The sequence below is a fragment of the Mirounga leonina genome, unplaced genomic scaffold, assembly GCF_011800145.1.
Source record: "Mirounga leonina isolate KUSES-001 unplaced genomic scaffold, KU_Mleo_1.0 Mir_127, whole genome shotgun sequence".
Taxonomy (NCBI): Eukaryota; Metazoa; Chordata; class Mammalia; order Carnivora; family Phocidae; genus Mirounga; species Mirounga leonina.
In genome coordinates this window covers 75,401,716-75,473,804 of record NW_023270316.1, presented here as the reverse complement: position 1 = coordinate 75,473,804, position 72,089 = coordinate 75,401,716, and the positions used below count along the sequence as shown (strand labels likewise).

The 72,089-nt window shown below is 36.8% G+C and overlaps 1 protein-coding gene across 2 annotated transcripts; it reads left to right on the top strand.

Annotated features, from left to right (window-relative positions):
- Positions 1-12,278: 12,278 nt before the first annotated feature.
- On the top strand, positions 12,279-52,499 carry NUP58 (nucleoporin 58). 2 transcript variants are annotated; one of them, XM_035003671.1, is made up of 16 exons: positions 12,279-12,580; positions 17,165-17,307; positions 18,628-18,663; positions 21,141-21,290; positions 21,932-22,069; positions 24,677-24,787; positions 29,592-29,616; positions 30,702-30,767; positions 31,084-31,258; positions 35,037-35,116; positions 37,136-37,254; positions 37,688-37,770; positions 41,588-41,789; positions 47,210-47,308; positions 48,924-49,019; positions 50,348-52,499. In XM_035003671.1, exons 1-16 carry the CDS (start codon positions 12,474-12,476, stop codon positions 50,515-50,517), a joined length of 1,800 nt encoding a protein of 599 aa, XP_034859562.1. In that variant the 5' UTR covers positions 12,279-12,473; the 3' UTR covers positions 50,518-52,499. The 2 variants fall into 2 exon arrangements, with proteins under 2 accessions (XP_034859562.1, XP_034859563.1); XM_035003672.1 differs by lacking the exon at positions 18,628-18,663 and having other exon boundaries at positions 12,280-12,580.
- The last annotated feature ends 19,590 nt before the right edge of the window (positions 52,500-72,089 follow it).

Sequence of the window (72,089 nt, the reverse complement as noted above, 5' to 3'; positions counted from 1 at the left end):
GATAATCTGTTTACTTCCTTAACTGGAGGTCAGAATTTCGCTATTTTGCAACATCCCTGCTCCCAGACTCACATTTCTCCCACCTCTTGTCCTCCTAGAGTTTTAACACTTTAAAAAAATTAAATGCCTATTCATATTGTCATTATTATTCTTATATACTGCTCACTGTTAATCCAAATTAAGTACACTACTTACGTTTCCTTTCTTATATAATTGAAATTTTTTTTCCGGCTCAGTGGCCTCTTGGAGTAATTTGCTTAGTCTTCTTTCACTCTCGTGTTAACTAGTCTCACACTAGATACAATACTCCTCATGGCTAACACTGGCAGATAATTTCTCAGGTCCATTGTTTTTCCTTGAGACATCTTTCTAGAGGTCCCTAGGTATCTCTAGGAACCTCTACTTCTCTTGTTCCTGTCTGGTCTAGTTGTTCTCTAGGCCTACCAAACAGATATTATCTTTGGAACTCCCCTTCACCATCAGCCAGGGAAATGTCCTAATAAGTCTTTTGTGTTGAACTCCTAGATCTTATGTTTTATTCTTCTTGATTTGCTTACTTTGTTCTGTTTTATTTTGGTGGAGTATATTCTTTATTGACTTCCTGAAGTAAGGTGAAAGGCAAATCTTTGATGGATAGTTTGGTTGGGTCTAGAATCCTGTGCTGGAAAAAAAAAAAAAATTCTCTTAGGATTATGAGAGCTCCCAGAAACACATCCTAACTTCCAATGTACCTGTTCAGAAATCTGATGACTTCCTCATTTCCCTGTGGGTATCCCTGCTTTATTTTCTCAGGAAGCTTTTTGGATCTCTTTACCCCCATGATCTGAAATTTTAAAATAAGGAAACTTGGTTTTCTCCTTTATTCCCATCTAGTGTTTACACACATGCTAAGCTCTTTTAATCTAAAAATACATTTTCTTTGGTTCTAGGAAATTTTCTTGTATTATTTCTGAGATAATTACTTTTTCTTCCTTTTTCTCTATTTTTTTTCTGCTTTTTTCCTCCTTTTCTTCTTCTGTTCCTCATTGTTCTTCCTATTTCCCTCCCTTTCTTCTTTCTTTCTTTTATCAGATGTGAAAACTCCTGGTCTGACTCTAATTTTATTATCCTTTTATTCCTATTCTCTAGGCTTTTGTCTTTCTAATATACTTTCTGGGAAATTCTTATAACTTTATAGTCCATTGTTTCTAATATTTTTTAATTGCTGCAGTTATATTTTTAATTTCCAAGAGCTCTTTTTAAATTTTAAATAGACCTTATTTTTAGGACAGTTTTATATTTACAGAATAATTGAAAAGGTAATGCAGACAGTTCCCACATACTTCATATCTAGTCTCTTCTATTGTTAGTATCTTACATTAGTATATTTGTTACATTAATGAACCAATGTGGATACATTATCATTAGCTGAAGCTCACATTTTATGCAGATTTCTTTAGTTTTTATCTAATGTCCCATTTCTGTGCCAGAATTCTATTCAGGATATCACATTACTTTTAGGAGTCATGTCTCCCTCAACTATGACAGTTTTTTATTTTCTTTGATTTTTCATAACCTTGACAGTTTTGCAGAGTACTGGTCATGTATTTTGTAGAATGCCCTTGTGTTGGAATTTGCCTAACGTTTTTCTCATAGTTGAACTAGGGTTCAGGGTTTAGAGGAGGAAGATCACAGAGATAAAATGCCATTTTTATCACATCATGTCAAGGGTACATACACCCAACATGATTAATCACTGCTGATGTTCACCTTAATCACCTGATTGAGGTAATGTTTGTCAAGTTTCTCCTCCATAAAGGTACTATTTCCCCATTTCTATATTGTCCTCTTTTTTTTTTTTTTAACAATTTTATTTATTTATTTGTCAGAGAGACAGAGCACAAGCAGGGGGAGTGGCAGGCAGAGAGAAAAGCAGGCTCCCTGCTGGGCAAGGAGCCCAATGCGGGACTGGATCCCAGGACCTTGGGATGGTCACCTGAGCTGAAGGCACTTAACCAACTGAGCCACCCAGGCATCCCTAGAGTGTCCTCTTTTGAAAGAGATCACTGTTCACAGTCTACACTTACAGAGTAGGAAGTTGTTCTTCCCCTCTTATAGGGCAGTGTTTCTACATAAATTATTTGGAATTCTTCAGCACAAGATATTTTTCTATTCTTCCCTATTTATTTATTCATTCATTCATTCTATCATTTGTTTACATCAGTATGAACTCATGGATGTTCATTTTATACTTTTGGTTATAATCTCGGAGTTCCTTATTTTCTTACTCGAATTGTTCCAGCTTTGGCCGTCAAGAAATCTTTCACTTGGCTCCTATGTCCCTTTGACATATCTCATCAACATAGGTGGGGCTGTTTTTGTTTTTGTTTTTGAGCACTTCCTTACTTTCTAGCAATATAATACGCTCCAGGCTCATCTTGCATCTTTTCCACCCCAGCTCTTATAATTAACCATTTCTCCAAGGAGATCTAGTCCTTTTACCTGGAATGATATTAGAATCCAAGATCTGAGCACTAGGTGTGCCTATTGCTACTGGAATATTGTTCCTTCCAGGCTAAGAGTTTATTTGGTTACATACATTTTCCTTTTTCCATTTTTTTTTTTGGTAGCACCTGGTTCTGATTTTGTGGATCTCATATCTCTAGGTATGAGATACAATAAAAATAAACTTATTTATTTATTTTCCTTCCCGAATTATCTCTATTCCCTCTAGATTCCTTCTAGGTTTGTTGTTTTGGTTTCTGACTTTCACGTCACAATTGTTCTTTAATATCTGATGATCTTTGACCATCCTTTCAAGAAATAAAATGTTAATTAGAAACAATCTTTGTAGGAGAGTTTGATAATTGGCAAGCCAAACTATAGAACGATGAGGTAAGCATTTTGTTGGGGATCTCCCATATCACTATTTGAAAGGACTGTGCATTTGAATGGGCACAAGGAAGTCTGGGAACAGATGTCTTGTTAGCAGGAGTAGCAGAAACTGAGTAGAAGCCCCAGTTAGGCACCATGCACAGGTTCCAAAGGATCTAGACCATTTGCTTTTCTGTCAGTAGCTCTACCCCCAGCAATTACCGCAAGAAACAAAGAGCCCCAATTCCTCTGTCACTACAAAGGGGTGGTTCACTCAAGGGAAATAAAGAGACACTAGAAAAGAGAAGAGTTTCATTCATTTAGATGTGTTTTGTTCTTATTGATGTTCATCAAACATATGGTCCAGTTTAAGAGGACTTCAATGTGCACCAGTGTTCCTAAATCCTCTCTTTCCCTAAAAAAGTGGGAGCACAATAAAATTAATCAGATTAAGTATTTCCTGCTATCTTCATCTCATCGCTTATGCAAATAGGGCACTTATAACAGTTATAGTTTTCAATGAAGAAGTCCACTGAGCCTAACCTGAAGGAAGACCAGATAGCCAAGGAGAAATCTGTTTCTTAGGGTTAGTTAGACTGGTGAATATCAAAATACCAACTTAATCATTGACCATGAGAAATAGAGTTTAAAGCAGACAGTAATGAGGTCAACATATTCTCTTCCTATAAAGCTATACAGACACTTTACTGTTGAGAAGTTTGCTTAGTCAGGACGAATTCAGAGCAAGGGAAAAAATGTTGTGATAGGCTGTTCTCACTTAGTCAAAATCTTGATGCATCTGTAAATCCTATTGGGATGTATCAACTGCAGGACAATATAGTAGTGTTTCTGGGCCAGGTAAGCCTCTGGAGGCAGCCCCGAAGGTTCATTATTATAGGGATATATCAAGTAACCCTAATTTAGGCTTTATTGCTGAAAAAGCCTCCTTCTGAGGGCCCTGTTGTTTCTTTATGCCATTCGGCCAACTAAGTTCATATCAAGATATGGTCTAGACACCATGCTCTCTTTCTGTGGGAGTCCTTAAATGTTTGTGCTTTAATTAGTTTTTTTTTTTTTAATTTATGTATTTGACACACAGAGAGAGAGTACAAGCTGGGGGAGCGGCAGGCAGAGGGAGAGGGAGAAGCAGACTCCCCACAGGGAGCCCTATGTGGGGCTTGATCCCAGGATCCTGGGATCATGACCTGAGCCAAAGGCAGATGTGTAACTGACTGAGCCACCCAGGCACCCTTGACTAGTTTTGTTTTGATGTGTATAGTTATAACTTCCTTTTTCATCCAAGTTTTAGGGGACACCTCGATTTGCCTTATATGTGCCTACAAAAACCACTTACAATAGTGATGTGACTAATTATTGACGACTTTAATTAAATAGCATTTTCTTAATTGAACTTCCACTTAAAGATGGTGGTTTTTTGCATCAAAAATAAAAAATACACAACAAAGCATTAAATAAACAATCATGATGTTTTGAAATAATAAGGAATCAGAATCTCCTGCATTCATTTCTCCCTAATGCTTAATGTTTGTTTTTACACTGTTAAAAAAAAAACACCTGGGGCACCTGGGTGGCTCAGTTGGTTAAGCGACTGCCTTCGGCTCAGGTCATGATCCTGGGGTCCCGGGATCGAGTCCCACATCGGGCTCCCTGCTCAGCAGGGAGTCTGCTTCTCCCTCTGATCCTCCCCCTCTCATGCTCTCTGTCTCCCATTCTCTCTCAGATAAATAAATAAAATCTTTAAATAAAAAAAACAAAAAAAAACCCACTTAATTCCCCTACAAAATGTGTAAGAGGTGTTTGATACTATGATTGTCATGTGAGATAACATTTCATATTTTAAAAGTAAATGTTGATGCTTTTATAATTATAATTATGTTTACTATTTGCCATCTAATGAGATGTAAAAGCAATTATACTTCTTAATTTGGGTGCTTCTTAAGTAAACATAAGTCATTAAAAGAACAAGAATATTTCATTTGACTCATTTCTTCGCTTTTATTTTTAGGTATATTCTTGCAGAAGATGAAATCTATGATCAGAATTCTTTCTGGAACCAAAGTTATCTAAATTCAAATCTCATTTCTGCTGTTCATTATCTGTGTGAGTTTAGTAAAATTATTTCTCTAACTCTTGGTTTACTTATCTGTAAGTGGTAGTACTTACCATCATCTTCTCCATTGAATTATTTGCGTCAGTTAAATGAAGTAATGAAGAGAAATGCTCAAGCTTAGTAGCTGGCCTCAATGAATGCTCAATAAATAATAGGTGTATGCACATGCATTTTAAGAAGAATGCACCCGGGGTGCCTGGGTGGCTCAGTTGGTTAAGCGACTGCCTTCGGCTTGGGTCATGATCCTTGAGTCCCGGGATCGAGTCCCGCATCTGGCTCCCTGCTCGGCGGGGAGCCTGCTTCTCCCTCTAACCCTCCCCCCTCTCATGTACTCTCTCTCTCTCATTCTCGCTCTCTCAAATAAATAAATAAATCTTTAAAAAAAAAAAAAAGAAGAATGCACCCAAGAATCCTTGGAGATGTCCGCATGCCTGCTGATCCTCATTCTAACTCTTCAGCATTGAGTTTAGGAATTTATTTGGATCAGGCTGTGTTCATTTGAGGAGGATGGGTGATGGAGGAAAGATTTGTTCTTACCTGAGTGACTGTACGCTATATGCAAGTAATCACGTTATGCATTCTATAACTGCAGGTGAGGACGTGCACCTGGCCCAGCAAAGTGCACATAGCCAAGTTAGCCGATATGCCTCAGTCTCATACTGGGAGGGAGAAATATTGTATTTCCAGAAGGCTAGTATGACTCTCATTCTCTCAGGATTTTTAGGGTTTGGAGGCTTGCTCCTCATTCTGTCTTAAAGAAAATTACTCATCATTTTTCACTGTATCCTGATTGTGTGACTGTCTCTCTGAATCCTTTAGATGAGTAAATCTTGATGATTTACCCAAGTGGTATCCATGTCTGATCTTTCTGTCCATTCACACAGGCTATTAACATTGGTTGATACAGTGGTCGGTCGTGCTCTATTCTGTGTAATCCCTTCACTGAACACTGGATTCTTATAAGGTGAAACAGGCAGCAGCTTCTTCTTCACAGTTACCCTTTAAGGCTGCTTTGTTGGCTCTCCCTTTACCTCATTTGATAACTTTGTACCGATTACTCTGGGTTTAGAAAAATCTGATTTTTAACATAAATATAAACTTGCCCCTTTATCCTATTCAAAGCTTCTTTTCTCCTATACCTCCCTAGTTTGTTAACAGTGGGGTTGGAGGTGGGGATGGGGCCCGGGGAGGGATCTGTTTTGCCAAGTTTGTTTCACTTTCTCCCCGCTTGCTTACTAGCCTTTGCTCCTTGAGAGTCGGGTCTCAGATTTTTGTGTGGCAGATGCCTGAATGCCCTTCTGTCTCCCTTGGGCACTCCATCAGTTAGTTAATCCTTCACCCATCCTCTGGGACCTCCAGATCTTCTCAGTTCTCCGAAATAAGTGCAACCCTCTCCAGTTCATTTCTTAGATGCAGAAAGCAATCAGAAAGCATTTCTTGCCATTCTCCTCCTCCTTCTTTCCTGCTGCCTGGGACTTAGACACATGGCTGGGTCTCCAACAGCCATCCTGGTCTGTGAGGAACTTAAGAATGAAAGTTATATGCTAAGGAGGGTATAGCAGAAAAATAGTATCATAAAATCATCATATCAGCCATGATTTGCTTACCTTCAGACTTCTTTTACTTTATTTATTTATTTATTTATTTATTTATTTATTTATTTATTTGAGAGAGGGAGAGAGCGAGAGCAGTTGCTTTCTGATATACTTGAGGCCTGGCTATTCCTTTTCTTCTAGATTCACTTGAAACTTCTCTGTATTCCATGTCTGTCTCCCATGTCTCAAAAACAAGACCTATCAGTAGTAACTTTGTATTCCCACGTCTCCCCCACATACATACACACTTGTGCTTAAACTACTTTGAGCGGATTTCTACTCCTTGTAATCAAAAGAGGTCTAATCAAGCTATGGGAAAACTGATCAAAGAGAATTGAGGGAAATTTTGTGCATGCTATGGAACAGTCTTATGAATGTATTTCAGCTTCATGACAGTGGATACTGAGTCCATCAGGTACAGTGACTTGTTTCCTTAAAATATGAGAACAATAAATGCAGATACATTCTCCCTCTTTGGCTCCCATGTTTTTGAGACTAGAACCTGACTGCGCCCTCTGCTATCATGTTTCCAAACAATTAGATAACAGGATATTTTGTCGTTGCCTTTATCACTATATTCCAGTCCTATAGATAATCTTGACCTTGGTTCATCTTGGATATTTCCTGTTTCTTCAGTAACACATGTAAAATTTATCTTTTAGTGTGGGTTCCTACTTAAACCGGTATATTAAATTTAGCTATGAATAACAGAGCCCCAACTATGATAACTTAACACAGAAGTTGATTTTTTCTTTCATTTAAAAGAAGTCTGAAGGGGCACCTGGCTGGCTTAGTTGGTTGAGCATCTGCCTTCAGCTTCCGTCGTGATCCCAGGGTCTTGGAATCGAGCTCCGTGTCAGGCTCCCTGCTCAGTGGTAGAGTCGCTTCTCTCTCTCCCTTTGCCCCTCCCCCTGCTCTCTCTCTCAAATAAATAAATAAATAAAGTAAAACAAGTCTGAAGGTAGGCAAATCATGGCTGATATGACTCTATGATACTATTTTTCTGCTACACCCTCCTTAGCATATAACTTTCATTCTTAAGTTCCTCACAGACCAGGATGGCTGTTGGAGACCCAGCCATGTGTCTAAGTCCCAGGCAGCAGGAAAGGAGGAGGAGAATGGCAAAAGGGATGTTCGGCAGCTACTCCTTTAAATGAGTCATATTCATACATGAGGTGAGTCTCATCTCAAGTCTCCCACATACATCTAATTGGCCACAGGTAAATGTGTGCCACATTGAACAAAATCGGGATTTTTTTTTTTTTTTTAGAGAAAAAGAGAAGCATGAAAATGAATGGCAACAAGATAGCTTCCCTCATTTATTTTATGCCAACATTGCCAAGTTTCTTTTCCTGATCTTATTCTTATTCATTCTTGTTATCAGGTCATGAAAGCAACCTTTTCATGTTCCATCGCCCACACTCACCAGTAAGAAGGACACAATTTCAAAACAAATGACTACACTTTAAATTAAATATAATTAGCCTCAGGATGCCTGGCTAGTTCAGTCAATAGAGCATGTGACTTGACCGTGGGGTTGTGAGTTTGAACCCCACGTTGGGTGTAGAGATTACTTAAAAAAATAAAATGTTTAAAAATAAATAAATAAATAAAATTAGCTTCATGTAAAACTTCCTATATTGCTTTTCATTTTTTTTTCATTTCTTGGGTGATGGGTGAAAACTTTATCAGGAAACAGATCACTACTGGACCTATTCTTGGAAACTTTTGTTTTAGCTTTAGGCTCCAACTTTTTATTATGAAAAATTTCAAACCTATAGAGAAGCTGAGAGAGCAGTACAATGAACATCCACATATCTTTCTTGTAGAGTCACCAATTATTAACATTTTGTCACATTTTCATTATTGATCTCTCTCTCCATAAATTTTGTTGTTGTTGGATCTTTTGAAAATTTAATAGGATTTTTAAAAAGGAAGGACACTATCTAAATCTTTAAAGTCAATAGATTCCCAGGAATAAATTCAAGACAGAGGTCATCTGGTTATATATAGGCTCTAACTTACAACTTCTCTCTTGGATATTTCAGAGGATCAGACCATACATATTGCAGCTCCTCTTAAATAGACTTAAAGATTCCAATTTCCTTCCCAGAGTTATCCTGATCTGAATACACCACGGAAACAAGCCTCTTTAGACATTTTAATGCAAGTTAAAATTTTTTACAGTGCTATTGCCTTTCAGATAATTCAGTTTATGACATTAACAATGTCACCATACAGGGGCGCCTGGGTGGCTCAGTTGGTTGGGCGACTGCCTTCGGCTCGGGTCATGATCCTGGAGTCCCGGGATCGAGTCCTGCATCAGGCTCCCTGCTTGGCGGGGAGTCTGCTTCTCCCTCTGGCCCTACCCCCTCTCATGTGCTCTCTCTCTCATTCTCTCTCTCAAATAAATAAATGAAATCTTAAAAAAAAAAATGTCACCATACAGCCAGTAAATCAGCGAAAGATGGGGTTTCTTAGCATGATTCTCATAATATAAAAAACAAGGGGAAGCAAAGTGGTTTGCTATATAATTTAGAATTTGAATCATTTGCTTCATTCTTGGAAAGCAATAATTCACATAGAATTGATACATGGGTTCAGGTCCCACCATGTCAAAGAGGAATATCTGAAACATCCTTTGGAATACAATGTGTTACTCTAAATAAGGATGGTTAAGCCAAATACCTGTGCTCCATGGTTTTGCCTGGCTGCATAGGCTTTAGGCTTAATTAGGCATGAAGCTTATGTTGACATTTTACTTCAAGCTTTCCACTGAATAACCAAATAACTGGCTTATAGTAACTGCTTTCTTTGGAGTTTTATTTCTGTAGAACAAAGGATGCAAAGTGTCTTCTTTTTGCTAATAGGACAACAGAAGACGCTATATGAGAAAAGTCTGAGGTCCAGTTTTACACTCGGTGTATCTAGAGGCATGTAATAGATCGCAATACTGCTGTTCGTTGAGTAGTCCATTTTCCATCTCTGCAGTGTTCCTCTCTGTGGCATCTTGGGGGTTACTGCTGCATAATTTAAACTACTCTGCCAGACAAAATGCCATACTAAAATTTTTTATAAAGTTAAAAGAATAGTTTGTCAATTTGAGTGACTCCCCCAATACACAAACTTTTATCTAAGTCATATTTCTCACTACTTTCTTTTATAAACTTATTCTTATTTTATTTATTTCATTTTTAAAAAGTAGACTCCACACCCAACATGGGGCTTGAATTCATGACCTTGAGAATCAAGAGTTGCATGCTCTACCAACTAAGCCAGTCAGGTGCCCCTTATAAACTTCTTTTTAAAATTGTTTTAGACTTACAAAATGATTGCAAAGATAATTCCTATATAGCCCACATCAGTTTCCCCTATTATGAAATATATTAGTCCCTACTACATTTTTACATCCTCTTTCCTTCCTGCTAATCTTATGTTTTGTTAATTAACATAGAAATTGTATGTGCCAAACATTTTAAAAAAATATGTTATTCATTTATTTGACAGAGAGAGCGAGCGAGCGAGAGCACAAACAGGGGGAACGGCAGGCAGAGGGAGAGGGAAAAGCAGGCTCCCCACTGAGCACAGAGCCCCACTTGGGGCTCTTAGTGGAAGGCAGAGGCTAAACCCACTGAGCCACCCAGGTGACCCTGTGCCAAGCATTTTGATCTTACTAATTTTAGGTTGATATTCTTCAAAAGTTTTGGAAAGAATACATAATGAGATTAAAAGATGTAGGGAGTCATATTCTATCTTCCTCCAAAAATCATCTCTTTTTCTTTTCCAGACAAAAGTACCCTAGATTTTTTCCCCCATAGTCCTCTTATTGACCATCTTATAAATCATCACTGATAATAGCATTCTCTAGATCACTGAAGTTCTAAAACCCTTATTTTATTTTTTCTTCTCCTGTTGAATCACTATGAAATTTTTCTTTATACTACAGTTCAAATATGTCCCTTTTTTATTATTCTTATGGTGACTTCCATAATATTTAAAATGCTAGTTTTTTAATTAAACAAACAGAGGTGAAGTGTAAGTGCTCAGGCTGCCATGACAAAATACCACAGACTGGGTGGCTTAAACAACAGAAATTTACTCCTCAGTTTTGGAGGCTGAGAAGTTCAAGGTAAGTTGCCCATCAGCTCTCTTCTTGCCTAAGAAGGCTGCCTTTTAGCTGTGTCCTCTGAAGTGGAGAAACAAGAGTTCTCTCATTTCTCTTCTTAGAAGGGAATTAATCCCATCATGAGGACCCCACCCTCATGACCTCATCTAACCCTAATTACGTTCCACAGGCCGTCTTTTCAAACACCATCACATTGGAGGGTAAGGCTCTAACACGTAAATCTTGGAGGGACACAATTCAGTCTACAGGAGGCAGCAATGCCCAACCTCAACAGAGGAGAAACTGCTGCATTAAGAGTTATGAGACCTGAGCTTAGAAAGATTTGTCATATGGAGGATGAATGCTAGGCTAAACAGCCACTGAGTGTTCCATCAAGGCAGTGCAATGGTGAGAACTGTTTTAGGAAAGCAAATCTGGTGGTTGCTTATGGGATGAATTTTACTGGAAGAAATCACAGGTAAGAAAACCATTTGCGGGAGTAATTTAACAATCTCTGAATAAAGACCCACATTATGATGACAGCACCCCATTCGCACCACTGACACGAAGCCTTTCCTGATCTTTCTACAAGACGGGATCTCTTCCTTAAATCTACACTTTTCTTATGTTTAGGGGTTGCTCATGGAACCCTTAAATTCCCCACTATATTGTGCTTGTTTCTGTACTTATCCCGTCCACTTTGCAGTTCCTCTGGTAGGTAGCAAAGGGGCGTCAGAGCAATGCAAAGCCCAAAGCCAGAATGCAGCCATCGGGGGGACCTCCCGCGATGGGCCGGGGGTCTCAAACTCCTACCCAGCAGGATACGCTGCAAAACTTCGTGGACTTGACCACATCCTTTGACGTCCAGGGGTATGCACAGCACCACCACCAAGTTCGGCCACCCCCCCCAAAGGACGCTCTCTGAGCCTCCTGGGTGGCAACTCGCAATGACTGCGCTTAACGGGCTCCAAACGCTGTGGAGCGGATGAATGAATTATTATCGATTGATTTCCGAACAGTCTGGGAACAAAGAAGCTCCCCGTCCTTCTCCGGGAAGGGACGGCAGCCAACCGAAGGCTGAGCGCGCCTCCTTTTCTATAGCAGGGCTTGGATTGCTCAATAGGGCCTTCCCCACTCTGGGATTTCGCGCATCCCTTTTAGCAGTAGGGAAACACGTAAGCAATAATTAAGATTCTACAGCCATAAAGTACACATTACGTCAACGCATATGCCAATACAGAACTAAAGGAAACGGTTTCGCTCGTCTTTAACGCTAAGCGCCTACTCCTTAAGAGGGCGCCTGGGTGGCTCAGATGGTTAAGCGTCTGCCTTCCGCTCGGGTCATGGTCCCAAGGTCCTGGGATCGAGCCCCATATCGGGCTCCTGGCTAGCAGGGAGCCTGCTTCTCCCTCTGCCTCTGCCTCTAACCCTGCTCATCCTCTCGCGCGCGTGCTCTCTCTCTCTCTCTCTCTCTCTCTCACCCAGCTCACTCCCTCCCAGGATGCTTTGCGCCGCGCGCGGCGCAGGGCGCGCAACCCACCCCCATCCCAGAGTGCCTTGCGCGGCGGGCTCGCTCCCGGTGGGTTACGTGCGCGCGGCGGGCGCCGGAACGTTCTCTCGGGTGGTTGCCCCACCCGCTTCGGCCTTGTCTTCTCAGCCACTGGGGCTTGAGGTTCCCGCCAGGTCGCGGCTGGGCGAGAGTGATGCTGCCCGGCCCGCCTTGGCTTTGAGGAGAGAGGAGCGTCCCAGACCCCTTGCAGCTTCCTGACGGCGCTGAGCCCTGGCAGCCATGTCCACGGGGTTCTCCTTCGGAACCAGCACACTGGGCTCCACCACCGTAGCCGCCGGCGGGACCGGCGCAGGCGGCGGTTTCTCCTTCGGGACGGGAGCATCTAGGTAACCGCGCTTCCTCGCCTTCCCGGCCCGGGTCCTCCCCGCGAGACTCCGGTGGGTGGGCCCGTCCCGCTCTCTTCCCGCTGGCTTCCTTTCTGGTGGGCCTGGAACAAAAAACCAAAAAACAAAACTTGCGCAGCGCCAGCCTCGTAGTTCTGCCGTTTGGCGGCCTGATGGGGAGGATGGTCACAGGGTTGTGAGGTCCCCAGAATCCACAGCGGTTCACACAGTGTCCCTACCGAGTGGGGTCTGGCTGGGTGAAAGGGCCTGGGATTTCACGCCGAGCCCTCTCAGTGCGGCAGTCTGAGGCACAGAACGAATGAACGACATTGTGGCTACTCTGGAGTTTCAGAAAAAGACAATAGGAAATTTTAAGGAGGACGATTACAAGTTTATCTCTGATAATTCAGATTCAATTGCAGGATATACGGTTTGGGACATTCCAGTGCTTTAATGACTTTGTGGCATTTTAAACGAGCTCACATCTTTGTACCTCCTGGAACCCTATCCTTTGTTACTGTAGTTTCTTGTTTTAAATACGTGTTGTAGAATTTATTGGTGATAATTTTGAACAGTATGTGCAAATTAGTGTACGTGAGTGTTGTGTTGTAATGACTCACATGGTCTTTTGCTTACACTGAAAAATGTAGGTATAGCATATTTGTCGTTTTTGTGCAACCTGCTAAACCACCACTTCAGGCGGTGACGAAATACAGCTAGCAGAAGTCCAGAAAGAGACAATTAAAATAGTTAAACGTCATTTTCATGGTGAGAGATTTAATGTTTAGAACTCAGTCTTTTTAAAAAGGTAAAAGTGGAGGAGTTAATGAAATCAAGAAGTGTGCATAGAAAGTGTTACAAGGTATCTCCTGAAGTTGAGGGATGTCATTGTAGATTAAAAAGGCAAAAATATCTTCCTTGTATTAGAAAGGGGGGGGCAGACTACACAGTCAAGTAAAAAATCTGGGAATTTCCCTTAATACCTCCTTTTCTCTGTGCACCTTTAATCAGCAAGGCCTGATAATTTTAATTTTCAGTTTCCATTTGCTTCACTTGCAGTGCCACCATCCTGTTGCAGGCTCTTGTCATTCATGGAACAAATATTCATTGAATACACTCCTATATAATAGACTCTGTTTTAGGTGGTGAGATAAATAAGGGTCCTGCTCTCCTGAAGCTTACATTCTTATGTAAATACTTAGGATTTCTTCCAGGTTTTCAACCAGTAACCCTTCTCATATTTGATGAAAACTATTCCCATCATCTCCTACTTTGATTAGTTCAGTGGAATCGTAATTGCTGTTTCAAAAATCTACTTTGATGTCAAGCCTTTTTTAACACATAATCAGAGTCATTTTTTAAAATTCCCATTGCCTTCCTTTAATGATTTTTCATTATCCTTGGAATGAAGTAAAAATAAATTTTACCATGATCCACAAGATCCAAATAATCTGGAACTTCTTCAGACTCATCCTGAGCCCAACTCCTCATTTCAGTTTGCCACAATTCAGTGATTCAGACTCTACCATGAAAAAAATTACAGGCAAAGAAATAACTGAAACAAAGTTTCAAAGGAAGATATTTACCCTTAATTTATGTGATGCCCTTTGATATTTTCTGTTCTGTTCCATTTCATTTTTTAAAATGCCAGTTGTGATCTACTAAATTGATTTTATACTCCTAATCTTAGTTTGAAAAATACTGCTGTAGCAACTTGGGCATTTTCTCAGTTCCTCAGGTAGGCTTGGCCAAACCCCTTCCCACTTGGGAGCAGTTCCCTCTGATTGGAATTCCCCTACCACCTCCTGCCTCATATGCCAAGCTAGTGTCTACTTTTGGGACTCACATGTTAACATCTCCAGAGAGGCAGTTCTTAGGTCTGCAAGTGTACAGGAGGTTTCCATCTTCATAGTACCCTGTAACATAGCACTTATCACGGTTGTAATCAGTTCGTTGTATTTTTTGTTGACTTATTTTCTGATCCCAGCAATAGAATAGAAGCTCCATGACAGTGAAGACCTTTTCATACTGGTTTTTTTTTTAAGTAGACACAGTGGAGCTCAATACACATTTTTCTGAATGAATGAATGATTGAGTAATCTCTTTCTCTCACTTAACTGGAAACTTCCTGAACTGGATCTGAGTCTTATTTACCACTCCATCCTCAGTCCCTATGACAGTTCCTGGCACATGAAGAGGGCTTTAATAAATATTGGTTGATTGAGTAAAGGAGTTATTAGTGATCAGCTAGAAACATGTACACAGTCTTTAGAAGGGCTTAGATAAGGGGCACCTGGCTGGTTCGGTCAGAATAGCATGAAACTCTTGATCTCGGGATGGTGAAAGCCCCACACTGCGTGTAGAGATAAATAAAATAAACTTTAGAAGGGCTTACCTAAATGAACGAAAGGAGACACAGTCTAACATTTTTCTGGTGGAGTACTGGTTTGGAGACCTGACTTCCCCTAGTGCCATCTGGTGATTTGGTCTCTTTAGGTAAATCATTTTAGTGAAGTTACTTTCCAAGCCTCAGTTCCCACATCTGGAAAAGGGGTATAATATATTTACTTCACAGAGTTGTTGAATGAGGTAAAGCACGTAAAAGTACTTAGCATCATATCTGGCACTTGGTAAGTGCTCAATAAATGTTACTTTCTAAGTCCACATTAGGGCATGCTGGAGAAGTTAAAACAATATTCCTGACCTGTTGGAGACAACTTGGCTTTTCTGTAACACATCCTGATGAGTCATTGGCAGATAATAGTGGTTTGAGGCAAAACTTGGTCCTGTCTGGGGTAGCTTTTGTTAAACTAAGTCAATTTCTCTCCTGCGAGAAATTTCTCTTCTGCTTTCTTGAGTAAGAAGATACCACTTTGATGTAATTCTTTGGTAATGTTTTCACATTTAATTATGAAACACTTCATTGTGTCTTCAGTTATCTTAAATTGTGTCAAGAAATTTTAAATATTTTAATTGTCTAAAAATACATAATTTCACTGTACACCTTTTGTATATTAATGGAATAGCAGTAAAACCAAATGGGATCACTGAATTATTTGGGAGGGAGGAGAGCATAATAACCATTTTCTTAATTTGAGGTCTTCAAAATTTGCCAATAATGTTTATTAAAATACCTTTTTATTTCAGTTGATTAAGTGTTTAAAGATTTGTGCTTTGTTGGTGAGACCTTGCAACCCTGTGCTGCCAACCCTCTGTACTTCACACACCTATGCTCCTAGAGATCATTTTAAAATCAGTGATAACCTAAGACATAGGGTGCACTCCCCTTTTTCCCCCGTACTCAGTGTTGATGTCTGATTTCAGGTTCTATTCCCCTCATGGTGATGGGCTGGCATAATACCTTGTATATAATGTGTTTAGTTGAATTTATTAAGTTCCTACTGATGACAGTAGTAACAACATTTATTAAGTGAAGTTAATTCACCATGCACACAATCTCTTAATCTTTTGCAAAAATTCTGTTAAGTGGGCACTGTTATTCCCATTTTGCATATGAGGAAATAGAGGATCAAAAAGGCTAAGTTACGTCACACAAGTCCCAGGACATTGGGGAGCTGGTACTAGAAGCCAGCCATAACACTGTTGCCTCCTTAAATTGAAATGTCCCAGACTTTTAAGCTTTTTAAACCTGACCTTGACTTTTATGGTGATTGTGTCTGTATGGAAGGGCAGGCAGATGGAATAAAGATACCTATATAGGATGAATGGGAGCTCCCATTATGTTATGTGTTATAATCTCTCTTAACTCTCCTACACAATTTTTGGAGTGTCAAGTTGAAAGATTTTTTGTTTATTTTTATAATTTGCTCTCCCACCTATAGATAGCAAATATGAGCCCCTGAGTTTTGATAAGAACAGTTGAAATTTGTGAACTTTGTTCACATCCCTTGTTATTATCAGCTGTTCTTTTTAAGCTTTCAAGAACTCTGAAGAGGATTTCTGCTGATGAACGAACACATAATCTGGATAGAGAGTAGTTTTGCTTTGTATTTTACTCTTGCCAGGTTATGTTTAGTCCTTTTCCCCTTCCCACACCGACCCCAGTTCTTATTGCTGTTTTGGTGGCAAGAAAACTAACTGCATCCCCCACTCCCTGCCCAACTCCATAAATATGGTGATATAGCAACAGAGAGGTGGTGAAGACAGCTTAGAATAACTTTTCTATTTCTGAGCATGTTTTATTTTTCTTTATGTTATTAGTAGTTGGGGAAGAACAAATGTATTTAGAAGTGTGAACTATATACATGAGTCATTCAAGAGGAAAATGATCCACATTCATAGGATTTCTCTATGGCCATTTAAAAATATGCTAGCTTTCAATAAAACTTATAAAAGTAGAATATGTGATACTTGGGATCTGAAATCTTTTGTATGTGACTTTTTTTTAAAAGAGAACAGGAAAATACTTGAATTTGGTTTGTTAAAAATAGTTCCTTTTGTATCCTATGGTGATATATTGAATACGTTAAATGAAAGAAAGTACTTAACCTTGAAGAGTTAATTTTTATTTTTCTTAAGGAAATACTGGTTCTAGTAGACTTTGTTTTGTGTTTTTTTATAAACAAGCAACCCTTCTGTGGGGCTCAATTTTGGAACTCTTGGAAGCACTGCAACTCCTGCAACTACATCTGCTCCTTCAGGTGGTTTTGGCACCGGGCTCTTTGGATCGAAACCTACCACTGGGTTCACTCTAGGAGGAACAAATACAGGTAAGGAGGATTGTCACATTTTCAGGGAGTAGGTATGGGATATTCTTTTTCAAGTTCTGTTCTATATCTGTTCCCTTCATAGGGATTGTCTTTGGTGACAGACCTAAAAAATGGTAAATACTAAGATGAAAAAAATATATAGGGATGTGGAATTAAGGGCCAGTGATAGGCCCAACATTGGTTATGATGTATTTTAGTGTAAAGGAAAACACATATTTCCGGGTGCCTGGGTAGGTGGCTCAGTTGGTTAAGGGTCCAGCTCTTGATTTCCTCTCAGGTCATGATCTCATGGTTGCAGAATGAACCCCTCTTTGGGCCTCAGGCTCCTCAGGGAGTCTGCTTGAGATTCTCTCTTTTCCCTATCCCCCTGTCGCGCCCCTCCCCCTCCCACACTCGAGCTGTCTTTCAAAAATAAATCTTAAAAAAAGGGAAGGAAAACACATTTAAAGAAATAAGATCTCTTTTTTTTAAATAACTTTTTAAAAATATACTTGACACAAAGAAGATACACATCTCTTTAAATATAATGAATTAATTTAATTTTTATATTAGATTATATAATGCAGTGTTTAACCTTAGTGAAGATAAGCCAGGTTTACCAATTTGGACATTAATTAATTTAGCCACATATGTGGGACAGTCAGCATCCTATCTTACTATAACATTATCATTTACCTTCCTAAGAGATGTTTTAAGTTTTTGTATTATTAAAACAGTTGTTTTGATGGGAAAAGGGCAAGAGGTCAAGGTTTCTGGTAGACATTTCTATAATAAAAAGCTGTTTGTTTTTTAATACTTACAGACATTTGGTTATTATTAAGTTAAAAATATGTTTCACTGGTGCTGCTGTTTAAAAAGTTTACTTCTTTATTTACTCTTTATTCTCTACCCTCAGGGACTCTTAGTCTGTTACCACTTTTTGCATTGACCTTCCAGCTTTGACTGCAACTTTTCACAGCAATACATAGAAAATGTAAGAACTGCAGGAGTAAATATGAGAGCAGCCAGTGAGCTTCTTGAGACAACACTGTGTGCCAGTGTTTGCTTGGAGTAGCTTTTTTACTTCTTGCCTAGTGTTGTTATAAGCATTAGTTGTTTGCATTTATAAATCTTATTCCCTAATATATCAAATTATATACAGCCTGTAATATGAAAACCAGTGCTATAGGAAGAATGTTTGTTTTAGTGGTTATGGTAGAAAATACTGGTTGTTGTAGTATCACACCCTCAGGATGACTCCCAAGTCTTGCCCTTGTGATAAACTCCAAAAAATGTCATCTTCCATTGATGATTGAATTTTATTTCTCTTTTTGTCCCCAGGAATAGCAACAACTATAACTACAGGATTAACTCTGGGTAAGAATTTTTGAGGAAAGATCCCAGATCTGTGGTTTTCTACTCTTCTCTTTCTTAATATCTCACAGAGCTGGGGTATAGAAGGAAGCATGTAAGGAACCTAATATAGATCACAGACACTGACTCATCACAGAACCTTTCAGTATTGGAGTTTTTAAAAAAGTCAATGACTTTTTAATTCAGGAAAAAACCCTTAAATACAGATATGGGGGCTCCTGGGTGGCTCAGTCATTAAGCGTCTGCCTTCGGCTCAGGTCATGGTCCCAGGGTCCTGGGATCGAGCCCCACATCGGGCTCCCTGCTCAGCAGAGAGCCTGCTTCTCCCTCTCCCCCTGCTTGTGTTCCCTTTCTCACTGTGTCTCTCTCTGTCAAATAAATAAATAAAATCTTAAAAAAAAAAAAATACAGATATGGTTTTTCTGTGGAGATTTATTTCACACTGAATTTTGTAGTCATTTGAATCCTTTTGGTGAAAAAAATCAACAAACTATAGGCCAGAAGTCTTGGAATTAAACCCTGCTTGTACCTCCAAATCATTGTGAGGTCTTAGGTGGTCATAGAGTATCTGGCAGCTTTTAGTTACTTATAAAAGGGGTGTATTGGACTAAAACGTTTTTGGATTCCCTTCCAGCTCAAAAACATCATAGTTCTCTGTAATGATATGCCAAAGGGAATGTGAGTGAAGTAGGATGGCAGTTAATAATGTCAAAGGAAATGAATGAATGAGAGGACAGTGAGGAAACTCAATAAAAGTTAGATTTATTAATTTAACTGACATTAAATAAAAAGTTTAAATAAACTAAAGATTGGTGGACTTTCTTCATTTGGATGCTACTCACCTGTTACCAGCAGAAGGTGTAACACATCTGTTTACTACCAGAGTTTTGGACAGGATTGGCTTCAAGGGCAAGCAGTGGATTCTCTTATTTTCTGAGATTGGAGAACCCATACAGGATTTCAAAGCACTGTACTCTGGCAGGAATTTCTGGTTGTGGTAAGGGCAATCCAAAAGTTTAATTTCTGGCAGCTGCTTCTCTCAGTGCCTTGAGGAGAAGCCAAAATGCAGGTCGTTATGTATTTCTTTATTTAATATTTTTGAGCAGCTATTACTTCCTAACTCTGTGGCCTTAGGTATACATGATGCTTTGAACATTTAGTATTAGCTGTTGGTGTGGTGATGGTACTGGTGGGGAGGATGGTACTGATGATTGTCAGCTGCTGAGTGCATGAGCAAGGCATTCAGTGGGTTATGAGGTGAAGGTGACTGGCAGGTGTAGTAATATGTTCTTGTGTGATCTGGTAAATGCTCTAACAGATGTATGAAAGGCACCAAGGAAAGCAGAGGAAGATAAGAGTAGGAGTTTATTTGGGGTGGCAGAAAACATCATTCCTGATGGAGGAGTGGAAAGGCCCAATCATAAAGGGATCCAGGGAAATAGGAAAAGTACTTGGTTCTTGGAGTTTAGGATTCAGAAGTGGGAATGGTAGGGAGAGGGGGTGTGAGGAGCATGTGGGTGCCACGCCTTTGTAGAGATAGTGTAGAGCTAATGGGAGCCTTCAGTCAGGGAGAATCACCGGGGTATTATTTTTTGGTGGTGTTCTCTCATTTTTAAAGTAACTGAAGTAATTCGAAGAATAGATTAAAGTTTAGAAGGACTGATAGCACAGAAACAAATTAAGAGGTTATTGTAATTGTCCTTGAGAGGGAGATGACCTGAGCTAAGGGTTTTGAGGTTGCTTGTAATCCAGGGATATTTCTGCAGTAGAATCAATAGGATTTGTGACTAATAGAATGCAGGAGAGAGAAGGAATGTCAGGGGTGAATATGGTTTCTGGCTTGAGCAACCAAGTGGACCATGGCAGGGGATTTAGGAACGTTTTTGTGTAGGGAGACGAGGTGCAAAGGGAAGGGACATCCAGGTGGAACTAACCAGGGGAGACTCCGGTAGGTGTAGATTTAGACCCATATTCCCCTAGTGGAAATTCTGCAGTTGGGAAGTATGGAAGCAGGTCTGGAGCCATAGGCAGTATCATTTAAGAAGTGAACAGAGGAAGGAGATGGACAAAAGCAGATTGAAAGGCGTAGCAGGAGCTGACAGAAACACAGAAGGAAATGGAAGCAGTAGAGAATGGTGGTTTAAATAGCCTTGGAGGGGAGGGATGTTTTTCTGCTGAGTATAAAGAAAAGGAAGGATAAATGTTGTTTTAGGTAAATCCAGGGATAGAACTGAACTTGGATTTCAATATTACCACGTTGATTGGACTTTCTTTTGCTTTTTTTAAAATCATAGGGTCCTCTTTTAAGTATTCACCATGATTTGGTTCCAACTTCTATATTTTCCTTTTTCATATATATCCAAATATCTTTCTATCTACAAAAGTAGGATCACAAACTTTTAGGGATCCTGACTGAAACTGGTATAATACATACACAGTTATGGTAAAATAGGATTTGTTTGTTTGTTTGTTTGACACAGGAACGCCAGCTACTACATCTGCGTCTACAACAGGTTTCAGTTTAGGATTCACTAAACCTGCCGCATCTGCCACACCATTTGCTCTCCCTATTACTTCTACCTCAGCTAGTGGTCTTACTCTTTCGTCTGCTCTGACATCAACTCCAGCAGGTGAGGCAGAATGGAAAAAGTCACGTTTTATGGTTGAATTTTATTTTGTTTTTGGCTAGTGAATATAGGTATCCACCTTTATTAGATAACTTCAGTTTTGGAAAGTTTTTATTTTAATCAGTCAGCAGTTTTGACCTATAAAATTGCTGATTTGTGAAGGTCATCATTGGGCTTTAAAGCAGCAGGGGCCATCCTGGAAGCTGGTCTCTATTTACAGAGCAAAGCAGGGACAGGGTGAGAGGTAAAATGTAAAACTATTAATATCCAAGGAGCATTTGGGTGACAAGGAAGGATAAAGAGTTTGCCTAAACCTTGCCTGGCTTTTGAAGGCGAAGTTGGTGTCCTGGGTTGAAAACTCTTTATTACTGTCTGGAATCAGTTACCTGATACCATTCTAGTATTACCCAAAACTCTTATTTCTGTCACTAGCTTTTGCTTTAAGGTACTATTTGTCTTTATTCTTAAGTATATATAATTTTATCTTTAGTGAGTAATTTTTCCTAAGAGCGAATTTTATCATGGACATGAGGGGGGTTTTTTTGTTGTTTTTTTTTTTTTGGTTTTTTTGGAAATGTTTTGCATTTTCTCTGGTGTTCTTAGAAATGTTTCCTTGTGAAGCCTTACGATTTCACTTTTTATAGCATCTACAGGATTTACCCTAAATAATTTGGGTGGAACAACAGCCACAACTACCACTGCATCAACAAGCCTTTCCTTAGGGGGAGCCTTAGCTGGTTTGGGAGGGTCGCTTTTCCAGAGTTCAAATACAGCGACATCAGGTAATTGATGATACTCATTTTCCAAAATAGTAAATATTTATATTTAAATTTACTTTATATTTTGACGTTTTGAACAGACCACTTTGTCTCTTTAACCTGTATGTTTTTTGTTTAGTATGAAAACTGAATTATAAAATACTGTTTTTCATACATAATTGGACATCTTAGCCATATTGTAGAAATAAATTTTTCTGTTTCTCAATATTGACTGACTAGATAAAGAAGCAAAGAAGGGCCTGTTTAAGGAGCCTGTAAACTATTCTAGAGAAACTTATCTTTTTAATAAATGCCAGTTGCATAGTTTTGGATCATTTAGTATCTAAGTTAATTGTAAAACAACTTGACCTTTTAAGCCCTGGTTTTAAGCATGGCTTTCCATTACAGACATCAGGAAAGGGTTGGCATGCTTTGAAGACAACATTTTAGAACACAAGTATTAAATTTATTATAGTCAGGCAAAATACTAAAGTACCAATTCACTTGGCAGAGAATACTTAATATTTTTATCTTGGATTGATTTTTCATTACATGCTTATTTTGATATTAGCCTCATGTTAAGGATTCTATGGATGTTTTGAATATTGGGAATGAATAATAGAGGAAACATACTATATATAATGTAATAAAATGTAAGAGTGAGAAGAGCTTTCCTCTGACTTGAAAACATTGTATGATTATCTCAAATAGCAATATCACATCAAGAATTTCTCTTTAACAATTTATGAGTTAGGAAAAACATGTTTTTCAACATTGAAACATGTTGAAATCACAGAATTTCCAATAATACGTATGTTCGTTTATAATGGCTATTTAATTTCAGAAGTTTTACTGAACACCTATAGGTGTCTAATATTTGGTTGTGTGGGAAAGATGAAGGAGTATGACCTGGTGTTTTCTATTAAACAGTTCTTTCATGTACTCTATTCAGATACTAAATTTAATGAAGAAACTCTTGGTCAGTGGGAGGGGAAAAAAGGAGATGGTGAAGATCATCTGTAAAAATTTGTAGCATTTAAGTTTGCATTGATCTTTCAAATACTTATCTTTGTCACTATTGTCTAACCTTGTGGGTATTCAGAATGTCTCCTAATAACCAAATCACTGGATGACTATAACATACATTCTTTGCAGGATAAGTATTTAAACATCTCTCCCAAAAATTCCTATGAGAGCAAAACACAAAAATAGCAGAAAGGGGAGGTGGAGGATTGTTTTTGTGTCTCGCTAATGAGTTTTTAGGCCTGTTCTAATTTTTGCTAGGCTCTAGACACACGTCAGTGCCTGATTTATGGTTATGCTAACCTAAAGATGCCACTGATTTTTTTTAAAAAATGGACCTTTATTTAGCTATATTTTTTGTCGCACATTGTCAGTATTTAAATCCGGTTTTCAGTTATCCCATGCTCTTATCCAGTACATCCTACTGTTTCCTCTGTTTCTAAAGTAAATAGCGTCTGTCCAAAAAGAACCACAGTTGTGTCAGCTTGGGAATGCATGGACTTAGATGATTTACCAATGCACGTCTTTTTAAAATTTTGCTACGTGATTCACAAGCATACATTAATGACTTAGGAGTAACTGTAGTTTAGTCCCTTAAGTTCCTTTTGTCAGTGAGGTAGAATTTAAATAAATGAAGTCTACTTCTTTCATTAAAGTTTTGTTAAGAAAACGTAGGAGTATAAAATTTTGATGATGTTTGAACTGTAAGGCTTCCAACTCTCAATTCTTTAAATTTCATTAATAGTAAAACTATTTGCTTTATGTTATATTGAAATCTTATAAATCATTAGTAGATTATTTTATTTATTTATTTATCTGTCACCAGCTTAATTGAGATATAATTGAGAAGTAAAATTGTAAGATACTTAAAGTGTAGAGCATGATGATTTCATATATACATGCACAATGTAAATTCCCATCAAGTTAATTAACACATCCAATATTAGATTATTTTAAAAGTATACAATTCCAAAGCATGACTGGAAGACAAGAAGTATTCACCTGAAAATACACAAACTAAAACTGCTTTTTTAGGAGGGTTTAAAAAAAACCAATAAGTAGTATGTTCACATTTATTGAATTAACAGATACGCTCTGATGTTTTTAGTAAAGAAAAATTGATAGACCCATAAATACAGAGAACTGATGGTTGCCAGAAAGGGTAGGCAAAATGGGTGAAGGGGAAGGGGGTGGTACAGGCTTCCAGTTATGGAATGAGTAGGTCACTGGGATGAAAGGTATAGCCTAGGTAATATAATCAATGTTATTATAATAAGGTTGTATGGTGACAGATGGGGTAGTGACACTTGTGAACATAGCATAATGTGTAGACTTGTCAAATCACTGTTGTACACTAATGTGACATTGTGTGGTGACATTGTGTGTCAACTACGCTTTAAGAAATGACCTAAAAAGTAAAGAAGTTAAAATTACATCATCCAAACTACATATACCATTGCCTCACTCCAGACTTATTCCTTGTTATTTACTTAAGTATGAAGAAAAACGGGATCCAACTTAAAAGCATTTGAGAGCTTTGGTCATTAAGGGAAAATCATTATAAAGACTTTCAGTGAACTTTGTAAATTATATTTGGCTTATTTGTAGGACTTGGACAGAATGCTTTAGGCTTGACTTTGGGAACCACAGCAGCTACTTCAACTGCAGGCAATGAAGGTCTTGGTGGTATAGATTTTAGTAGCTCATCAGATAAAAAGAGTAAGTAATGTTATATTCTAACAGTAACTTAAATTCCTATGTCAGGAAGATTTTTAGTTATATATTCAGTAGTAAAGTTTTTACTTTTAAATTTGTTTGCTTTATATTTCACAAATTTTGTGTGTATTGTGTGTTTAAGATTTTATTTTTGTAAAAAACAGTTTTGTATGTGCTTATGTCTTATGTAGCTATCTTAATGTGTGTATTAATATATATTCTTAAGTTGGGATCATGCACACATATAGGGTATACAAGTTGACCCTTGAACAACATGCTTTGAACTGTTCAGGTCCACTTATATGTGGATTTTTTCCAATAAATAACAGTGGAGTACTATAAATGTGTTTTCCTTATGATTTTCCTAAAACATTTTCTTTTCTCTATCTTATTTTATTGTAAGAATGCAGTATATAGTACATATACCAAGTGTGTGTTAATTGACTTTATGTTGTCAGTACAATTTCTGGTCAGCAGTAAGCTATTAGTAAAGATTTTGGGGAATCAAAAATTATGCACGGATTTTCAACTACCTGGGGGGTTGGGACCCCTAATCCCTGCATTGTTCAAAGGTCAACTGTATTGCTTTGTAATCTGTTCTTTCTCGTGTATTATATCACAAGTATTTGTCAGTTCAGTAATTCTTTTAGGGGTATTCTACTGTTGCTTAATATCAGCATTATGAATTGATATATCATTAATCAACCATTATTCTATTGTTAGTGTTTGTTTTCAGTTCATTTATTCTAGGAAGTAGAAGCTCAACATATTGAGCATCCTTATAGAAAGAGGCAAAATAGGGCGCCTGGGTGGCTCAGATGGTTGAGCGTCTGCCTTCGGCTCAGGTCATAATCTCAGGGTCCTGGGAGCGAGTCCCGCATCGGGCTCCCTGCTCCTTGGGAGCCTGCTTCTCCCTCTGCCTTTCTCTCTCGCTCTGTCTCTCATGAATAAAAAAAAAAAAAAAAAAAAAGAAAGAGGCAAAATAGTATTGTAGTTTAAGGGTATAGACTTGAGCTGAAATCATCTGGTTTCAAATCCCTCCAGCTATTTACAAGCTCTGTGACCTTATTCAAGTTATTTATCCCTCTGTGCGTTAGTTTCTTTATGTAAAGTGGGGGAAAATAATAGTACCTACTTGACAGTGTTGGTCTGAGGATTACTATTTATAAGACTTCAGCAGAGCCAGGCACATAGTAGATGCTGTCTAGGTGTTTGCTTTTATTATAAGTTTTCATTCATATTTTTGGTTATTTTTTCAAGACAAATACCTAGAAACTGAATCATTGGCTTAAAGAAAGGGACAGTTTTGGAGACCCTTGGTATATATTGTGAAATCACTTTTCAGAAAGGTTTTACCAATCTATTTCCCACCAGCCAGTATGAAAATGCCCTTCTCGCTGTGTTCTTGCCATGCTGAATATTCTTTTTAAAAATTGCCAGTCTAGATTCATTTTGAAAAGTGTTTTAGGGACGCCTGGGTGCCTCAGTCAGTTAAGTGTCTGCCCTTAGCTCAGGTCATGATCCCAGTATCCTGGAATCGAGTCCCACATCAGGCTCCCTGCTTAGCAGGGAGCCTGCTTCTTCTCTCTCTGCCACTCCCCCTGCTTGTGCTCTTTCTCTCTGGCAAATAAAATCTTAAAAAAAAAAAAAAAAAGAAGTGTTTTAGTTTTGTTGTTCCTGTGCATGAGTTTTTGTTTTGCCTTGCAATGTCTCTTATGCCTCTGGAGAAAGCATGTTTCAGTAGGGTATATATATGCATATTGCATTGAACCCCTCTGAAGAACTTAGAATGAGGTAATAGATGAAGATGTAAAATATGCCGTGTCCATATATCTCTGTAAGAATTTTTTGTTTTGGACATGGTTTTTATTATATAGAGATACTATTCTAGGGTGAAGTACTGTTTTAAAAGTTGGCTATCCTAAAATCCTTTTAAACTTAGAAAATTTGGGATTATTTTTATTTGAATGAAAATTGAATTTTAAACATAGGGGTCTATCTCTTGTTTTTACTTAGTTTTATTTGTAGCAACTTCAAAATTAGAAAAATTATCTTAGATGTTTTAGCAGCTTATTTTTTTACTCAGCTGGAGCAGTTTGGTACCCTCCAACTACTTTGATTTTAATTATGAAACTGTTTCTCTTTTTATTGTAATTGCTTTTAGGTTCTATGTGAAAGAGCTGATTGAGGCAAAGGAGTAAGAGAAATATAAGGAGTTAATCTCCCCTACTTTTCCCCCCCGCCTTCCCCCATTGTCTTCCTCTCATGTTATACCTTAGAGTTGAACAAAAGGAATATGTAGAATAAATATACATGACCTGATGTACCACATCAGTTCCATTTAACCTGCTATACATGTCAAGGGATTCTTTTTTTAATGTGAAGGATTTCTGTTTCTCTAGTAGCTATATCAGTTAGCCTGGACCTACAGTATTGGGTTTAATAGATGAAGAGTGGTAGGAAACAATGTTCTGTAAGTGGGGGTAGCATAGAGCAAGATCTAGAGATGAGGATGATCTTTACTCTTTTGAAGAACTGCTGGAGGACCAGTGAGCTACAGCACGGAAAGATCAGATTCCAGACGTCATAAAGGGAAGGGCCGTGTGGTGTGCCACTTTAAGGAGTTTTGTAATTACATGGAGGACAGTTGAGACCTGCTAGGGTTTTGATGTGGATAATGTGACATGAGATACGTTTTTATTTATTTATTTTTTTAAGATTATTTATTTACTTATTTATTCATGAGAGTCAGAGACAGAGTGGCAGAAGCAGAGGGAGAAACAGGCTCCCCACTGAGCAGGGAGCCCGACGCAGGACTTGATCCCAGGACCCCGGGATCACGACCTGAGCCGAAGGCAGACACTTAACCATCTGAGCCGCCCAGGTGCTCTGAGATACATTTTTGAAGAAGAGCATTCTGGCAGCCATGTGGAAGATAATGTGCAGGAGGGCAAGAACAGTTACAGAGTGCTATTAGGGAGCTTTTATAGCAGTCCACAGGTATTACAGATGCAAAGCTAGATAGACTAGTCAGGGCCCACAGTAGACTAAAAACAGGCCTAAGTTTTATGTACACAGGTCTGTCTGTATAAACTTCTGTGAATATAATAAAAATGGAATATCAAGGAAAGAGCAAAATAGTACATTAATGAATAAAAAAGTTGAACTATTTGGAAAAAAAATTAAATTCCTACTTTATATTACTGTGTCTCATCCAATCAAAGACCCCCATCTGTAGAACATGGGTACCAATTTCAGAAATGTTAAACTATGAAAGAGAAAGATCTTAGAATCAGTGAAATACAAAATATGGAAAAATAATTATAGTTAGATTAAAGAGGTAAACAAAAGAAACCCCATGGAGAAAGGCAAAAGGTAAATGACAAATTGGAAGAAAAATACTTGATTTCTAGATGCTTATTTTTTCACATTTTAACCTCTGAAATTGAGATGTGTCTTAAAATTAGGGTCTGATTTTAGAAATAGACACATGAAATATATATATGAGACAAAGAATTAATATGCATAATGTTGAAATAGCTCTTAGAAGTCAGTGAGAAACATACCTCAAAGATGTACAAATAGCCTGAATAGGCCATTCACTAAAGGAGAAATGTACTTGTCTAATTAACATTTGAAATGTTTTACTTAGTACTGTCAGAAATATGAATTTAGATTATAATGAAGTGGCATTTTTCACCTATATACTGGCAGTGATTGTTTTAAAAAAATGTTCATTGTTGTTGAGGGTGTGGTAGAAAAAGTACTCTTATTCATAGTAGGTGGGAAGATAAAGTGGAACAATTGTTTTGAAGGATCAGTTTGATGTCAGAGGCGTTCCCTGATGTAATCTTTGACCTATAAATTCCTCTTTTTTTGGAATACAAATAAAGTCATGCACAAGTATTTGGAGATGAAGACATTGACTATAGCAGCATTGTTTATATAGTGAATGCTCATACGTTAAGAAGAGGGTTGGACATAAAGGTTCTGATACAGCTATGTCATCAGTATTCTGTGGTCATTTAAAATCATGTTACGTGACTTGGAAAAGACTTAATTACAACATGCTGAGAAAATATGTTAGCATAACTTATAATCATCTTGATTGCTTTTAAAAATGTGTGTGTAAGTGCAGAAATAGGTTATAAGAGGAACCATTAAGGTTCTCTGGTGGGATGAAGTTTTGTGTGTTCCTGTATTTTCTTAATTAAGCAGGTCTTATTTTGTAGTGTGAAATAAATTTTGGAAAAGGAGAAAGGGAGTCACTGCATTTTGCTGACGGAAAATTTTTCTTTTCTACTTTTAGACATATACTGTTAATGATAACCACTAAATAGGTGTTAGTGAGAAAGTAGTTGATATATCTGCACATATTAATAACTTCATCTTTAAAAAAAATTGCTGCTTTTGTGAAATATTTAGAGACGTCCAGGTAATCTGACATATTTTAGTATTCTAAACTGCTAGTACCTAAGAAAGCATCAAGTAAAACTCTCAGGAGTTAAACTGCACTAAGCAAGAATCTTTTTCATGGAAGATAGTTGAAAGAGGAAGATTCTTGCCCTTAAAGAAATAGATACAAATTAGCTACATAACTGTCTGTTTATATGTACACAAACATGTCTCCATAACATGTTTTGTTTGGAGTTTATGACAACTCATGACCTCACATGATGTATAAGAGGCAGTCTAAAAAATGCTTAGCAGTTTCTATTTATACCCTAGTTTGTGTTAAATTAAAACTTGAATTTGGAATACATTGTTAAATGACCTGTTCTTACATGAAGCTTCTTGAATTTTCTAGGTGATAAAACAGGAACAAGACCAGAGTAAGTTTGCAATTTTTAATTGAAGAATTTTACTTGTTAATTTATAGGCAAGTGGTATCGTTGGAAGTAAATGAAACCATATAGGCATTTAGAAGAAAAATTCTTTGAATCAGTTTTTGTCTAAAATAAAATAATAAACATATGCAAAGATTTTGGAAGGTCAAATCTTTCATTTTTAATTATTAGGAAAATTTATAACCAATTCTTTCTAGAATGCTTTATGCTCAATTTTACATATATATACCTTTTATATGTAAATTACTATACCAGTACCATTTATTTTCTTATGATGAAGAGGGAGAAAAGCCTCCATATACATCATATATGTTTGAAGATCCACTATTTTTACTACTACTTATATTTTCTCACCTAATTTGTATTACATTAAATAAAACATTTGTAAATAAATGATCGAGTTCATGCCTCCAAAACATCTTGTGTATATTTTAGCCCTATTACATAAATGAGAAAGCTGGAAGAGATTGAGGTTTGCTTAGGGTTATATCAAGGAAGTAGTAGCAGATGTGTGACTGAAATTTAACTCATAATTACATTACAGCATGCCAAATTTCACCTATTCCTATCCTCATTAAGTATTTATGATTCCCTTAGCCTATTCCTAGTTTTTATTTTGTTGAAGAACAAATTGAAATTATTAAAATATAGTGAGCATCTCATTATGAGAAGTTTTGTAGACTTTCTTTAATGAATGCTTTAATATTTTTGAACTGAATAAAAGGTCAGTCAGAATTTTTGAGCCAGGGGAACTTAGTTCAATATTTAATCTAATCTGTTGTATTTTCTAATTTTTTTCTTAAACATTTGGTCAGATGCATTTATGTGTACTTAACGATAGATGCCAGTTTTTTTAGAAAAGAAATCTCCCTGTCAGATGAAGTGGCAAAGTTACTTTAAAGGTCAGGAAACTTACGGTTTTTTATAAAGAGATTTGAAATCAACCATGAAAGCTATAAATGGGCAATATTTGCTATATTTCGTCCGCTTTAACACATACTTTAGTGGAACTCAGCTGTTAGCTTTTTATAATCTCAATGGCTTTAATACATCTGTGGCATTTTTCTTAGGGATAGTAAAGCACTGAAGGATGAAAATCTACCTCCTGTCATCTGCCAGGATGTTGAAAATCTCCAGTAAGTGTGTAAAATATAATTAGATAAATCATGTTGAAGAATGTTAGAATAAATTTTAGGGGGAACATCTCTTCTTCCTCTTAAACATTTTAGCTTGGGTAAAAATTTTAATATTTTTATAAATGGAGAGAAAGCAGAATAATAGGAATTAAAATTTTTTTACTGTCATTCTGAAAAAAACATGTGAACTGTAGATGAATTTTTAATATTTCCTTCTTAAAACACTAGGACTCTGACCAACCTGTTGTAAATGTACTTTCTTCCTGTAGGAAACCAAAAGTGTATTTTTTTAAGTCAGTTTTATATATCTTCTTAGGAAATTTGTGAAGGAACAAAAGCAGGTACAAGAAGAAATTAGTAGAATGTCTTCAAAAGCCATGCTTAAAGTACAAGAAGATATTAAAGCTCTGAAGCAGCTTCTGTCACTGGCTGCCAGTGGATTACAGAGAAACACCCTCAATATTGACAAGTTGAAAATAGAAACTGCTCAGGTAAACTAAATTACAGTCATTTTATTGTAGGGTTTTGTTTTGTTTTATGTAAGTGGAAATCATTCTTTTATAGACTATAAATAAGACTTGATACAGATATACTATAAGAAAACCATATAGCTTCTGTACTTTTAAGCTGCTTTAATAATAGTAGTTACTAGTTTGTATTGAGTGCTTGCTATTTATGAGGCAGTATTTTAAGCAGTTTATATTTATTAGTCCAGTTTAGTTTTCATGACAGGTCTATGAGGTAGGCACTCTTATCTTATCTATATAAATAAGAAAATGGGCAGAGAGCTTTGTTAATAAATGGAAGACCTTGGATTCAGACCCTGGTAATCCAACTCTAGAGGTGATACTCTTAACTAGTTTGCTTCCTAAGAGTGCCTGCTGGCTAAATTGCTATATTATACAAGCTGGGCAGAAAAATACGTTTTTAAAAATCTGCCAGTGATAAAATAACTATATCGTGCTTTATAAATAATTCTGATGACTTGCTAGTCTTATGTCTTAGTTAAAAATGTTAATGAGGCTCATGTTTTTGTCACTCGTGTGTACTTGTTTTTTGTTTCTATGGTATAATATATATAAAATATATAGTACATAGTTCTTATCTACATTGTTGGGGAAGATTGATGGTAGATGATTTGTTTTATATTTCACAGTTATAAAATATGCTTGATCTGATTGTGGCAGTCTAGAAATCTTTCCCTAGAGTTTTCCCTCATCTATTAATGAACTTTATGTGATATGCCTTTTTAAAGATTTATTTATTTTAGAGCAAACGAGAGAGAGAAGGTGTACGCTTACCAGCAGGAGGGGCAGAGGGAGAGGGGGAGAGAATCTCCAGCAGACTCCATACTCAGCAGGGCGCCCAATGTGGGGCTTGATCTCATGATAAGTGTGCCACCCAGACGCCCCTGTTATATGCCTTTTTAAAACATGGGCTTATCAGAGTGCTATGCTCTTCATAAAGTGATAATAATTTAAGTAAAAATTTTAAAGGTGCTCATATATCCCTTTTTATTGAAATATGATTTACATATAAAACTATATTAGTTTTAGGTGTGCAATGTAATGATTCAATATTTGTATATATTGCAAAATGACCACAACAAATCTGGTTAACATCTACCACCATACTTAAAAAAATTTTTCCCCTTGAGATGAGAACTTTCATGATCTACCCTCTTAGCAACTTGCAAATATACAATACAGTATTATTAACTATAGTCACCATGCTGTACATTAAATCCCCAGGACTTATTTGATTTAAAATTGGAAGTTTGTATGTGCTTATGTGTCCTCAAGTCAACTATTAGAGAATACTTTGTGATATTTTTAATAAAAATGTGTTACTAAAGTAGTTATTCTAAACTATGATGTTTAAAAGGAATTCAAAGCCTTTATTGTCTGCTTTCAGATTTCCTGGTTGCCTACAAACTCTTTAGTTAAATATGATTAAGATATTCTCCCATGTTTTTTTTCCACTTACCGTTCTGTATACATCATCAGATATGTATGTATCATCTTTCTAGGAGGAAGGAAATGTTAGTTACACTTTTAGACAGTGGAGAATGTTTAGACTCCGATTAAACATTACATGAAATTATAAATTTCATATGTCAAATATATGAAATTATATAAATTATATGGGAAGGGTCATTAGCACAGTAGTAGAGGAAGCAAAGTTAAGAAAAAGAGAAATGAATGCTATAATGGGATCCATTGTAACTCTAGCACTGGATGATTCCATTCATAAATATTTATAGAATACCTTTTATGTATCAGACTTGTTAATAGTCTTTCAGAGATAAAGACCCAACCCCAAAGATACTAAAAGACTAGTGGTGTAAATGAAATAATAAAAGATTGGGTAGAGTATAAAGGTGGCAAATGAAGAAGAGGATGAGTCAAAGTTTCCGTAAGGAAAAAGTCATCTAAGTCGAGTTTAGAAAATTTTTTAGGTGATATCAAAGAAATTTGATCTAAGATTCTTATTTCTAATTCAGGAATTATTGCTCTACTACAGTTTAGTGAATTATCAGTTGAGAAAATATTCTGACTCCCTTAGTGAAGTAGTTATTAGTCTTCTTTAACCCTTAAACCTTTTCTTCAAAGAAAGCCTTTTTGGGAAATGCAGGCAATTCTGAGGAGCAGTGTTGTGATTGACCAGAATCTTATGAAAGCAAAATCTCTTAAATCCTTCATTTTTTGGTTACATAACTCAAGAGTTTAAATAAGAAAGGAATTTAAATCTCTTCTTTTTGGGTAGGGCAGGTGCCAATGGTTTGTTGAGGTTACATGCAGTCAGTGAGCATTTTTAAGGATCTGTTATACACAGAGCACTTCAACAGAAGTGTTTGGGGTCAAAAGACTTAAAATATACTAGGGAGAATGAGTTAAATCAGTTGGGTAACATGTTCCAGGTACAAGGTATGATAGAGGCACAAAGAACTCAAGTGGGCACTTTTATCATCTGTCCAGAGTAGGATACCTTTATGCTGAATCCTGAACATAATGAGTGTTCACCAGGCTGGTAGAAAGAATACCAAGCAGAGGCATGGAGCCACGAAATAGGCACGTTTGAGGATCTGTAAGCAGTTAGGTATCATAGGAGCACTGATTATGAGTCTGGGCCTGGCAAGAGGTAGGCAGGGTTCAGAGTTAATAGTCCAGATTCCTCCAGGGCATTTGTCCTAACGTGGGATAGGATGGAAGACTGAGGTGAAGAATGAAAAGGAAGTGGAAAGAACAGGTAGAGACTGTTAGAGACTTAGTTTGGCAGTAAGACGAATGCAAGAGGTTATTGCAGGGAATATAAAGTTAAGGTACTTTTTTTAAATAAGAACTTAAATAGAGGTTGAAAATCAGTGAGGTGATAGCAGTGTGGGATGTAAGGGGGTAGAACCAGAGTATCAGTCTTGAAAAACCACTGGCTAAAAGAGAGGAATGGCATTGAGGAACAGTAGAAGGCAATATAAGAATGGTTAGGTATGTAAGCTTTAAAATGGGGCTGCTTTGATGCAGGTCTCAGGTATCCCAGCTACATGGGTCTGGACAAGTTACCTCGTGTCCTTGTAAGTTCCCCTCTTCATTGGTATAAAGGGAGACATCACATACATTATAAGGTTGTTATTGAGGATGGACCATGTACACATAAAGCCTTTAGCTAGTGCTTGGTACATAGTAAGTTGCCAGAATGTTAACTCCTGCTGCATCAGCCTCAACATTATTATTGCTACCACCTTGGTTTTTTAAAATAGCATTTTCTGTATTTGTATATTAAAAGATTTTTAAATAATAGCAGAGTTTTTTGCTGTAGATGAATTAACTTCATGAATTTTACAGAAGTCCATAGTTATTTTTCTTTTTTTTTAAGATTTTATTTATTTGTCAGAGAGAGAGAGAGCACAAGCAGGGGGGTTGGCAGGCAGAGAGAGAAGGAGGCTCCCTGCTGAGCAAGGAGCCTGTGGTGAGGCTCGATCCTAGAACCCTGGGATCATGACCTGAGCCAAAGGCAGCCGTTTAACCGACTGAGCCACCCAGGTGCCCTGAGTCCATAGTTCTTAAAATAGATCAGCAGCTCATTATAAATTTATCATAAAATTTTTTAAAGGTGTACTTTGTCTTCTTTGGGAAGAGGTTTTAGCAACTTGTAAAGCAGGTTAAACATAGCGTGTTCTCATAGCATAAGAGTGGCATTGTTTGAAGTTTCAGTCCAGAAAATTGGTATTTTTAACTGGTCTTTTTTTTCTTTAATCCCCTGATCTATTAGGAGTTAAAGAATGCTGAAATAGCTTTAAGAACCCAGAAAACACCACCTGGACTCCAACATGAAAACACAGCTCCTGCTGAGTAAGTTACTAGATTTTCTCACCATAAGAAAGCAAAACAGTACAATACACAGGCTAAGAATTTTTAGTTTACTCTGTAGCAAACCTGGGTTAATAAGCACTTAACATGTATTTCTCCATTTAATTCTCATAATAACCCTAAGAAGGCAGTTCTTACCTTCATTTTATTGAAGGGTAAGTGACAGCTAAGATCTGAGCTTTTAACCACTATTATGCAATTATAGTTTATTTGCCTGTTACGTACAGGGCCTATTCCACTATATTAAATTTTGCAGGTAGTAGAAACGTATTTTTATCAATAAGGACTTTTTAATTTAAAAATAATTTTATGATCATCCCTTCCTTAAACAGGCATTCTAGAAATAGTTTAACCCTTTTACTTATTTGCATAGTTTTATTCATATAGGTAATAAGTTTTCAGGAACAGCAGTTAAGATGTAGATAAGTTAAAATTTAAAAAATCCACCTGCAGTCTCATCATGTAGGTTGTGTATTTGTGTAGTTGCCATGTGATCTCTATCTTGTTTCTTTTCTTTATATCCTTTTTTGTTGCTAGAGATAATAAGCTAATATTTATCAGATGCTTACCATATGCCAAGCGGTATGCTTAGCACTTTACGTACTTTATCTCATTTTCCACAAAACCTTTACAGCTGTTACTATTCCATTCTTAGAGATGAGGAGCCTGAGGCATGAAGAGGTGAAGCCCTGAGCTTGTGAGTGGTATAGGTCCGTCTGATTCCTGGTCCCTCACTTTATTTTTTCTTTTAACTTTTTATTATGATATAATTTCAGGCTTATAGGGAAGTTTCAAGAATAAAACCAAGAATTCCATTGTATCTTTTATCTAGTTTCCTTACATGTTAATATTTTTACTATATTTGTTTTGTTTCCTGCTCTCTATATGTATATACATATTTTCCCCCCTGAACAGTTTGAGTTATTTGCAGACATGATACCCTTTATGCTAAAGTACTTCAATGTGTATTCCTTAAATATAATATTCTGTTACATAGCCACAGTTCAATGATCAAAATCAGGAAATTAACAAAGACAGTAATGCTCCTCTTATCTTACTCAGATTAGCATGGTCTGTGCTTCCTCACTGGACTTCCTCTAGTATTTTATCCCTCTGTATTGTTCTCCATGCTGCCATCAGAGCTGGTTTTAAAATGGTGCATTGTGTCATTTTCCACTGCAAAAAGCTTTCATAGTTCTCCATTTCTTACAGAATAACATTCGGCAGGCTTTGCATGCTATTCAAGGTCCCTTTTATCTTTTTGGCATTCTCTAGTTAAATTTATCAGAATAGTAGTAGTATTACATGTTTTTTCTGTAAACACTATAGTGTTTTTAGATTATAAATATAAGAACCCTAAGTACTTGCTTGTAAAACCTGACTGACAATTGCACTTTTAAAAAAAAACAAAAACTTTTTACATTGAACTTATTTTAGACCTTAAGAAAATTTGAAAAATGGTAGTACAAAGAATTTCCTTATATCCCTTACCCTGCTTCCCTTAACGTTAACCACCAAGAATAGGAAATTAACATAGGTGCGATATTATTAACCAAGCTACAGAACTTACTTGAATTTTATTGACTTTGCCACTAAAGTGCTTTTTATTTTCCAGGATCTGATCTGTTTTGTACTAGTGTACTTTTCTGATTCCAGGATCCTATTCACTTTGCATTTAGTTGTTATTTCTCCTTACTCTCTCCCATTCAGTCTTTATTTGTCTTTCATGACCCTGATTCTTTTGAAGAGTATAAAGCTGTTTTGTAGATTATCCCTTGATTGGGATTTTTCATGATTAGAGTAAGGATGTGCATCTATTTTTGATACCTTGATAACTTATTTAGTTTTTCTTTCAATAATATCTGTGCTATGTCATTAGGTCGTCAGACTAAGTCAAGGCCTACTTAAATGGGGACATATATTTATTTATTTGGTATTTTGAGTGTAAGGAAAATAATATTTTTAAAACTTTGATCTGACTTTGTAAATGTTTTTGTGTAGCTACTTCAGAATCTTGGTTCAGCAGTTTGAGGTACAGCTTCAGCAGTACAGACAGCAGATCGAAGAACTAGAAAACCATCTTGCCACTCAAGCAAATAACTCACATATAACCCCTCAAGGTAACATGCTTTCTGTGGTGATTTTTTTTTTTTTTTTTTTGGATAGCACTGTTTTTTGGTGAGAAAGGTTAAGGTGTCATTACATAATAGATATTCTGAATAACTACTAGTAGTTGTCTTAAGCTGCTATAGGAAAATTTCCTTAAGGCCTTGATTAGATCTTTATTCTCTGTAAGTAGAAAGTGCTTTATTATGAATTCTTACTATGCTAACCAGGACAGTGGTCTCAGGGCTTCCTCCCTTCCCCCGATGACTAATGCAGACACGCTGCTCTCAGTGTGCTCACTGTGCTGTCTTCTCATTATTCGTGCAACTATTCATGTAGTTTTTTCCTCCTATGCTTTAAACTGTACCAAAAATTGGACTCAAGTAGTAGAGAAATACCAGTTGTGTTACATAGATATTTGTGTGATAATATAATTTTCTTTTATAGATTTGTCAATGGCTATGCAGAAAATTTATCAAACATTTGTAGCTTTAGCTGCACAACTTCAGTCTATTCATGAAAATGTAAAGGTAAGTTTTCATTACCAGTTCACATATCTGTATATCTAGACCCAAGTGATCTATTTTTTTTCCCAAAAAGATCCAAGTATTCTATGCAATCAGCTGTTTTAACTTTTTTCAGTAGTATATTATAAACAACTTTCTGCATTAATATGTATATTTCTTCAGCATCATGTTTAGTAGTTATATAGGATTTCATTGTATATACATGCATAGTTTCCTTAACCAGGCCTCTTTTGTTGGACATTTAGGTTGTTTCCATCTCTACCACTATAAGCAGTACTACAGAAAATAAACATTCTTAGTAGCAAAATCATTTTGCACTGCTTTAATTTTACGTATGTTTTAAATACTTATTGGTCATCAAATGCTTACATTTTTCCCTTCTAAATACAGGGAGCTATTTGTGTTTATTAAATAATATAAAATAATTTGTCACTGAATATTTTGTATCTTGTGTAATGTTAGTTTTTCAAATTTAAGTGAAATGTTAAATGTAAGTATACTTTTTCCAGCTAGTTAGGCAAATATAATTAAATTCTTTTTTGGAGTTATATAGTCAGAAAAACCTTTAAAATTCAAAGTATCCAAACCTGAGTCTAAATAAATTAGTACCTGCGTAGAATACAGTTTGAGATTACCATTATTTTCATTTTTATTTTAATCTGGTGCATAGTAATAGATTTTTTAAAAAGTTAACCATTTAAATTATACCATGTTTGAAATGAGCATACTTTGGACCTTTGCTTTAATATATTTAAAATTCCAAACCAAATTTTTTAGATAATTTAGTTTAGTTTTTTTTTTTTTTTGGAGATAACATTTGTAACTTTAATATGACAATTTTATGTAATGAGAAAAACCATGGATTTTGACTTCTTGTTTACTGGGCACAGTTCTATAATTCCAACATTCCATCCTTGAGACCTTTGCCTTGAATTAAGTTGATGAGAGGGCTAGAAACAGTACACATCAGTACATTGTTCATAAAACTATGCAATAGTTGGGGTTTATATTCTCCTCCTGCTTTCCCCCATTCTGGCGCCCCTGCCATAGTTTGGAACCCCCCTCGTCTTGTCCTCTACTTCAGCTCCCACATCTGTCCCCATTCTCTCCAGGGTCTCCTTCCCTTTCCTGCAACTTTCCTTCCCTGCAATTTTGCACGCTATCTCTATCCCAGTGATTTGGTTTCAGCCTGTAAAACAGTGTCTTTGCCATTATGCAATGAAATCAGAGAGCCTCTGCTTCACGGTTGGGTGCGGGATCAGGAGACTCCTCTGAGTCTTTGTCCAGTCTCATATGATCCAGCAATTCCACTTCTGGTATATACCCAGGAGAGTTGAAAGCAGGGTCTCAAGGAGATATTTGTACAGCCATGTTAATAGCAGCATTATTCACAGTAGCTTGTGGTTTATATAGCAATATTCCTCATCCATGTCTGATGTCAGATAGTTCGCATGCCAGTCACAGTTAAATCTAATTTGCTGTGATCCTGGTAAATGGGAGGTAATCAACAAGTCCTCAACTCCAGCTCAGAAGCAGCACAGAAGACATTTCTGCGGCGTCCCACGAGGAAACGAAAACTAAACAGCAACTTCTTCCGCCCACGTGAAAGATGGCGCTTAGATAATTTAGTTTTAAAGAAGGAATTTTTTTTGAATTTTCTTGAAATTTATAGGTCTGTAATAAATATTACTTAAGTTTTTTTTTTTTTTAAGATTTTATTTATTTATTTGAGAGAGAGAGAGAAACAGCATGAGAGGGGATAGGGTCAGAGGGAGAAGCAGGCTCCCCGCTGAGCCGGGAGCCTGATGTGGGACTCGATCCCAGGACTCCGGGATCATGACCTGAGCCGAAGGCAGTCGCTTAACCAACTGAGCCACCCAGGCGCCCATTACTTTAGTTTTTTAAAGGGCTAAAGATGATTCCCTGTTGATATTTTGAAGTCTGTGTTGTACAGATTTTTTTTTTTCTTAATTTTTATTGTGAAAGTTTTCAGATATACACACACAGAAAGTAGGGCACTATTGTAATGAATGCTCAGCTTCATTCACCACTCAGCTTCAATCATTATCAAGATTCTGCTGGTCTTGCTTTATCAATTTTCCACACAGAGATGCTTTTTCCCCCTGGAATATTTTAAAGCAAATTCCAGATATGTCATTTATAAGCATACATGCTTTTTCAATGGCAGTTTCTCCTCTCTGTTTTGAAGACTACCCTTTTCAGTAACATGACCATAAAACAGTGAGACAGATTCACACAAAATCACCTCTGATCATGTTGGATAAACTTGACATGACAATTTAACCTGCTCTTTTTTTTGTAATGCACATTCCTAAGAACCAAAGGATGTTCTGTGAGCAGATGTGCTGTGTTGCCATTTATTTTCAGCTGTTTTTAGTGAGCAAACTATAGTTTCGAGATTTACTTACTTATAGAAATCTCACAAGAGGTGGGTTTTTTTTTATTTTTGTTTCTTGTGTATTGTTTTTCATGAGATAATCTGCTGAAACAGGCTTAAACTACCTGAGCCAGCCAGTCTTCACGGACATTAACAAAATTGGACATTGTATCAGTAATTATATAAATCATGGCTGAGGTCAGTTTTTTTTGGGTTTTTTTTTTTTTCCCTTTCCTTAAACCAATTGTCTTTCAAGTCTCTAAGGCAGGTCATTATTTTCTAGTACCTGAAGTAGAACTAAAATTTATGGGCCGTCGATGCCAAACATTGCATGGGTATGTGCATATAATTGCACAGTTGCACAGAGAAAAGGGAGGATGGATTAGGGGGAGATCAATTTTAATAAAATTCATTCTTCTGATATCACATACCCTACTTCTGACTGGATTTCCCGCAGTTTTCAGTTTTTGGCAGGCCTGCTTCAATACATTGTAGAGGTAGGAAAGTTTGGAACTGGAACATCAAATACTGATGTCCACACAAAAGAGGATGATAACTTTTAAATACTGTAAATAATAGATTTCTAAATGCTCTATGTGTTAAGACCAAAAAGGCTAGTCCTTACTAATTTCTGCTGAGAATGGTAGGAAATCTGAAAATTCTGCATCTCTTCAAAAAGTTGTTTGAAACTGATCCAAATTAGATTAAGCCTTTAATGAAAGTATTTAGTAATTCTGATGTGAAGTAGAATCGCTCCCGTTAATGGCCTTAATCAGGGCAGATGTTGCACTGCTTGAACCAGTCCACTTTATGACCTTGGTAATTTTCCTTTCTTAATCTGAAATTATAAGCTCACTATCCCACCCCCCCGGTGTGGTGACACAAGCTCAACATGAGTCATTCTCACTGTAAAATAGTCAAATAATATTGATAAAGTAAAAGTTCTCTTTATACCCTCCAAGCTCTCTCTGCTAAGGTAACCTCTTATTTTAACCCGTGTCACCCAGGCCTTTTAAAGAAGGCATTTACTAGTTTTTAGCCTTTTGAATGTAAAAGTTATCAAAAGGTTGGGTGTTGGAGGGGGAAACGTGAAAAACTGGAATATTGAAAATGGAATTTTAGATATTACTTTGCTTGTTTAAAAGCTTTGCTAACTCGTTTTAAAGAGGGCATCATGGAGCCAGAATATTTTAGGCAGTTTATTGTAAAGACATGACAAAAATAGGGAAGAAAATACTTAAGAGAGTAACAGAGCTTGCATGCATCACTTCCCACACCATGCCTCCCTTTGATTTGCACTTAAGGGCGAATGTGTAATATTGGCAGTGTCTTTGTCTGCTTACTTATTTCCTAGTTAGATTATTCATATATTTCCAAAGTCAACAAAGAACTTATTAACTGTCTCTTTTTTCTTTTGTTTAGGTGCTAAAAGAACAGTACCTTGGCTATAGGAAAATGTTCTTGGGAGATGCTGTAGATGTGTTTGAAGCCAGGCGAGCAGAAACCAAGAAGTGGCAGAATGCACCCAGAGTTACTACTGGACCCACTCCTTTCAGCAGCATGCCAAATGCAGCAGCCGTTGCCATGGCTGCAACACTTACACAGCAGCAACAGCCTGCTACAGGTCTGAATGCATTCAAGTTATAGCTTCTTACTGTTCAAATGCAGAACATTGATGTGCATTTTTCTAAGTCTTCCTTTTGTGTTAGCACTGAAGAAATTTCTATGAGTAGCTGTTCCAATACAATCTAAAAATTGTGATGGACACAATTATAAACATACCTGATAAAAAAATGCAGGGTAGTCTTAGCAATAATTATACATCAATTGGATATTGAATATTGTGAATTACTTAATGTTATTTGCTGTATTGCTATAAATGCCCTTTAGAACATGGTGTTTCACTACCGGATTACATTTAAGAATATTAGATTCTAAAATCGTGATTGTATCATTTATTGTTTTAAAGTCAGAGATAATCCAGCCACACATTGCATTTTTCATATATGATACTGATAGATGGTGCATTCTCGTTTCCTCATACATAGTGATTACAGAGTTACCCACATTTAGGATGAAGTACATTGTTATGACTGAAGGTGTGTTGAAGATCACTTGGTTGTTTTTATGCATAATGACTGGAAACAGAGTACAGGTCCTCTTAACCAAATTTGGAAGAAAGTACATGCTAGAATTATTTGTACCTTTTCAGAATGAACAGAACAGTAGCAAGAGCAGGAAAAAGATGTTTTGAGATGTTCTGGATTACACATTAAGAAGTATGAACTGGGAAGCTGGGCAGATGATGAAAATAATTGGTGAGATACTGGAAAGCAGATAATTTTAGTCCTTGGTTTAATTCCACTTCTAACAAGAGAAACATTTTTGTAGTCTAGTTCTGCAATGTGGAGTTTGGTCCTGTGTCTTTTGGAAATTATTGTCTTTACTTCTGCAGTCTCTTTTTTTGTCAGGCTTGAAGTATGACATAGAAAATGTCTCAATGGATATTGATTTTTTACTTTACTCATTCATACATTTTTGAGTAATGCTTATTCCTATAGCATGTGTCTTTCTGAGAGTTCCATATAGTCCAGTAGTAAATTATAGTACAAAAAGAGTAAAACACAGGCATATCTAGATTGCATTCAGGCTGCCTCTACTAGGAAAGCATTCTCTGGTTTTCAGTACCGGCAGTTTAAAAATTATTCTTCACATTTGGAGATGACAGAATTGACTTACCATCAGTGAATGGCTGATGATTGGTTTATGCCAAATCGTCCACATTCCATGGCTGGACCCGTGTGAATAGTGGCTCACGGTGGCACTCTGTAGTAGTTCTCTAGCTGGCTGGAGTGTAGAATTCCATTCTCAAGTTATGGAGGGAAAAAAGTCATTATGTGGCTGATTCCTATCAAGTCAGTGTAGGAATCAGTCCCATAATTAGTGATTATCAGTTCTGATTATTTAACCAACTAATCAAACCAACATAATACCAATTTACTTTTTAGAGCCAATATTAATCTTACAATAGATTAGATAAGCATGGGTTTTGGTTAAGTATTCTTTAAAATATAAAGGATTTCCATTTTAATAAATACAACTTGAGAAAGGTCAGTTACTTGAAATGTCATGGTATAAATGAATTATGTTCTGTGGTATACAACTAAATTTGAAGCAAAACCACTTGTCAGCATTGTTGTTTTTAGTTCTCTTATGTAGACAGTCTTGAGAGGTCATGCATTTTGGGCTCATGGACATATGAAGATATAAGTTCGTTCTGTACATATGAGTGCCTACTATGTGCTAGGCTCCGAGGATACAAAGGTAAACAATATGAGTTGAGTATGGTGTTTGCTCTCCATCGTGGTGGAGAATGTTAGCTTGATTTACCGTAATCATCTTGAGGAGCCTTTGCTCATTTAATTTTATTGTGACTTTTTGCCACACTTCAGGGAAACTTGACTGCTTTCTGTGTTCCCTGCAGTTCTGAAACCCACGTAAGGGCTTCCTCATCGGCTGGCAGGATTGTAATTTATCAACCTTAAACAGTCTTACATTGTTTTCGTTTTGAGTTGTGTGGATTTTTAGAACTGAGAAGCTAAACAATAGTAATAACAGTTTTGCATTATGTCTTCTCTTTTTCCTTTTGTTTCTTTGAAGGCCTCCCCAGCTCCATAGTGCATTCCTTTATGCATCTTAGAATGTTAGTTATTCCAGTCATGTCACCACTACAGGGAGATGGATGAGGTCTCTTAGATATGTACTGCTTTCATGAGTTACAGTCTGTTGAGAAATTCTTGCATTGTGCTTTGTACTCAGTGACTTATTCTTTATGTCTTGTGACTTTGAGGACATCTTTTTTTTTTTTTTTAAGTGCCAATAACAAATTTTAAAGACCATCTAGATTCAGTTAGGTAAAGCTGGTGTGCTGTTTTTATACATCACTGTTGATCTGTGCAAGATCTGAGTTGTCAGGGGTTTTGCTTTTGGTTGCATATGAGTTCTTGACTTCATTAATGTAAAAAGTGCAGATAGCTTCTTAGGCTTCTACCTTCTGAGGGTGGTTTCTGCGTAGTCTTTCTTGGAGTTGGAGGTATGGATTTAAGTGACTTCTTAACTTTTCTTTGGTGTTTTTTAATGAAAAAATATAATAGAGATTAGGCCTGCATGATTTATGGTTGTTGCTTCTGAAGACTGAAGAGAATTGATGAAAAACCAGCAGGCTAATTATGTATGAAATAAGCATCAATACATGGATAAATGACATATTAGTAGATCTTGAGTACACTTGTCCATCAGTGCTTTTGAAGCCTCTTAAAAAGCTTAAGACATTTACATTAGGATTATCAGTATGATTTTAACTTAGGATAGATTGTTTTAAGCTAATGTATTGGGATTAAGTTTTGCTGTTGTGTTTTGACACTTTTAAAAGTTCTTGATGTTTACATAATAAGACTATTCTCATGTGACTTAGCTGCTATTTTTAAGGAGAGCTGAGACATTTTGTTAGGAATTCCTAATTTCTAGCTTTTAGTGTAGGTTTGGACATTTAAGATGTAGTGTTAAATAGGAAACTTTAAGTATTTCATTTTAGTTTCTTGTAGTTTTGTGGTTTTGTTGTATTTAACAACCAAAGGAACATTCCCCATTAAATCAGTAAGTAAAATTTTTCAAATTGGGGAAAAGGCATTTTTTGTTTCTAAGAAAAATTATTTTTAAAATATGACTTAGGAATAATCATACTAATTACATTAGGTATTTTGAGTATTATTGAAAATTATTAAAAAATTTTAGCACTTTAGTCCTTTTCCTGTGAATGCAGTTTTACTTTTAAGAAAGTAGAATTTATTCTGGAAAATATGAATTACAGTGCTAAACTTGATTTTGTTGTGTGTGAATATATTATATGGTAACTTTTGTAAAATGTTACTCTACATGAAGATTTCACTTTGGGCAATTATTGGGATATATTACTACTAACTTGGTTTTATTTATGGAACTAAGCCTCTCATTGAATGACTATTCAGATTTTGAAACAGATTTCTTGAATTGTTTACGTGACTTTTGCCTGAAGGATTTAGATTCTGCTTTCTAATAGTGAAACTAATTTATATGGTGGCCAGAGTGTAATATATGCTAATACTTTGGCATGGGAGATATTTATCATGAGTTTTTAATATTAAAAAATGTTATACATTTGCCTACTAGTTTTATAAATGATGTTGCCTTCAGAATTTGTGTGAAGGTACAAAACTCAAAGTATCATGTACCTGTTGTGCAATGGAAAGTCTTGTCATGTCAGAGTTCTTGATTACCTATATCCTGAATATTGATGATTAGGGTTACTCTTAAAAACAGACCCACACACAACAAAAAGCATGTTATTTGAGTAACTCTTAATGACTTGTAGGGTTGAGGGCTGTGGTGTGCATTATTCTTTAGGGTCTTCCACCAGCAGTGCCTCCTATCAACATGTGACACTTAGGTCTCTCAGTGTTCAAGAAACTGGACGTGTGTTTTCTACGTGTTATTTTTGTTAGAAATAAGAGAGTAATACGCTTAGTTTCTTTTTCCTATAGTAACATTTTACAAAAGAGCTGCTAGGCAGGTATTTTATTCTCAAATTGATCTCAAACTGGATGTAAAAATTTAAATCCTTTTTTAATTTATTTTTTAATAATAGTATAAGAACTCTGGCTGCTATTAGTTCTTATTCTTTATTTTCTGGGTAGAAGCTATTTGAAAAGTCCAGTTTCTGTCCCAGTGTAGCAAAATGCAGCTTCCTCTTTTTTTTTTTTTAATGCTTTATAATTTTACACTACCTTTTGAATATACAAACCTCATTCTTCATTGAACAACTTGAAGGCTTTGATTTTTTTGAAAAGTTTAAATTTCAAACTGTATATTACTTTGGCAGTTCCCTCAACTTTGAGATGCACTGATCACTGTGCTTGAAAAAGACAAGACTGAAGATTGTACTATGAAATTTATTGAATAATTTTCATAAATTATTTATCAAATGAGAGATTTTTAGATTTTTGTATTCTGCTTAGTTAAAGAAAAAAAAAGTAGTTAAAAAGAGAGGCTAGTAAGTTTGATGCTATTCTTGCCAAACAAACTCAGCCAAAATCTTTAAAGTAACAAACGGGAAAAGGATGACTAATTGTTCTGCACCTGAGTACATTTTCCAAAATGTTGGAAAGAAACTTCTGAATTGAAATCTTGAATGTATTGAATCTGTCAAGGTACACAGCGGTGCCTTTGTAAATGTTCATTATCTATCTTATTTAATCAGGTGATAAGTGGTGTAATGTAGCAGAGCTTAATAATAGAACTCAGTTATCACTTTTTGTGAACAAGTTGGAATTGTCATGTTACTGTGTAATTGATTTGCTTTAAAATGAACAATAAATTTAATAAAATAAAACATTGTCTTGTTTTTTTATCTATTTATTGTATATATTATTCATATTTCATATAAAAAGTGATGCCTAGTTTTTTGGTACTTACTCTTATGAAGTAACATGATAGTTTTGCCACGTTAGTGTCAGTCTGATCAGTTGAGACTTGACTCTAACGGTAAGGAGCTTGTTTTAAAAAGAAAAAAAAATAAAAACCTTTACTGATTACACCAAGTAATTTCATCAGAAAACAAGTGGGGAGATCTAAAACCATCCTAGAAGTAAAACTAAAAGAATTATAATTTACAATACATTAAAGATTTCAAATTACTTAGTAGGGTAAATTAACATTCATCGTTCAGTGTGGTAAGCCTCTTAATTGTATGGCACAAACAAGTCACTTAAAAACAATTTTGTTTTGGATAGGTAAATCAGTTAGGATAGATAAATCAGGCTGGGGAGACATCCTGAAAATTGAGTTTTAGCAAATAGCATTTGTCAAAATTAATCACTGTTTATTTAAAAAATAATTTCATAAAGAAACTTTAATCTTGAAAGAGTAAGGCAAATTTGTTTTTTTTCCCCCCCCATTTTTTGTTTTGTTTTGTTTTGTTTCTGTTTTTGTTTTGTTTTGTTATACCAGGGCCACAGCCATCTCTGGGAGTTAGTTTTGGAACGCCATTCGGCTCAGGTATTGGCACTGGCTTGCAATCAAGTGGCTTAGGTTCTTCAAACCTTGGAGGTACACTTTCACTTTTCTAATATTGCAATGGACTATTATACATTTGAATTGATAGTAGCCTGTAAAAAATTTCTAAGAGGGTCTGCTGTTTTGGAAGTGAAGTTTCCATCTGACAAAAACAGTTCTCCAAACATAATTAGTGCTTTCTAGTATTAGATTTAGAACTTAAAAAAATCATTTCATCTTTGGTGAATAGTAAGTACAAAAGAGAGGTAAAATTAATTGGTAGGGATTTTCATATTTTCAAAGCAATATGCTAAAATGTGAAATTGAAAATTACTTAGTTTTAATAAATTTAATTAACTTTAAAAAATCAGTAGTCTTAATAACATCGGTTTGGAGTCCAAACTACTTCTGGACATACATCCTACTAATCATTATCTTCTTCTTCTGTAAATGACACTTTGAATGGGGAAATAATTTTTTTATAATTGAACAGCTCGGCTTCTGTCTTTTCCTGAGCATTTTTGGCATATTTGCCTTTATGCATACTTGTATATGTAGCAATTAATAGTTTTATAAGTTAATTCTAACTAGTAAGGTAAGTCTTCTATAAGTCGTCATGCTAAATACAAACATATTCACAATTCTCTGGTATGGGTATTTGAAAGTAGAGTGTATTGTAACAGTTGTATTGTCATTCATTATATATGAATAAGGTTCCCTTATTTCCACTAAAATACATCATCATAAGAGGGAAGCCAGTGAGCAATCAAGGTTACTTAATATAGTAGTCTCTATTGGAATTAGTAGAATTTTGGCAGACAGCATATGTCCTATGATCTATAATCCAATTTGCTATCATATTTCTTAGCGTAATAGGCCATAATACTGTCAAACTCAGTATTTTAGATAAGCTGTTGCAGAGTAGCCTAAGAATTTGAATCTTATTTTTAGAGCACTTGACTTTTAAGGGAATGGAAACAGTCTTTACTTAGCAGAATCAACTCTTCAACTTTATATAATGAAAAATATTTCTTTATTTAAATTGTGAATAGTATTATTAAGAGAAAAACCATGAATGCTCTCACTCTAAATTTCTCAATTGTTAACATCGGCTGGTATGTGACAGGAGACTACCGTTACTGAGTAGATTTAACGTGATTGACTATGTTGTAATTATGCAAGTTTTCAGTGGTAAAGGTGTGTAAGTGAAAACGTTTTGGTAAAAAGCAGAGTAAAGTTAACCTTATGGTACTTGGCATTTAAATTGTTGTGCATGTCATGCTTATTTATGAATTTAGTCAGTCTTTTTTTTTTTTTTTTAATGAAATATCCCTAAGTAGCTATGTTTATATCTGTTTGACATCATATTTGAATGATCACTAACATTCCTAGTCCATTTGGGAGAGAAAATACTAATATGATCTTGTTCTTTATAGCTTTGTTCTTTAAAAATTACTGATGGGTCATAAATTTAGTCTAAATACATAAAAAATGTTTATCTCAGATTTAACCTGATTCTTCCAAAAGCCTTATGCAAAAGAGTAAAGCACAGGTTTCTGTAATAGCACTGTATTTATTAGACCTTTGATAATTTTAGGTTTTACTTGTCAGTATCCTTTAACCTATGTTTTACATACCATTGTATATTTCTCTATTACCCTTCCACTAGGATTTGGAACTAGCTCTGGTTTTGGATGCAGCACCACAGGGGCCTCCACATTTGGATTTGGAACAACAAATAAACCCTCAGGAAGTCTTAGTGCAGGTTTGTGTGTTTTTGGCCTGAATTTCAGGCAAATTTAAAGATGCAAATTATTTAATTTAAAAGTATAAGTATTGTTATTTCCAGTATCCAAAAATGATCCCTGATTCAGTTTCTACCCCCTGAATGAAGCATGCAAGCCTAACGAATCATACAGTTTTCTCTCTCTCATAAACTAAAAGGTTTGTGAAATATTTCTAACCAGACTTATTAGTTTGATATAATAAGTAATTATGTCCTCTTTTAACTAAGTAGAGAGTCTTTTAAACCCAAAGACTAGTTTCAGTGGTTAAACAAGTCTCTTCATTATTATAAAAATAACCCATGATTATAAAGGTTTTAACCCAGTTTTTATCGTTATTTATTTAGGAGAATAATTTTTCTCCCAAAGAGATGTTCTTTAGTTATCAGTCCCTTTGGTTTTAAGAACACCAGGCTTAGACATGATGATTAATTGGATTCTTTGTTCATTTGGAAGGCAGCTATGCTCACCACTATACCACCAACGCGATTCTTTGTTCATTTGAAATAGGTATATAATCTTTTGACTCTTCGAGTAGAAAATTCCAGATTTCTTCTCCATTTCCTCTATGTTCGTAAATAATGGCTTGTTTTAACATGCAGTGCTTAGGAATAAATAGCATGTCTGAAATAATGACAATACTTATTAAATTATGTTTAAATTGAGGGAATATTAAGGAAATTCCATTTAATATTAAGTGGTATTTAAAATCAGCAGTTCCAAAAGAGTAAAATAACAGTAGAATTCAGTGGTTTGAGAATTATAATCTAAATATGGTACTTTTAGTTAAGTAGGCAGTGCTAGTTCTTGATCTTAGTTTTGCAAAGGTTCTTATAAAATCAGAACAATTGGTACTACTCTTTGGTGTGTTCATTGCCCTGAAAATCGTGGGTTAAGGCCTTCTTGGAGGACTTAGGATTACAGGAGTGGGCCCAAAGGTTGTGAAGTCTCTCTTCTACATGTTGATAATATGTTTCTAGAGGGGCTGAGGAGGAAGGCACCATGGAATATTTAATTAACAGGAAAGTATCTGACAACTTGAAGTTTTCTGTAGAGTTCAGTTATTTGTGCTAAGGTTTCTCTTTTGGCCTGGATCACTAAATTTCTGTCTTATTTAAAGGTGCCTCTTAGTTGTTAGCTAAATTATTTTCCTGTAAAATTCCATGTTACAAAGTTAGGGTTCTAAGATACTTGTTATTTTTATAGATTATATATTCTTTTAGCTAGAAATTTACCTCTCATCCCCATTTTTTATATTTGTTTTTGTTATTTAACTTCTGATATGAATATTTTCTTCCCTAAACATAAGGCTTTGGCAGCTCAAGTACATCTGGGTTTAACTTCAGCAATCCTGGCATCACGGCATCAGCTGGTTTGACATTTGGGGTGTCCAATCCTGCCTCTGCAGGTTTTGGAACAGGAGGACAACTCCTTCAGTTGAAGAAACCTCCAGCTGGAAACAAAAGAGGAAAAAGATAAACATATGGGTTGATGTGGTTGAGAGAATTCATAGCAGCATCGTTCATTCTATGAGTCTATTTTTCTAAAATCGATGCAGTAATTAAATTGCATCCCAGGAGATTTATAAAGTTTTGATATTTTTCCCTACTCTGGAACCTGAACTTTGTTCTTGTTTGCCATGCTAAATATCTTTTTTCTTGTGAATTTGAAACCCAGTTGTGTATTTTTCATTATTTTGATTGTCAGTGTAAGAAATGTTCTGATTACATCACTGATTAGTAAAACCTATTTAACCTAGTGTCGTAGCAATGTTTTTGTTGATAAGGTTTACATGATGTGAATATATGCACATTTGTTTCTTATACAGATGGTATGAACTCTTGAGTCCTATACTAGAATCAGTTTGTTCCTTGATAAAGGCCTTTTGAACTACACTGCAGGGCATCTTGTGAATACATATGTAAATATATACAGAATAATACACACAGTTGTGTGTTCATATAAAATATATATTTACAGACCTACAACTTTTGCCTCAGACTTGTTCCCCTTTTCTAAGGGTATTCTATTTTTCACCTTTTAAGCTTCAAATCCTCAGTGCTTGTAGAATGATGAGCTTAGAGGTACCAGGTCAGTGCAGTTATTTGCTTAAAGATTTAGTGAAATGATTACTGGTGTAAATATTTGACCAACTCTGCTTCATTGCCCCCCAGTCTTTTCCATTTTTGTTTCCACGTTAACCTCTAACAGCTACTCTGAGTGAGGAGTGCTGTAAGAATCATTGAACAGACTTTAACAACTTTTATTATCCCATATACCCTCATATTGCCTATATGAGATGTTTTCTCATATCTGAGATGAACCTTCAAGAGCATATTTGAACTCCAGACTGGTGTCTGGGGGCAAAGAGCTGTTAAGCCAAATTGATTCTATGCAGGTGAAGGATGCACTATTACTTTAGTGGAAACTTTTCTAGCTATTCCAATACAGAGTTCTTTCTTATAGGGCTATTGATATTGACACCAAATGGAGTGGTTTATCAACCTCTTAATGTCTTAAGTAAGTGCTTAATTTGGAATAGAGAAACAATATATTTTAAGAAAAAATGTATTCTTTGTAGCAACTATAAACTATCCCGTTTTAACAGTGAACAGAATTCCAGGTAATAGCACATAGGCATGTCAGATTGCATCTATGTAATATTTGTCTATATTAGTATTAGTGACATAGAGTGGGTGAAAAAGAGGGCCCTTGGAAAGAGAACTGCCTTAGCCATGATTTCAGACAGAAACCATTAGGTAGACCTACTTATCTTTCAAGTACAGTTTTCAAATGGGATGTGAACATGGAATTTCATTGAAAATAGTTTAATTTTTTATATAGAAGGTTTTGTACATAATGTGCATCAAGTGAATATTTTCAGAATCATTTTCACCAAGACACCTTTTTTTCTAAAATAGGTATTGCATATATATATATATACACACACATATATTTTTAGTATAATGTTAGTTGGGTTTGATTATTAAAGTGTTGTTAAATCTGTTTTATTTATCCGCATATAGCAATGATTGGCTTTTTGGAATTGAAACTTTTGCGCCTTGATGCATTAAAATAAGGAAAATGCTTTGTTTCTGAGCACTGAAGTTGTTTTTATTTTTGCATACTTCTCTAATACTGCAATCCCCAGATCCAGATTTTGGGGAAGGGTAGGAAAATGTGGGATTTTGTGTTTTGAATTACTGTCGGAATTAAATACCCAATTACAGCAAACCTTTTTTTAAAAGGACGTTGCATTGTGCTGCAAAAATCTGAGTATTTATATTTCTTATTTTTTTCTTTATATATTTTACATTTTAATATGTTGAAGCACTGGAAATTTGTAACAGATCAATTTGTGATAGTTTAAATGTGTTGTCATTGTCCCGTTGTCTTCACTCTGTCCAGAGCCTATCATTATGTAAACAATAAAATTTATTGTGTCAGTTGCTTTGAATCTTTATAGGTGTCAGTAGTTGTTCTTAATATGTAATTTTCTCTTTATTGCTCTTTTATTCCCTTTGGTTGGTTTTTAGTGTTTTCTTTTTACCAGGTTAAATATATTGCTTCTTTAAAAAATTACAGAGTGAACACAAGATAGTAAGTTCTTTGTCACTTGCTTTTTTGTCTTCTCAAGATTACAAAAACATAGTTATATAGAAGAATATTGGGTAGAATGTGAAAGTCCCCTTCAACTCCCAGGCCCTAATCCCACTTTCTTCCCCTGAGTATATACTGTTCATAGTTTGGTGTCTATCCTTTTGGACCCCTTTAAAAAATGCTGGTTCCCATGTAACGTGTACAAATGTTCATTTTTTCCTTTTCCCTTTTATTTTCTCTGTCTCGTTTTCTCACATTTTATCATTCTCTCTTAGATCCTTTTTTTTCCTAACAAACAGGTTAAAAATCTGTATGTGCTATGATTTGCTTTTTTCCCCCTTTAATGATAGATCACCATGTTTTTACATGTCAGTCCATGTAATTCGCTTTTTATGTACCATCCCATAGCATATTCTCTGTGCTTGGGCAATTCAGTTCTTTCCAGTATTTCAGTTTTACAGAAAAAGCTGCGGTGAATATCTTTGTACGTGGCTCTTTGTGCTTATGTTTAATGTTTCTTTGGGACTGATGCTTGAAGAGGAATTACTGAAAAGGCATACAGATTGTATTTATTAATGCCAGATTGCCTTCCAAAATTGCTGTGTAAGTAATACACTAATGCAGCATGTATGAGTACCCATTTCCAAGTATTCTCTGTAACCCTAGATATTATCAATCTTAGTAATAAGTATTTGTGAGGTTGAGCTTTTAAATATATATTTAGCCATTTGCATGTTAATGTAATTGCATGTTGATATCCTTTGCCCATTTTTATACCAGGTTATTTAGTACGGTTTTTTTTCTTAATGATCTCTAGATAATGGACATTAGTATTTTTCTTGTGAGGTAGTTTGGACTCCTGGAGTCGGCTGGGTTCAGACCCTTGCCTTGAACCTGTGTGATCTTGGGCAAGTTATTCACTTTTCTAGACCTTAAGCTTTATCATCTGAAAAATGGGGTTGGTAAAGATGGGTAGTTGTGTTAGTAATAGAATCGAGCCCCTGATGCTTTGCAAGCATCACTGCTCTTGCTGCGCACCAGTACCTCACTGCCAGTAATCACTAGAGCTGGGTGCTCTGTTTCAGTACCTGGCGGGGAAGCTGCCCTATCTTACTCCTTTTTTTGTGTGTGGGGTGGCTATTTTAGGACACTTATTTTTTTTTTTTTTAAGATTTTATTTATTTATTTGAGAGAGAATGAGAGAGAGAGAGAGAACATGAGGGGGGAGGGTCAGAAGGAGAGGCAGACTCCCCGCTGAGCAGGGCGCCCCATGCGGGACTCGATCCCGGGATTCCAGGATCATGACCTGAGCCGAAGGCAGTCGCTTAACCAACTGAGCCACCCAGGCGCCCCAGGACACTTATTCTTTAAAATAAACTTGAGTACCTATTATTTTTCTTTAAAAGATCTTATTGGGATTTTGATTGGGTTTATACAAATAAAATACATTATGATCTGGGGAGAGTTGACATCTTAATATGGATAGCATGATACGCGCGTTTATTAGGTCTCTTATTCTTTCAGCAAGGTTTTACAGTGTTTATTAGATACTTGGTTAATTGTTTTTCCTAACAGCATCCTGATTTTATTTCTGAGGGTGGATTTTTTCCTGCAGTTGGTACAAGGTCATTCGCATTATTACAGAGACAGATTAACTGTTCTTCTGTAATGGTACGGTAAACCCAAGTTAACGTCTAACGAATAATCTCAAATAGTGTTTTTTGGCAACAGGGGAATTTGAATAGTGCTTTTGGCAATATTGTAATGGGATTTTTGTGTGTGAAATATTTGGCTTTGAATGCTTTATCACATTCGCTTTGGCATCCCCTTCCTCTGTGCCTTGTTCCGGTTTCACTGTGTATAAACCTGGCTGCACTGTATTTTTTGGAGCTCACACCACAAAGTTATTACTTAGGGGATGCAGCCTTGGGACTTGGTAACACAGGGTCAGTGTCCTGAAAAATCTGAGCCGGAGGGCCTAGTTTAAATCTCATTCACAAAGGCACCTTTGCCTTATGGGTATCCCCCATTTATTGAGTGTGTAGTCTGTTCTGGGCGGCACACTCGCAACTTTTATACACTTAACCCTGTTTAATCTCAGTATTATCCTATAGAGCAAAAAACTCCAATTTCTAGATGAGGAAACTGAGGCTTAATTTAAGCAGTTTACTGGAGGTCACATGGCTGTCAAATCTTGGAGCTGGGGTTTTCTGTGGTAACAGGAATAGCGCACTGATTTCCATGCCTAAGCTCTCAAAGGCACTGAGGGTAATGACGTTACATGATTTAGATGGGGGAAATTCCAAGTATACAATAAACTATAGATCAAGGCAAGGTAAGTACAAAGGGCTATGGGACTTGGTGAATAGTCATATCGAGGGTGTAAAGAGTGTTAGGAAGAAGCAGGAGCCGCACTCCTGTAGCCACCTTTTCCCACTGCTTCCCTATGAAGAGGCTCAGAGAAAAGCCAGTCATTCCAGCAATGAGGGGTGCTCTGCTCACCTTGAAAATGGTAAGGGGGAGCAATTTGGGCTATTTGACTCTTAGGACAGTAAGAAGTTTAGCAAGAAAGCCTTTCCAGGAAGGCTTGCCTGACTCCTGGAACCCAAGACAGCACTACATGCTCAGACTGCGTGAGACTAGATCTCTCCTTACAGAGAGATGAACCTCAACTGGCCTGAGGAGACCATGGAAATGGGCAAGCAGCTCAGGTGCTCAGAGATAGCGATAGAGGAAAGAGTAGTGATTACTGGAAAAATTGGTCATGGTCCAAATTGTTTTTTGCCTTTTCCTACTCAATCTAATGCACTTTTCCTCTCCTACCTAATCTGCCAGTGAAGCACAACAGAAAACCTACCAGGCTCACAAAGGTTGCAGTGCTCAAGAGTGGGCTGTAAATTTAACTTTCAGAGACCTTGTTTTTGTCATCCTCAATCATTCCCTTTGAATCCCCTGGTAGCAAGTCAGTTTAATTCAGTAAACATTTGTTAATATTTGCTGTATGCAAGTCACTGCTGGGAGTTTAGAGGAAAATAAATCTGAGTAGGGTATTTTCTGTGCTCAGATTCAGCTAACATCCGGTGCTAAGTGGAGGCAAGGGCCTACTCTTAAGAGCTTTCCATATATGAACTCATTTATTCCTCAGTCCTAGGAGGTGGATACTATTATTTCTTTTTTACAAATGAGAAAATAGGCGCAGAGAAGTTCAGTAATCTTTAATGGTCACTAGTAAGTAGATGGGCCAGTAAGCCCAGGCTGTTTTTCTAGAGTCTAGGATTTTAACTCTTACTATATGTAAATAAGTATAATACAATACGAGCTTCTTATTAAGGTGATAGGATAAAGATACAAAGAAAATTACTGAGAGCAGAGAGGCAATACTAATTTGGCTTGGGGAAACTACAAAAAAGTTGTAATAGTAGGTGGCTTTGAGCAATGAGTGATTTATTTTTAAGATTTTATTTCTTTATTTGAGAGAGAGAGAGTGCACGAGAGCAGGGGGAAGGGCAGAGGGAGAAAGAATCTTGAACAGACTCCATGCTGAGTGTGGAGCCCAAGGTAGGGCTCCATCTCACAACCCTGAGATCATGACCTGAGCGGAAATGAAGAGTCGGACACAACGGTCTGAGCTACCCAGGTGCCCCAGAATATCATTTATTTTTAATGACTTACTAACAATTTGAATTTAAAGAACCACATGTTTATTTAATAAAGATAATTTTGCATTTGAACAACAAAGGGATAAAATAAAAGGCAACTGATACCCCACTTTCCAGAGGAAGTTTCAGTTACATTTCTTTTCATTCTGATACCTGCTATTTTTCTTCATAGCTGCATAGCATATATGTCCACACTGTTGTTTAATAACTAGTTCGTTTTGGTGAATATTTAGATTGTGTTTTTGTTTTTTGTTTTTTTTTGCGATTAAAAATAATTCTAGTAGGATAGGTGAAAATGGCATCCAGTTTTATTAATTTCTTTAATTAGGGAGTTTGAACATTTTTGTGTGGTATTAGCCGTCTTTTAAATAATTATTTGTAAGAGCTCTTTGGAGGTATTCACTTTCTATTCATAGAGATGTTTGGAAAAACTAACAATTTTAAACCTTTAGTCTTGGATCCGTGTGACATTTTTAAATGAAAATTATGTCATCATCCCCCCTTCATGTTGCTCTCAAACTTTCTTAATATTTTATATAATTTTTTTTCAAAGATTTTATTTATTTATTTGTCAGAGAGAGCGCAAGAGAGCACAAGCAGCAGGGGCAGCAGGCAGAGGGAGAGGGAGAAGCAGGCTTCCCGCTGAGCAGGGAGCCCGATGCAGGGCTCAATCCCAGGACCCTGGGATCAAGACCCGAGCCAAAGGCAGACGCTTAACCAACTGAACCACCCAGGCGTCCTTAATATTTTATATAGGGCGCCTGGGTGGCTCAGTTGGTTAAGCGACTGCCTTCGGCTCAGGTCATGATCCTGGAGTCCCTGGATCGAGTCCCACATCGGGCTCCCTACTCGGAAGGGAGTCTGCTTCTCCCTCTCACCCTCCCCCCTCTCATGTGCTCTCTCTCATTCTCTCTCTCTCAAATAAATAAATAAAATCTTTAAAAAAAAATTTATATAATTTCTTCTGTATTGCAAATGTTTCACAGTTAACCTTTTCACCTATTTATGGTTGTTTTTGTTTTTGCTGTGGAGAAGTTTTAATTTTTTATGTTGCCAAAATTTTTTAGTCTTTTTTTTTTTTTAATGACTTCTGGGAATGAGTGAGAAGTCAATGAGAAGAAAAAAAGAGAGTTAAGACATTTTAAGTTATACAATTTATAGTCTTGTATTTATTTATCATTGCAACTTCATAATTGTATGAAGTTGTCTTTAGAAGACTCAGCGAGGTGGCTGGTGCCAGGTTGTAATTAGAGAATCGCAGAACTGAAAGGAGACTTCATGATACCACTTTCTAGAGTGCGTTGACAGTCATGAAGTTTTTGAGCATTCCAGTAACATTAAGGTAGGTGATATCCTTTCTCTTTTAGAGATGAGAGAAGAAACTAAGTAATTTGCTCAAAGTGATACAAGTCCTAAGTGATGATGCTAAAGATTCAAACTCCAATATCCCAAGTGTTGTTCTAGTGAAGTCTTAGAAACCCATTATTAAATGATAGCACTTTCAGCTCAGTGTCATTTCCAAATTTAATGCCTTCTATATAGTTACATATTGAGAAGGCAGAAGAAAAGTTAAATCTCCGTGGCCAATGCTTTTTTTTTTTCTAAAAATTTTTCTCCTAGATAAACATGATAACTTGATTCACTGACACCAACTCTTAGATAAACAACATGAGTGACAAATTCTATTCTTACCTTACTTGGCGAACTGTAGGTGCCACTGTGGAAACTGGAATAAACTGTCTTTTAATTGGACCTTATTGACTGAGCACTTGTTTGATGGAATGATTTTATCTTATTTTTGAAATAATCTGTTAAGTTTCTAAAAACTACCACTTTTAGAATCCTTATGTAGGTAGTGTTGAGCCTATGTGGATGTGGTCTTATTTGTACTTTTTTTTCCCCTAAAACTGTAATTGTGTGTGAGGTGTGTGTATGTGTGTGTCTGTGTGTGTACAGATACAATTAAAATCATTTGTATATAAATAAGATTGAAAATGTATCATTGAAAGTCATCCCTATTTTTGATGATATATGAACATTTAAAGACATATTTTTGTTTATCAATATTATGCCCTTCTAACTGAATTACTAGTTTAGTGAATTTCTTACTCTTGAAAATAGCAGAATTTATTTTCATTTTTTAATTATTATTTTCTATCAAAATCACATGACAGAATTTAAAGAGTCAACTGTTTCTATAAGCCTTGTTACAAAAGCAGCAGTCTCCCTTTTCTCCATTTGGAAGTGACTGTTTTTCACCTCTTAAAGCTTTTAGTCAATTCTGTTTTCAGTCCCATCTTCACCCCTACTTGCAGAAGTATCAGTAGCTTTCTTGGGGCGCTTGGGTGGCTCAGTCAGTTAAACATCCAAATCTTGCTTTCAGCTCAGGTCATGATCTCAGGGTTGTGAGGTGGAGCAGGGCTCCATGCTGGGCTTGGAGCCTGCTTAAGATTCTCCCTCTCCCTCTGCCCCTCCCCTTCCTCTTGATCGGCTAAGTTACTTTTCCATTATGGTTCCTAAAATTCCTTTGCTATTAACTTTTTTCCTATTCTCATTGTCTTTGTGATTTTAGACTATCTTTTATTTTTTAATTTTTATTTTATTTATTCATTATTTTTAAATTTTAAATTCAATTAATTAACATATAGTGTATTATTAGTTTCAGAGGTAGAGGTCAGTGATTCATCAGTGTTACATAATACCCAGTGCTCATTACATCACATGCCCTCCTTAATGTCCATCCCCCAGTTATCCCATCCCCCCACCCCCCTCCCTTCCAGCAACCCTCAGTTTGTTTCCTATGATTAAGAGTCTCTTATGGTTTGTCTCCCTCTCTGATTTCTTCTTGTTTTGGTTTCCCTACCTTCCCCTATGATCCTCTGTTTTGTTTCTTAAATTCCACATATGAGTGAGATCATATGATAATTGTTTTTCTCTGATTGATTTATTTCATTCAGCATAATACCCTCCAGTTCCAACCATGTCGTTGCAAATGGCAAGATTTAAATTTTTTTGATGGCTGAGTAATATTCCGTTATATATATATACCACATCTTCTTTATCCATTCATCTGTTGATGGACGTCTTGGTTCTTTCCATAGTTTGGCTATTGTGGACATTGCTGCTATAAACATTGAGGTGCAAGTGCCCCTTCAAATTACTACATTTGTATCTTTGGGGCAAATACCTAGTAGTGCAATTGCTGGGTCATAGGGTAGTTCTATTTTCAGCTTTTTGAGGAACCTCCATACTGTTCTCCAGAGTGGCTGCACCAGCTTGCATTCCCACCAACAGTGTAAGAGGGTTCCCCTTTCTCCCCATCCTCACCAACATCTGTCATTTCCTGTCTTGTTAATTTTAGTCATTCTGACTGGTGTGAGGTGGTATCTCATTGTGGCTTTGATTTGTATTTCCCTGATGCCCAGTGATGTTGACCATTTTTTCATGTGTTTAGACCATCTTTTAAAAATTTTAATCATTTTGGTAATTTTATTGAAAATTCACTTAATTTTAAACTTCAATTTTTTTTTTCCTTTGTGGAAGTTCTCATTAGTCCTTTAAATACTATGCCTCATCACTTTTTGATAATCTCTTATCCTTACTTACACTTTCTTTTCTTTATGCATTATTCAATGTACTCATTTTATGTTTGTCACTGATAAGTCCTGTATCTAAAGTCAATAGAATCTGGTTTTGTTGTTTTTTCTTCTGCTGAATTGTTCAAAGTGATTGTCTTTCTCCTTGTGTGTTTTACAATTTTTATGTGTGAGCTCATCCTTGACAGGAATTTATCTTTGGGAATTCTTTGAGGCTGAAGATGTGTTCCAGAGGATTTGCATTTGCTTTTTGTTAGGCACCTGACCCAGGTCCACTTCAAAATAACATCTCACTTTGAAGATTTTCTTAGACCACATATATAGTGTGACTTGAAACCATAGTCGCTTCTGAGAGTCAGTTCTGAGTAATGAATTCTCAGTAGAATTTTCTTTCACTTGAGAGAGCCAAGGCTACAACAGGCAACTTTTCTTTATTAGACACTTTATTCATTTATTTATTTAGTAATATGTTGACAAGGGGTTGGCAAACGATAGCCTGTGGGCCAAATCAAGCCCACTTACTGTTTATGTAAGTAATTTTATTGGAACACGGCCATGCCCATTTGTTTACTTATTGTCTGTGGCTGCTTCTGGTCTGCAATGGCAGAGTTAACTAGTTGGGACAGAGGCCATACAGCCTGCAATGCCTAAAATAATCACTGTCTTCTGGTCCATTAGATGAAAAGGGTGGCTCCTAGTGTAGACGTTTGGTGTCCCTGTTCTATGAGTTGGGGGGTTCTGTCATCTCCTTACTTTGTATGGCTCATATTACTTTGGATACAGGCAAAGCTGCTTTATTAAGAGACCTCAAAATGCAGTGGCTTGAAAAAGATAGTTTATTTCTCTTTCATATGATGGTCCAAGCAGCAGTCCAGGGTTGATGTGACTGACTGCTCAGAAGACTGAGAGGCCCAGGCTCCTAATAGTGTTGTTCTGCTATTTGGAGAATAATGTTCTTGTCTGCACAATGGAATATATTTGCATATCAGCTCATGGGAAGAGGGAAAGCATGGAGAAAACACCTCTTTTCCTTTTAAGAGTGTGATCTGGAAGTTGCATACGTCACTTCTGCCCACATCACAGTGGCCAGAACCTGGTCACATAGCTACAAATGAGGTCAGGATATGTCTTTTGGTAGGTGGTCAGGCACTGAGCTAAAGCTCCTATTAGTAAAGAAGAAGGGGACAGTTTTCTGGGGGACAACTGGTAGACTGCACAGGCTCCTGGGCCTTGGCCTATCCCCTAAGCAGCTGCTAAACCCTCTAGATCATTGGCAGCTACCAGCCTCTGTGCTCCCCCTTCCTCAAGCTTTCACTTCAATTTTTTGACTTCTAAGAATTTACCTTTTCTTGCTAGCTCAGCTATGAGCTTAGAAGGTGTTTTTAGGGGTGCCTAGTAGGCTCAGTTAATAGAGCATGGAACTCTTGATCTTGGGGTTGTGAGTTTAAGCTCCACATTGGGCATAGAGCCTACTTAAAAAAAAAAGTCTTAAAAAATTCTACCCATCAGGTAGAATAGGCTCACAAAATCATCTTTAACCAAACTTTTGGCAAAACTGGGGCTTAAGGGGTGCCTGGGTGTCTCAGTCGTTAAGCGTCTGCCTTCGGCTCAGGTCATGGTCCCAGGGTCCTGGGATCGAGCCCTGCATCGGGCTCCCTGCTCGTCGGGAAGCCTGCCTCTCCCTCTCCCACTCCCCCTGCTTGTGTTCCCTCTCTCACTGTCTCTCTCTGTCAAATAAATAGATAAAATCTTTATAAAAAAGAATTCTACCCAACATTTCCAGGTGTTATGTAGTGGGAGTGTATTTTGGGAGACCTAATCCAAATATAGTTCTTTCTTCTTTTTTTTTAAGATTTATTCATTTATTTGAGAGAGAGAGAGAGAATGAGCAGGAGGGGCAGAGGAAGAGGGAGAGAGAATCTCAAGCAGATACCTCACTGAGCACAGAGCCCCATCCAGGGATTGATCTCATAACCCTGAGATCATGACCTGAGCCAAAACCAAGAGTCAGATACTTAACTGACTGCACTACCCAAGCACCCCCAAATATAGGTCTAGAGAGAAGGCCTTTACTTAATTGTTATGGGTACATAGTCTATTAATCTATCTTATACCTGATATGGATGTAAACTGACCTAGATTGCATCTATCCCAGCAGGGGTTTTATTCTCTTTGGTCTATGATCTAATTTGCATTATTCTTTCTTCAAAATAACTATCTTTCACATAGCTTTTACTTTAACTCTGTTTCTGGTGTTGCTCTTTATTTTGACCTTTTCTCTCTTTTTAAGATTTTTTATTGAGAGAGAGAGCATGAACAGGGAGAGGGACAGCGAGAGAGGGAGAGAAGCTGACTTCCCGCTGACCATGGAGTCCCACACAGGACCGATTCCATGAGATCACGACCTGAGCCGAAATCAAGAGTTGGGCACTCAACCAACTGAGCCACCCAGGCGCCCCTATTTTGACCTTCTGTGACTTTATGTTCAGAGGTTGTAAACTAGACACCTGTTTGGCCCACAGGATGTTTGCTGATTTTTAAAAACCAGATTTTACGTGAAATCCCAAATCTTTCTCTTGTGAACAGACAGTGGGCAGATCCAGCAGCAGTGATTGGCACCCGCTCCACTTGCTCAGGGAGCTGCCCTTTCGGAGCTGTCATTGACCCTCCAATTTACCCTCGTCCCTGCTGCTCCCTGCCGTCTCTTACGTCCACACCACTTGTTGAATGACCTTCTGTGCCGATATCATCATTTGCTCTGTTGCACACCAGCCTTGTCCATTACTTTTCTCTCCTTTAACTGTCATAGGAGTCCTCTCTACATTCTCCTTTACTAGTGCCATGACTGGTGGGGAAACCAATTCATAGGGAGCTGGGCCCCCAGCCTTCCCTACTCAGAGATGGCACTCAAATCATCATTAGGAAGGAAAATGTATTCACCATTGGCAAATTTCTCAGTGCTGTGGGAAACCTTTGGCCATCTGTCATCACTGAATGCAGTGAATCCAGAATTGGAGCTTGCAGTGCAGGGCAGCCGACAGCAGGGGGCAGGGGAGATGATTTCCCTCCTGCAGGAAGGCTAGTTTCTTGTACTATTATTCAAGGCACAGTGTAAGTTTCCTGACCTGTTGGGACTGTTTATTTTGTGTGTGTGTGTTTTACTACTTTGTAGGCACATTAATAACACAGAATAATTCTTTCTAATCATAGTTTGCATTTTCTATGTAGCTGAACAGAGGATTGGTCTAAAGGAAAGTGTTCTTTTAAATAATAGCCAAAATCAATGATGTGCCGAGCATTTATTCTTTTTGGTTTCCAAAAGAATTCCTCCCATCTTATACACGGCTTTATTTGCAGTTGGTTTAGAATTAGTGATTCTGTATTTTTTATTTTTTTTTTTTAAGATTTTTTATTTTATTTGAGGGAGAGGGAGAGAGAGCATGAGCAGGGGGAAGGGCAGAGGCAGAAGGAGAAACAGACTGCCCACTGAGCAGGGGGCCCGATGATGCGGGGCTCCATCCCAGGATCCTGAGATCATGACCTGAGCTGAAGGCAGACGCTTCACTGACTGAGCCACCCAGGCAGCCCAGAGTCTCTATTTTTTAAATCCTATGCTTTCTGATAGTAACAAACGTATTTAGTGAACACCTATGATAAGCCAAGCAGGAGTGTGTGGTAAGTCATTCTGCCTTGGTTCAGAATTAGTATTTCAATCTGCGCTGTCTAAAATGGTAGCCACTTGCCATGTGTGGGTACTGAGCCTTTGAAATATAGCTAGTGAGGGGCGCCTGGGTTTGCGCCTTCAGTTAAGCCTTGGGCTCTTGTTTTCGGCTCAGGCTGTGATCTCAGGGTTGTGAGATGGAGCCCCGCATAGGGCTCTGTGCTGGGTGTGGAGCCTGCTTGGGATTCTTTCTCTCTCTCCCCTTCCCACTTGTGCTCTCTCTAAAAGATAAATAAGTAAATCTTTAAAAAAATTTTCATTTGAATCAATTTAAATTTGAAAATGGACATTCAATTTAAATACTGGGCAACATTTAACTGTGTTTAGAACAACCTGGATATATGAGTCTACTTTTTGATTGTAAATTTTATGAAATCTACATGCAGATCAAGTAGTGCCAAAGCAAATTTAGCATTTGAGAACCGTTTAGGTGTAAAACCCACACTGGATTTGGAAGACTTGGCACGAAAAAAGGAATAAAATATTTCATTAATATTTTATATTGATTTCACATTGAGATGATTAATACATTGGGTTAAATAAAATATTAATTTCATGTGTTTGTCTTACTTGTTTTAATGGGACTTCTAAATTTTAATTTGATTTAATTTAAATTTTAAATTGCATATGTGACTTGCATTGTATTTGTTGGACAGTACTGCTTTAGATAGTACTAACCATGGTCCTGGGACAACAAATGGCTTATCATAAACCTAAAAAGAGAAATAAATTACTAACTTTTAATTGTTTCTTTTTTTAAAAAAATCTGTGTCAATTGTGGGTGGGTTTTTTTTTTTTTTTGCATTTTTTAAATTTAAATTCAACTAGCCAACTTAAGAGTACATCATTAGATTCAGATACAGTGTTCAATAATTTATCAGTTTCATAGAACACCCAGTGCTCCTTACATCACAAGCCCTTCCTAATGCCCATCACCCAGTTATCCCATCCTCACACTCACTTCCCCTCCAGCAACCTTCAGTTTGTTTCCTATAGTTAAGAGTCTCTCATGTTTTGTCTCCCTTTTGATGACTTCCCATTCTGTTTTCCCTCCCTTCCCCTATGATCCTCTGCCCGGTTATGTTCCACATATGAGTGAAACCATATGATAATTGTCTTTCTCTGAATGACGTATTTCACTCAGCATCTACGTTGATGTAAATGGTAAGCATCCTTTCTGATGACTGAGTAATATTCCATTGTGTATATATGGACCACGTCATCTTTATCCATTCATCTATCGAAGGACATCTCGGCTCTTTCCACAGTTTAGCTATTGTGGACATTGCTGCTATACACATTGTGGTGCAGGTGCCCCTTCAGATCACTACATTTGTATCTTTGGGGTAAATACCCAGTAGTGCAATTGCTGGGTTGTACGGTAGCTCTATTTCAAATGTCTTGAGGAACCTCCATACTGTTTTCCATTGTGGCTGCACCAGCTTACATTCCCACCAACAGTGTAAGAAGATTAATTGTTACAAGAGCCTACTGTCTGCCGTCTCTACCCTTTCATTGTCTCTACCTTTGTCAGTGATTGGAATTCTTAGTTACCTCCTCAAAATGCAAATAGGATTATGTAAAGCCCATACTCTTTGGTGCTCTTTATTCCAAACGCATTAGCCCAATATACGGGGTCCCTCACAGCCAGGCGTCCACTTTACCGGTCCTCTTCTGCCGCTCTCACACACCAAGGTCATTCCAGGACACTATGTTCTTTTCATACCACTTTACATTTGCATCCTGTGCTTTTTTTTGTCTGGAATAAACAGCCTCTCAGTGCCATTTTTCCTCATTCTTCCCCATCTCCTGCAAAGTTAATATGCACCTTTCACTCTGGTTGAACTTTGGACCTTATGATACAGGCTTATCATCTTGTATTTTTGTTGCTCAAGAATGTATTTGTCTCCCACGTTAGATTGTGTAATTCCAGAACAAGAGCCCTGGCTCATTATTATTTTGTTTTGTTTTTATGTCTTCATTTGATTGGACTCTATAAAGATTTATTAACTGAGTGAATGCTGCAGTGGGAAAAGGGTTAATTCGGTGATTCACTGCTGACTTTTCTCTGCATAGGTGTTGGAACCATGCTGCTAGGGTTAGGATCTCTGCTTCACCACTTAGTAGATATATGACCTTGGCCAAGTTATTTCTGTCTTTTAAGTAACTCATTAGTGAAAAAGAGACAATAATACCTACCTTACAGGTTGACTGTGAGGATTAAAATGAGTTAAGATACATGAGGTGCTTCAGTGTGTGTCTGGTGCAAGCTAACCATGCAATAAATATTAACAATTATAATTGTCACAATACAGTCTAAACTATTTTTCTTTTTCTCTCAGGCAACAAATCACAGGTTTTAACTGGATTTCGAAAACCCAGTGTTATAGAAACCAATGAAGTAGGAAGAAAAATCCAGTTCTGAGCAGTCATTGAGTCAACAAATATCGACTTTGCGAGGAACTTCTGATTATCATTTTATGAACCTCACTATTTAAGAATAGAACTATAAGGCTTAGAGTGAGTTTGGTCAAGATGTTTTGAATTCAGTAAAGAAAACTTGCCCTTTGATTTAAAGATGATCAAATGGATCATAAACTAGTTACTGAGAGTGTTTTACAAAACTGGGAATTAGGCCACTAATTCAATGTAATATAAGGAATTGTGGAAAATTTACAGATGGAGTAGGAAAAGTTGATACAAAATGCAATTGACCAAGTATAGTGAATTAAATATTTGTTAACTTTAATTATGCAACTCATCCTCTTTAAAAAAAACAGCTTTACTGAGAATAATTTATATGCCATACAATGCACCCATTTTAAGTATACATTCAGTGTTTTTTAGTGTATTCACAAAGTTATGCAATGCCACAACCTAGTTTTGGAATATTTTTGACCCCCCAAAAGGAAACCCCATAGACATTAGTACTCACTCCCCCTTCTCCCTCACCGCCACCACTCCCACCCCAAGTCCTAAGCAAATTTTAATCTCCCTTTTGTTCATATATATATATATATGCTTGCCTATTCTGGACATTTCATGTAAGTGTGACTGGCATCTTTCATTTAGCATAATGTGTTCAAAGATCATCCGTATTGTAGGATATATCAGTACTTCATTCATTTTTACTGCTGAATAATATTCAATTGCATGGATATAACACATTTGGCTTATTCATTCATCAATTAATGGACATTTGGGTTGTTTCCACTTTTTGGCTATTATGAATAATGCTGCTGTGAATATTTATGTACAGATTTTTGTGTGGATGTATGTTTTCAATTCTCATGGGCATGTACCTAGAGAAGGAATTACTGGGTCACATGATGACTATTTACCATTTTGAGGAATTGCCAAACTTTTCCAAAGTAGCTGCACCATTTTACATTCTCACCAGCAATATATGAGGGTTCCAATTTCTTCATATCTTGTTATTATCTTTTTAAAAAAATATAGCCATCCTAGTGGGTGTGAAGTAGTATCTCATTGTGGGTTTGATTTCAATTTCCCTAATGACATAAATGTTGACCATCTTTTCATATGCTTATTGGCCATCTGTGTTTTATGCACTTCATTCTTAGGAAACATACACCATTCCCATGTTCATTCTATTAACAAATATTTGTTGAGAAACTATTATGTGCCAGACACCTTTCTAAGTGTCAGAATAGATAAGCAAATACATCAAACAAAAATTCCAGCCCTTGTGGAATATATATTCTAGTTGGGGGATGCAGATTATATAAAAAATAATAAGGTAAATATGTAGAATGTGAGGTGGTGATAAACACATGGAAGAAATAAAGTGGGAAAGAGGGATGGAGAGTGCTGGGGGTGAGGCTTACAATGTTAGAACAAGTAGCTGCAGAAGACCTCGCCTAAAAGATGGGGTCTGAGTGAAGCTAAGAGCTGATGATGCAGGGAGCCATGCAGAGACTTGGGCAAGAGCAGGCCGGGGGAATAGCACAAATGTATCAGAGGCAGGAGGATTCAGTGGCTCATTCAAAGAGCATCAGTATGGCAGGAATAAAGAGAGGGGGAGAGTAGGAACCCTATGGGAAGATCAGAGGTAAAATGCCATTGGATTGTGTAGGGTCCTGTAAGCAATGATGTGGGCTTTGGCTTTCAGTCCGGGTAAGATGGGAAGTCTTTGGAGGATTTGTACAGAGGAGTACATGATCTGACTTCTACCTTTTTTTAAATGTTAATTTTATAATATTTAGAGAACCCTAATAAGATCAGAAATGATTAATAGTTATACTTTTGGTCTTGGGAAAAAATAACACTCTGAAACTTACTTGATTTGATTTAGATTTTTATGAAGAGCATAGAGCCTGGAATGCATAAAATTTGGCCATGAGATACAGCTGCATATCATAAAGCATGAAATATGTAAAACATTTAGCAAATTCCAGGAAGAAGATATATTTGAGAGATATTACCTTACTTATGAGAAAACTTTAGCAAGTTCAAGGAGCAATAGTTTTTTAATTGAGATATAATTGACACATTAGTTTCAGGTATACAACTAATGATTCAGTATCAGTATATGTTATGAATTGGTCACCAAAATAAGTCAAGTTAGCGTCCATCACTACACATAGTTACAATTTTTTGTTTCTTGTGATGAGAACTTTTGAGATCTACTCATAGCAACCACATTAATGCTGCCCATTACATCTCCATGACTTATTTATTTTATAATTGGAAGTTTGTACCTTTTGACCAACTTTACTAATTTTGTCTACATCCCCACACCCACCTTTGGCAACAACTAATCTGTTCTCTGTAGCTCTCAGGTTCTGTTTGTTTGCTTATTTTTTTAAGATTTCACATAGAAAATAGTATTTGCCTTTCTCTGATTTATTTCACTTAACATAATGCCCTCAAGGTACATCCATATTGTCACAAATGGCAAAACTTCCTTCTTTTCTGTAGCTGGATAATATCCTATTGTATATATATACATCACATTTTCTTTATCAGTTGATAGTCAAGTTGCTTTCATGTCTTGGCTATTGTAAAAAATGCTGCAATGAACATGGGGTTGCCACATATCCTTTCAAATTAGTGTTTTCGTTTCCTTTGGATAAATACCCAGACGTGGAATTGTCAGGTCATCTGGTAGCTCTACTTTTAATTTTTTGAGGAATCTCCATACTTTTTTCTACAGTGGCTGCATCAACTTATATTCCCACCAACAGTGCACAAGAGTTCCTTTCTCTCCACATCCTCACCAACACCCAACACTTGTTATTTCTTGTCTTTTTGATAATAGCTATTCCAACAGGTGTAAGTGATATCTCCTTGTGGTTTTGATTTTCATTTCCCTGATGGTGAGTAATGTGGGGCATATTTTCATGTACTTTTTGGTCATCTGCATGTCTTCTTTGAAAAATATCTATTCAGAATCTCTTCCCATTTTTAAATTGGTTTGTTTGTTTGCTATTGAGTAGTATGAGGTTTTTTTTAAAAATACATTTTGGATATTAATCCCTTATCAGATACATGATCTGCAAATATTTTCTCTCATTCAGTAGGTTGCCATTTCATTTTGTTGATGGTTTCCTTTGCTGTGCGAAGCTTTTTGGTTTGAGGTAGTCTCACTTGTTTATTTTTTTGCCTTTTGTTGCCCTTGCTTTTGATGTCAAATTCAAAAAATTCATCACCAAGACTGATGTCAAGGAGCTTACTGCCTATGTTTTCTTCTAGGAGTTTTATGGTTTCAGGTCTTACATTCCAATCTTTAATCCACTTTGATTTAATTTTTGTGTGTGGTATAAGGTGGTCCAGTTTCATTTATTGCATGTGGAAACTGCATTTTTTGCAATTTTCCAAACACCATTTATTGAAGAGACTGTCCTTTCCCTATTGTATATTTTTGGCTTTTTTTTTGTTGTTGTAAACTAATTGACCATATATGCATAGGTTTATTTCTGAACTCTCTTCTCTGTTCCATTGAGCTTTGTGTCTGTTCTATGCCAATGCTATACTGTTTTGATTACTATAGCTTTGTAATACAGTTTGAAATCAAGAATCATGATACCTTCAGCCTTGTTCTTGTTTTTCAAGGTAGCTTTGGCTATTCAGGGTCTTCTGTGGGTCCATACAAATTTTAGAAATGTTTTTTCTATTTCTGTGAAAAATGCCATTGGAATTGTGGTAGAGGTTGCATTGAATCTGTAGATTGCTTTGGGAAATATGGACATTTTAACATTAATTTTTCCAATTCATGAGTATGAAATATCTTTCTATGACCTCCATCTTAACAGGATGTTCAGAGATGCATTTGTGTACAAACACATGGGTGAAGGGGTATTAGTTGTCACAATGACTGGGGACCAGGGGTGCTAAACATTTTGCAATGTACAAAATGTCAATAAAAGGTGTGCTAGAAAACACTGGTGCAAAGAAACAGGAGGTGAGTTGAGAGACTATTCCTGTAATCTAAGAAATGAGAGTGATTTGAATTAGGCTGGGGCAGTATGGGTGATAAGGAAGCTTGATGATTCCAAATATATTTTGAAGTTGGAATTGACAGATGGAATATGAGGTAAGACTAAGAGAAGAATCAAAAGTGACTTCAAGGATTTTGGGGGGAAAGGAGTTGGCATTCATTGGAAGGATAAGACTGAGGGAGGAGTGGGTGGGGAAGGGGTGGTAGAATCATGGGTATAGTCAGGTATTTTAATTTTGTCATGCCTTCAGGCATACAAGTGGACATGGTAAGTAGGCAGCTGGAAACACAAGTCTGCAGTTAAAAAGAGTCTTGAAGGGTGATATAAATTTTGGAGTTTTTTTCTTTTAAAGACTTATTTATTTATTTTAGAGAGAGAGCATGCAAGTGGGGGTTGGGGCAGAGAGAGAGAGGGAGACAAGCAGACTCTTGCTGAGTGGAGAGCCCAATGTGGGGCTTCATACCAGGACCCTGAGATCATGACTTGCGCCGAAACCAAGAGTCAGTTACTTAACCAACTGAACCACCCAGGTGCCCCTAAATTTTGGAATTTTATCAGGCCAGGTGATCAACAAAAGAGTGAGTTAGAGAAGGAACAAACTTGGGCTTTCCAACATAAAAAAGTCAGAGTGATGAGCAGGAACCAGCCAAGGAGACTGAAAAAGAATGTCCAGTAGGTAGAAGGAGAAAGAAGTTAACTGTCAAGTAAGAGGAAATCTCTGGCCACCTTTAGCAGCACAACTGGGTGCAGTGGTGAGGAGGAAGACCTGCCTGGAGTGGGGTCAAAGGGAAGGAGGAGATTCCTAGTCTGGTTATTATGTTCTTTCCCCTGATAGCACATTCTTCATGCTGATTACACATATAAACTCTGTACAGAACACAAAAACACTACATGAGGATGTTGAAATATGCAAAAGAAGGCAGATTGTCAAATAGTGACCAGTTTCCCTTTTTTTTTTTCCCCCCTCAGTGCTTCGCCCCCAGGGGCAGGCCATAGTAGCTTGTCAGTGCATTTCACTTGGCTAAAATTCCAGTAGAAACTCCTGTCTTTCTGGCCAGAGGATTCAGGTAAAGAAGCCCCATGAACTGGAAAGAGAGAGTGTGTGTAGTCTGGTGAGTGTGGTCGTGGTGAAGGGATGGACAGATCTGAGAATGACAGAAAAAACAAAACAAAACAGAGAAGGGGATTCCTTAACTCTGTGTATGTACCTGCATAAGTCTCAGATTAACCCTGGACCACATGCGTGCAGGGCAGACCCAATCCAAGGTTGCAAACTCTTAGATAACTGAACTGAGACTTGAACCACTAAAGGCAAAATGGAGTTATGGTCTGAGGTTAACCAGGACAGAAATAAAGTAAAGAATAAAAACATCGACATTCTCTAGAGCATTAAAACAAAACTCAGGCTATATGACTTAATATTGGGGATGTCCAGGACACAATACAAAATTACACAACATACAAAGAACCAACAAAAATGTGACCCATTCCCAAGGGAAGAGCCAATGCCGAGATACTCCACAGAGTAAAAGAAAACTCACTTGAGATGACTAAAAGGTGAGAAACCTCAATAGAGTAAAACTATAATGAAAAACCAAATGAAAATTTATAACTGAAAATTACATCTGAAATAAAAAAATTCACTCTTGAAATTAATAGCAAAATGAAAATAATATAGGAAAGATAGTGAACTTGGAGATCAATAAAAATAATCAAATGTGAAGAACAGAGGGAAAAAAAGATTGAAAAAAGATGAACGGAGCTCTAGGAACATGTGGTATAATCTTAAAAAATTTAATATATGTCTAACATGAGTCCAAGAAGGAGAGGAGATAAATGGTGGAGTAGAGACAACATTTAAAGAAATAACAGAAACTTTCTAAATTTGATGAAAGGCATACATTCACAAATTCAAAAGGCTCACCAAACTCCAAGCACAACAAATTAAAATATACTATGCCTACATATATCATAGTCAAACTGCATAAGATTAAAGATAAAGAAAAATTTAACT

Excerpts from the sequence above, each read along its gene's own strand:
- NUP58 (XM_035003671.1), top strand. The coding sequence starts at position 12,474 with ATGTCCACGGGGTTCTCCTTCGGAACCAGCACACTGGGCTCCACCACC. Across the intron at positions 17,308-18,627 it reads TCTAGGAGGAACAAATACAG|GAATAGCAACAACTATAACT; the intron begins GTAAGGAGGATT and ends TTTTGTCCCCAG. Across the intron at positions 30,768-31,083 it reads CAGGATGTTGAAAATCTCCA|GAAATTTGTGAAGGAACAAA; the intron begins GTAAGTGTGTAA and ends ATATCTTCTTAG.